The sequence below is a fragment of the Eubalaena glacialis genome, chromosome 2 (genome assembly GCF_028564815.1).
Source record: "Eubalaena glacialis isolate mEubGla1 chromosome 2, mEubGla1.1.hap2.+ XY, whole genome shotgun sequence".
Classification (NCBI taxonomy): Eukaryota; Metazoa; Chordata; class Mammalia; order Artiodactyla; family Balaenidae; genus Eubalaena; species Eubalaena glacialis.
In genome coordinates this window covers 362,273-434,361 of record NC_083717.1, presented here as the reverse complement: position 1 = coordinate 434,361, position 72,089 = coordinate 362,273, and the positions used below count along the sequence as shown (strand labels likewise).

Genomic DNA, 72,089 nt, shown 5'->3' with positions numbered 1-72,089 from the left:
ATAGTAAACCTCTATATCCCTAATGACGCTTTTTGTTTTAAAGTTTTTTATATTTTTTATATTAATACAGTCACACCAGCTTTCTTTTAATTAGCATTTACCTAACATACATTTTCCATCCTTTTACTTTCCAACTCTCTATAGCTTTATGTAGGTCTGTCTTACAAATCAGCATATGGCTGGATTTTTAAAAATCTACTCTATCACTCTCTCTTTTTTCATTAACAAGTTAAGTTCATTTATATTAACTGTGATTATCATCTTACTTTTTTACATTCAATTTCCCTCCTTTTGCTATATTCTTTTTCCTTACTGTTTTTTTTTAAATTTGGTATCTGTATCTCTCTCTGTATTAGTTTTGTGGGGCTGCCATAATAAAGTACCACAAACTGGATGGCTTAAAACAACAGAAAAATACTGTTTTACAGTTCTAGAGGCTAGAAGTCTGAAACCAAGGTGTTGGCAGGGCTCTGCTCCTTCTGGAGGCTCTGAGGGAGAATCTTCCTTGCCTCTCACCTGCCTCTGGCAGTTCCTGTTTGTAGTTGCATCACTCCAATCTGTGTGTTATTTTCACATGGCCTTCCTCCCTGCATGTCTGTGTCTCTGCATCCAAATGTTTCCTTTTTTCTTTTTTTTTCTTGGCCATGCCACACAGCTTGCAGGATCTTAGTTCATCTGTGAAAGCACAGAGTCATAACTATCGGACCGCCAGGGAATTCCCCAAATGTTTCCTTCTTAATAAGGGCACCAGTCACTGTTTTTAAGGCCCATCCTAATCTAGTATGACCCTCATCTTAACTTGAGTACACTTACAAAGACCCTATTTCCAAATAAGGCCACGTTCACAGGTACTGGGGGGTTAGGCCTTGAACTATCTTTCTGGAGACAAATTTAACCCACAACACCATCCTTTCAAGATTAGAACTTTAAACACATTTTCATCTTCCTTTCTTTCCCTTTATACCCTGTCATCTTGGTCTTGTGACATTTATTAACATTTAGATCCTGGGCTGTTATGTACATAATTTCTCTCTTCATTTTGCTTATCTTTTTACTTGTATTCTGTTTTATTATATTGTGGGTTTTTTTACACAGTTATTTGATCATTCTAACTTTTCCGTATCTATTTGTAGCATTTCCTAGATTTGTTCCTCTTCATATTTGAAGACTTTCTTGAAAACCGTTTGTGGATCTTTGTGTAGTGACCCTTTTGAAGCCTTGTATGTTTGAGATTGTTTCATTAAGCTCTGACATACACATGGAAATTTCAAAGGATATAAAATTCTAGACTAAAAGTTTTGTGCTTCAACCCATTGAAACATTACTGTCTTCCTGCATCTGTTTCTAATGAGAAGAAGAATAACATCATTTGTTTGAAGGTCACATGTTTTTCTTTTTTGAAATTTTAGGAGCCTTTGTAATCTGAAGTCTTTCTCATTTCTTCAATTCTGGGAAAAATTCTACATCGTTTCTTCACATATTTTCTTCATTATTATTTTTCTCTCCTTCTAGAATCAATTATAGTAGACGTTAGCACTCTGTCCTCCATATAGCTTAGCTTTTTTTCTATGTTTTTATTTCTTTTCTATTTTGTATTTCTTTGTCCTCTCCTGCTTTCTTCTTGGGAGAGTTTTTCAATCTGTTTAACTCATCAGCTGGTTCTTCTATTTTTTATGCCATTATGTTCTTATTTCAAATTATTTTCTTTTTCATACTTGATATTTATATTAGGTTCTTTTTATGTTTTTGTGCCTATATTGTCCATTTATATTTTTTCACATATGTATTAAGTCTATTTATTTATTTATTTGTTGGCTGCACTGCACAGCTTGTGGGATCTTAGTTCCCCGACCGGGGATTTAACCTGCGCCCTCTGCAGTGAAAGCACAGAGTCCTAACCACTGGATGCCAGGGAAGTCCCTTAAGTTTATTTAAATATCTTGGTCCATTTGGTTCTAATACTCCCAGGGATCTCTGGTTTGTCATTTTTCTTTTGAGATAGTTACACTCCACAAATCTATCATTATTTTAGCTAATGAAGTCATACTCCCCAGGGGTATCTAATAATGGATGATAGGAAAGGGCTCAAAAACCTGCAGGAGCCCACACCCTGGATCTAACATCCTGAGTGCAAGGAGTAGGCGGGGATGAGCCTTAGAGTGGAGAGTTCCAGGAGTCATAAAACAAGTTAATCACCCACTTTTGTCACCAAGCAGCACCTCAGGTCAGGACTCGTGCATGTTGATACCCAGATCAACAGCCCAGACCAATTGAATCAGAACCCCTGGGGATCTTGAGGTGGGGAAACTAATCCACTTCCGACTTCTGGCACCAGAACGATCAAAGAATAAATGTGTGTTGTTTTACGCCGCCAAGTTTGTGGTCATTTGCTCCAGCAGGAGACTAACACAGCTCAGCTTTCCCTCTTTACTTCAGCCACAAGAAGCACATATCAGTTATTGTAATTAAAAAATAATAAAAAGAAAAAGGGATTCTTTTTTTTTCAGAATATATTAATTTTATTTTTAATGATTTTTTTAAAAACATCTTTATTGAAGTATAATTGCTTTACAATGGTGTGTTACTTTCTGCTTTATAACAAAGTGAATCAGTTATACATATACATATGTTCCCATATCTCTTCCCGCTTGCATCTCCCTCCCTCCCACCCTTCTTATCCCACCCCTCTAGGTGGCCACACAGCACCGAGCTGATCTCCCTGTGCTATGCGGCTGCTTCCCACTAGCTATCTATTTTACATTTGGTAGTGTATATATGTCCATGACACTCTCTCACCCTGTCACATCTCACCCCTCCCCCTCCCCATATCCTCAAGTCGATTCTCTAGTAGGTCTGTGTCTTTATTCCCGTCTTGCCACTAGGTTCTTCATGACTTTTTTTTTTTCCCTTAGATTCCATATATATGTGTTAGCATACTGTATTTCCTTTTCTCTTTCTGACTTACTTCACTCTGTATGACAGACTCTAACTCCATCCACCTCATTACAAATACCTCCATTTCATTTCTTTTTATGGCTGAGTAATATTCCATTGTATATATGTGCCACATCTTCTTTATCCATTCATCCGATGATGGACACCTAGGTTGCTTCCATGTCCTGGCTATTGTAAACAGAGCTGCAATGAATATTTTGGTACATGACTCTTTCTGAATTATGGTTTTCTCAGGGTATATGCCCAGTAGTGGGATTGCTGGGTCGTATGGTAGTTCTATTTTTAGTTTTTTAAGGAACCTCCGTACTGTTCTCCATAGTGGCTGTATCAATTTACATTCCCACCAGCAGTGCAAGAGTGTTCCCTTTTCTCCACACCCTCTCCAGCATTTATTGTTTCTAGATTTTTTGATGATGGCCATTCTGACCGGTGTGCCATGATACCTCATTGTAGTTTTGATTTGCATTTCTCTAATGATTAATGATGTTGAGCATTCTTTCATGTGTCTGTTGGCAATCTGTATATCTTCTTTGGAGAAATGTCTATTTAGGTCTTCTGCCCATTTTTGGATTGGGTTGTTTGTTTTTTTGTTATTGAGCTGCATGAGCTGCTTGTAAATCTTGGAGATTAATCCTTTGTCAGTTGCTTCATTTGCAAATATTTTCTCCCATTCTGAGGGTTGTCTTTTGGTCTTGTTTATGGTTTCCTTTGCTGTGCAAAAGCTTTTAAGTTTCATTAGGTCCCATTTGTTTATTTGTGTTTTTATTTCCATTTCTCTAGGAGGTGGGTCAAAAAGGATCTTGCTGTGATTTATGTCATAGAGTGTTCTGCCTATGTTTTCCTCTAAGAGTTTTATAGTGTCTGGCCTTACACTTAGGTCTTTAATCCATTTTGAGTTTATTTTTGTGTATGGTGTCAGGGAGTGTTCTAATTTCATACTTTTACATGTACCTGTCCAATTTTCCCAGCACCACTTATTGAAGAGGCTGTCTTTTCGCCACTGTATATGCTTGCCTCCTTTATCAAAGATAAGGTGACCATATGTGCGTGGGCTTATCTCTGGGCTTTCAATCCTGTTCCATTGATCTATATTTCTGTTTTGGTGCCAGTACCAAACTGTCTTGATTACTGTAGCTTTGTAATATAGTCTGAAGTCCGGGAGCCTGATTCCTCCAGCTCCATTTTTCGTTCTCAAGATTGCTTTCGCTATTCGGGGTCTTTTGTGTTTCCATACAAATTGTGAAATTTTTTGTTCTAGTTCTGTGAAAAATGCCAGTGGTAGTTTGATAGGGATTGCATTGAATCTGTAGATTGCTTTGGGTAGCAGAGTCATTTTCACAATGTTGATTCTTCCAATCCAAGAACATGGTATATCTCTCCATCTATTTGTATCATCTTTAATTTCTTTCATCAGTGTCCTATAATTTTCTGCATACAGGTCTTTTGTCTCCTTAGGTAGGTTTATTCCTAGATATTTTATTCTTTTTGTTGCAATGGTAAATGGGAGTGTTTTCTTAATTTCACTTTCAGATTTTTCATCATTAGTATACAGGAATGCAAGAGATTTCTGTGCATTAATTTTGTATCCTGCTACTTTACCAAATTCATTGATTAGCTCTAGTAGTTTTCTGGTAGCATCTTTAGGATTCTCTATGTATAGTATCATGTCATCTGCAAACAGTGACAGCTTTACTTCTTCTTTTCCGATTTGGATTCCTTTTATTTCTTTTTCTTCTCTGATTGCTGTGGCTAACACTTCCAAAACTATGTTGAATAATAGTGGTGAGAGTGGGCAACCTTGTCTTGTTCCTGATCTTAGTGGAAATGGTTTCAGTTTTTCACCATTGAGGACCATGTTGGCTGTGGGTTTGTCATACATGGCCTTTATTATGTTGAGCAAAGTTCCCTCTATGCCTACTTTCTGCAGGGCTTTTATCATAAATGGGTGTTGAATTTTATCGAAAGCTTTCTCTGCATCTATTGAGATGATCATATGGTTTTTCTCCTTCAATTTGTTAATATGATGTATCACGTTGATTGATTTGCGTATATTGAAGAATCCTTGCATTCCTGGAATAAACCCCACTTTATCATGGTGTATAATCCTTTTAATGTGCTGTTGGATTCTGTTTGCTAGTATTTTGTTGAGGATTTTTGCATCTATGTTCATCAGTGATATTGGCCTGTAGTTTTCTTTCTTTGTGACATCTTTGTCTGGTTTTGGTATCAGGGTGATGGTGGCCTCGTAGAATGAGTTGGGGAGTGCTCCTCCCTCTGCAATATTTTGGAAGAGTTTGAGAAGGATAGGTGTTAGCTCTTCTCTAAATGTTTGATAGAATTCGCCTGTGAAGCCATCTGGTCCTGGGCTTTTGTGTGTTGGAAGATTTTAAATCACAGTTTCAATTTCAGTGCTTGTGATTGGTCTGTTCATATCTTCTATTTCTTCCTGGTCCAGTCTCGGCAGGTTGTGCATTTCTAAGAATCTGTCCATTTCTTCCAGGTTGTCCATTTTATTGGCATAGAGTTGCTTGTAGTAATCTCTCACGATCGTTTGTATTTCTGCAGTGTCAGTGGTTACTTCTCCTTTTTTGTTTCTAATTTTATTGATTTGAGTCTTCTCCCTTTTTCTCTTGATGAGTCTGGCTAATGGTTTATCAATTTTGTTTATCTTCTCAAAGAACCAGCTTTTAGTTTCATTGATTTTTGCTATTGTTTCCTTCATTTCTTTTTCATTTATTTCTGATCTGATCTTTATGATTTCTTTCCTTCTGCTAGCTTTGGGGTTTTTTTGTTCTTCTTTCTCTAATTGCTTCAGGTGCAAGGTTAGGTTGTTTATTCGAGATGTTTCCTGTTTCTTGATGTAGGCTTGTATTGCTATAAACTTCCCTCTTAGAACTGCTTTTGCTGCATCCCATAGGTTTTGGGTCGTCGTGTCTCCATTGTCATTTGTTTCTAGGTATTTTTTGATTTCCCCTTTGATTTCTTCAGTGATCACTTCGTTATTAAGTAGTGTATTGTGTAGCCTCCATGTGTTTGTATTTTTTACAGATCTTTTCCTGTAATTGATATCTAGTCTCATAGCGTTCTGGTCGGAAAAGATACTTGATACGATTTCAATTTTTTTAAATTTACCAAGGCTTGATTTGTGACCCAAGATATGATCTATCCTGGAGAATGTTCCATGAGCACTTGAGAAAAATGTGTATTCTGTTGTTTTTGGGTGGAATGTCCTGTAAATATCAATTAAGTCCATCTTGTTTAATGTATCATTTAAAGCTTGTGTTTCCTTATTTATTTTCATTTTGGATGATCTGTCCATTGGTGAAAGTGGGGTGTTAAAGTCCCCTACTATGATTGTGTTACTGTCGATTTCCCCTTTTATGGCTGTTAGTATTTGCCTTATGTATTGAGGTGCTCCTATGTTGGGTGCATAAATATTTACAATTGTTATACCTTCCTCTTGGATCGATCCCTTGATCATTATATAGTGTCCTTCTTTGTCTCTTGTAATAGTCTTTATTTTAAAGTCTATTTTGTCTGATATGAGAATTGCTACTCCAGCTTTCTTTTGATTTCCATTTGCATGGAATATCTTTTTCCATCTCCTCACTTTCAGTCTGTATGTGTCTCTAGGTCTGAAGTGGGTCTCTTGTAGACAGCATATATATGGGTCTTGTTTTTGTATCCATTCAGCCAGTCTGTGTCTTTTGGTGGGAGCATTTAATCCATTTACATTTAAGGTACTTATCGATATGTATGTTCCTATTCCCATTTTCTTAAATGTTTTGGGTTTGTTATTGTAGGTGTTTTCCTTCTCTTGTGTTTCTTGCCTAGAGAAGTTCCTTTAGCATTTGTTGTAAAGCTGGTTTGGTGGTGCTGAACTCTCTCAGCTTTTGCTTGTCTGTAAAGGTTTTAATTTCTCCATCAAATCTGAATGAGATCCTTGCTGGGTAGAGTAATCTTGGTTGTAGGTTTTTCTCCTTTATCACTTTAAGTATATCCTGCCACTCCCTTCTGGCTTGCAGAGTTTCTGCTGAAAGATCAGCTGTTAACCTTATGGGGATGTCCTTGTGTGTTATTTGTTGTTTTTCCCTTGCTGCTTTTAATATGTTTTCTTTATATTTAATTTTTGATGGTTTGATTAATATGTGTCTTGGTGTGTTTCTCCTTGGATTTATCCTGTATGGGACTCTCTGTGCTTCCAGGACTTGATTAACTATTTCCTTTCCCATATTAGGGAAGTTTTCAACTATAATCTCTTCAAATATTTTCTCAGTCCCTTTCATTTTCTCTTCTTCTTCTGGGACCCCTATAATTCGAATGTTGGTGTGTTTAATGTTGTCCCAGAGGTCTCTGAGACTGTCCTCAGTTCTTTTCATTCTTTTTTCTTTATTCTGCTCTGCAGTAGTTATTTCCACCATTTTATCTTCCAGGTCACTTATCCGTTCTTCTGCCTCAGTTATTCTGCTATTGATCCCATCTAGAGTATTTTTAATCTCATTTATTGTGCTTTTCATCGTTGCTTGGTTCCTCTTTAGTTCTTCTACATCTTTATTAAATGTTTCTTGCATTTTGTCTATTCTATTTCCAAGATTTTGGATCATCCTTACTATCATTATTCTGAATTCTTTTTCAGGTAGACTACCTATTTCCTCTTCATTTGTTAGGTCTGGTGTGTTTTGACCCTGCTCCTTCATCTGCTGTGTGTTTTTCTGTCTTCTCATTTTGCTTATCTTACTGTGTTTGGGGTCTCCTTTTCACAGGCTGCAGGTTCGTAGTTCCCGTTGTTTTTGGTATCTGTCCCCAGTGGCTAAGGTTGGTTCAGTGGGTTGTGTAGGTTTCCTGGTGGAGGGAACTAGTGCCTGTGTTCTGGTGGATGACGCTGGATCTTGTCTTTCTGGTGGGCACATCCACGTCTGGTGGTGTGTTTTGGGGTGTCTGTGGCCTTATTATGATTTTAGGCAGCCTCTCTGTTAATGGATGGGGCTGTGTTCCTGTCTTGCTAGTTGTTTGGCATAGGATGTCCAGCACTGTAGCTTGCTGGTCGTTGAGTGAAGCTGGGTCTTGATGTTGAGATGGAGATCTCTGAGAGATTTTCGCCGTTTGGTATTACGTGGAGCTGGGAGGTCTCTTGCGGACCAGTGTCCTGAAGTTGGCTCTCCCACCTCAGAGGCACAGCCCTGACGCCTGGCTGGAGCACCAAGAGCCTTTCATCCACACGGCTCAGAATAAAAGGGAGAAAAAATAGAAAGAAAGAAAGAAAGAGGATAAAATAAAATAAAATAAAGCTACTATAATAAAAAATAAGAAAAAAAATTATTAAGAATAAATTTATTTAAAAATTTTTTTTAATTTTTAAAATAGGTTTATTTTTTATAATAAATAAGAAAAAAATTATTAAGAAAAAAATTTATTAAGAAAAAAATTTTTAATTTTTTAAAATATGAAAAAACTTACTAAAATATTTTTTTTAATTTTTTAAAGATAGAAAATAAGGAAAAAATTATTAAGAAAACATTTATTAGGGAAAAAAGAAAAAAAAATTTTTAAGTATAAAAAAAAAAAAAGGACAGGCCTAACCCTAGGACTAACGGTGAGAGCAAAGCTATACAGACAAAATCTCACCCAGAAGCATACACATATACACTCACAGAAAAAGGAAAAGGGGAAAAATTAATATATCCTGCTCCCAAAGTCCACCTCCTAAATTTGGGATGATTCATTGTCTATTCAGGTATTCAACAGATGCAGGCACATCAAGTTGTTTGTGGAGCTTTAATCCGCTGCTTCTGAGGCTGCTGGGAGAGATTTCCCTTTCTCTTCTTTGTTCGTACAGCTCCCGGGGTTCAGCTTTGGATTTGGACCCGCCTCTGCATGTAGGTCGCCTGAGGGCGTCTTTTGGGAGGTCTGACTCTTCTGCCAGCGTTCATTGGGTGTTCTGTAGGAGCAGTTCCACGTGTAGATGTATTTCTACTGTATCTGTGGGAAGGAAGGTGATCTCCGCGTCTTACTCTTCCGCCATCTTGCCCTGACCAGGGATTATTTCTGATTACTAAAATCATCTTTGTATCCTGTGAGATTTTTTAACATGTGTATGCATTACATGTTCAAAAATAAAATATTTACATTAAAAAATAAGCAGAAGGATGCAGATTTATGTTGTTATCCATGGACCACGCAGCAGTCTGACATGTACAGGAGGAATGTGGTGTCATGGGCCAAACAGCCCAGGAACTTTGCCTTTGGCAACTTCATTTTTGTGTTTTGTGTTATTGTTTGTTTCATTTGTTTGGTTTCCTGGAACCGTGTTCCTGGTGGAAATACAGTGTCTCAGAGGTGTATAATGACCTACCAAGGAGAAAGGGTTGTGATTTCAGTATGTTACCCTGCAGCAGTGTTAACCAGCCATATTACCAAGAACGTTAATAATGACAAAAAAAAAAAAAAAAAAAACCACCTTAGTGAGCATCAGCTTTCTGTGTGATGAGGGTATTCACAGCTACTCTTCCCTTTACTAGTGTTGGTCCAAAGATGTGGAAATAACCCCAAGTAAATCTGACCCAGTTTCTTCTTTGTTCTATTTTTTATCTTGACAACCCAGCCCCTGAGGACTGGGACATCCCCAGTGCCTTAGACCCGGCCCTTACAGTGTTGCCCCCCCTTCCCAACCCCACCACCAGTTCCAGAATGTCCTTTTTGTACTCCCAGAAACACTGTACTGCTTTCCCAGAAAAGGAAGAGACCCAGGACTCTCCATGCCTTCCTTCACTTGGTCCAAACTGTAATGTATGCAGCAAGAATTCCATGATGTTTGTACAAGGTAGTTGGCATTTTCCTAAATTCAAGACTTGTCTTCTTTTACTCCTCACCCCCCAATTTTGTTTCTTTAGTCTTTTTTTTTCTGAGAGTGGTTTTTGGGTCAAGAATGGGAATCAGTAATATGTGACCTTGCTCATATGTGTTCATATTCCTTGGTTATCTAAATTTTCTAATTTTCCTAAAATGACTCTGTGTAGTTTAATTTAAAAATAAGTTTCACCTAAATTTATTTTTAAATGAATGTCATTAAATTTTATCCTAGTGTTTTCCAATCAATCAATTAAATCTTGCAACAAATATTTGAGCTTATAAAATGTTCTGGGATGACATCAGCTAAGTTGCAATTGTCTGTTTAAGTCGAGCTTCTATTGTTCCTTTTACTATGACAATTATATGAGCCAACCAGAATGTACCTCTGCTCAGGAGAATATAGGCAAAAATGATACATTAATAAGTTTTTTTTGTTTTTTTTAAATTAATTAATTTATTTATTTATGGCTGTGTTGGGTCTTCGTTTCTGTGCGAGGGCTTTCTCCAGTTGCGGCAAGCGGGGGCCACTCTTCATCGCGGTGCGCGGGCCTCTCACTGTCGTGGCCCCTCCTGTTGCGGGGCACAGGCTCCAGACGCGCAGGCTCAGTAATTGTGGCTCACGGGCCCAGCTGCTCCGCGGCATGTGGGATCTTCCCAGACCAGGGCTCGAACCCGTGTCCCCTGCATTGGCAGGCAGATATTCTCAACCACTGCGCCACCAGGGAAGCCCCATTAATAAGTTTTAATTTTACTCTGAGGCATTCTTTTTGAGTTTCAATCCAAAACTATTATAAACAGGATAAAAACATCAGCATTTAGATTAATAGCAGGATTTGTAAACATGTAAAACATTTCCTTAATTATAATCTACTTAAATTTGTGTGTGTGTGTGTGCTGTTTAAGCTATTTTTGTTGTTATTGGTTTCCAGAGAGAATCCCTTACTTGTGTTTCTTATATGACAATTTTATGTTTCTGGGATGCAGAGTTGAAAAATATGGTGGCAGTTATTTTGAAACACTTGTCTTCTTATTTTGCTCTTTTAAATTTTGCACTCAAGCAATAATTCTCTTTTAGAAATATGTCTTCAAAAAAATTTAAATCTCAGTAAATCATGCAGAAGTAGAAGTTGACAAGACTGGAGGAAGTTCAGTGAATCTTGAAGGAAAAGTTTCAAAAGATAAAAGCAAGTAAATACTGCGAGGGTGTTTACTTCCTCTTGAAACTTAGAAAGACCTGAGCCATGTAAGTGCTACATGAACCCAAGGTGCTGGGTTTTTTCACTTTTCTGCTTTTTGAGAGACTGGAGACAAAGCCCACCTATAACCATAGCAAGGGCTCTCGGAGCCAAGGTGGAGCTTTATCATTTCAAAAAAGACCAATTTTGATTATAAGAGCCTACACATGACTCAGACCAAAAACCTTCATACTCTAGAGACTCAAAAACATCCTAGAACTAGTCCCATTTTGACCAAAATAATAATAACAACAACAACAGCAGCAGCAGCAGCAGGAGAAATAAACCATAGTATCAAGGTATGATGCCAATAAGGTGACTCATGTCACATAAATGAAGAAAAGGAAGTAGAAAAAAGGAACTAGTCACTATGTGCAAAAACTGGGCCATCCTGGGAAGTTGAGACAGTTCTATTTGCAATAAAATGTTCAAGAGTTGGTACTATAGCAGTGTAATCTGTGGCTCTATTCCTCAGGAAGTATTTCAAAACTGAGATTATCTCTTAGATCCAGAGGTGGAGAGGAGAAACAGAGGAACAACAGCAATAACATAAAAAACCCAAAACCAAAAAACAATGATGGTATAAGTAGAAAACAAATCATAAAATGGTAGATATGCATACAACTATATTAATAATTGCATTTCATGTAAATATACCAAAATATTCTAACTAAAAAGGCAGAGATTGTCAGATATGATCTTTTTTAAAAAAACGAAACCCAGTTATATGCTGTCTACAAGAGATACACTTTAAATTTGAAGACACGCTAGATTGAAAGTAAAAGGATGGAAAGAAGTATTCCATGAAATAAAAAGCTGGTGTGGGGCTTCCCTGGTGGTGCAGTGGTTGAGAATCCGCCTGCCAATGCAGGGGACAGGGCTTCGAGCCCTGGTCTGGGAAGATCCCACATGCCACGGAGCAACTGGACCCGTGAGCCACAACTACTGAGCCTGCGCGTCTGGAGCCTGTGCTCCGCAACAAGAGAGGCCGCAATAGTGAGAGGCCCGCGCACCACGATGAAGAGTTGCCCCCGCTCGCCACAACTGGAGAAAGCCCTCGCACAGAAACGAAGTCCCAACACAGCCAAAAATAAATAAAAAAAAAAAAAAAAGAAAAAAAAGCTGGTGTGTCTATGATATCAAAATAGACTTCAAGAAAAAGAGAATTTTATCATTTTATAATGATAAAAGGGTTGATTAATCAGGAAGGCAAAATTCTAAATGTGTATGCACTTGATTTTGAAATACACATTTGGAATTTTGTCTTCCTAATTAATCAAAGGAAAAATTGAGAGAACTAAATGGAGAAATAGAGAAACTCACAATTGTAATTGGAGAATTTAACCCCATTCTCAGTGATTGATAGAACAACTAGACTAAAACTCCTTGGAAGTATAGAAGACACCTGAACTATACTATTAATCACTTTTATCTAAATTGATATTTCAGAGCTCGATTCTCAATACATGGAAAGTTTGCTAAAATAGAGCATATGTGCTGGTACATAAAATAAAGTTCAATAAATTCCAAAAGATTGAAATTTTACACAAAATATTCTCTGTCCACAATAGAATTAAATTGGAAATTAATTACAAAAATATATCTAAAATGTCTCCATATATTTGGAAATTAATACACATCTGAATAATATATGGAATGTATAAGTATCCTTTCTTCCTCTGTCTAGCTGTCACAGTTCTTCTTTTATGAGATAAGCACTGTTGCCAATTTCTCATAATTTCTTCTGAAGATAGTCTATGCATTTTCAAACATTTATATATACCCTTCATTATACAAATGCCAGCATACACTATGTTGCAACTTGTTTCCTTCATTTAACAAAGGAAGTCTTTCTATAATTAGTATATTTAAAGATGCCTCATTTGTTACAGTGTATGGTTAAACCATACTTTATTTAACCAGTTCTCCATTGATGGTCATTTGTGTTTCCAATGTTTTGCTTCTATCTAGGGGTGGAATTGCTTGCTAAGGTCAAAGGGTAAGTGTATTTCAATACATGATTGAAAATTCCACACTACCTTCTCTAAAGTTGCACCAATTTACCCTCCAACCAAGAACATGTGAGTGTGAAAAAAGAAACAGACTCACAGATATAGAGAACAAACTAGTGGTTACCAGTGGGGAGAGGGAAGGGGGGAGAGGCAATTCAGGGGTAAGCGATTAATAGACACAAACTAATAAGCTACAAGGATATATTGTATAACACGGGGAATATAACCAACACTTTGTAATAACTATAAACGGAGTGTAACCTTTACAAATTATGAATCACTATTTTGTACACCTGTAACATATAATATTGTACAGCAACTATACTTCAATTTAAAAAAAGAACATGTGAGTATGTAGAGCTCTCTTAAAGTATGTATACTCCCGGAAGAACATCAAAGTAAGAACGTCTTAAAATTCTTCTTTGGAACTAGGTGTTGGAATGGGTGAACATGAACAATCAGTGTGTGAAATAAACTTATATTTAAAAATTCTACCAGCAGACACTACTACCCACTTTCTCTTTGCAGAGTGCCCTCAGAGCAGTTCCCCTGATGTCAGTTAATACAGGGATCTGGGAACACATGGGCCTCTCAGCCCAAGATCCTCATCTCTAGACATGGTACAAACCCTGCTTCTGCCATTGAATTTGAGAATAAACTCTGCATTTCTGCCTGAAAGCCCAGGATAGTTTATCCCTTGGCAATGCAACCAGGTGTGCACATCTTTTTAACAAGTGTTCCTATTTAGCTTGTGAAGAAAATCTTAAATTCAACTCAGCCTTTGTCACTGATGAGATGAAAAGTCTAGAGCAATATGCCAGAATCTTGCTCCTGTTCCTGGAATACCACACTCCTACCTAGAGAAATATCCTGTCAACAAAGTGAACCATTACAACTCCTTGGTATATAAAATAGTGCTCAGTTTGATCCAAAGGAGATGTTGTGGACCATCTTTTACTACTGAAATCAAAACTATTGTAATCAATAGTTAGTGGTTACTGGAAGGTACGTTAGGATACCTCAAGATTATTAGAGGCTTGAAATATGTTCAAAAACAAAATACATATGTTTTTTAAATTAATTAATTAATTTTATTTTTGGCTGCGTAGGGTCTTTGTTGCTGTGCGCGGGCTTTCTCTAGTTGCGGCGAGCGGGGTCTACTCTTCGTTGTGGTGCGCGAGCTTCTCAGTGCGGTGGCTTCTCTTGTTGCGGAGCACGGGCTCTAGGCTAGTGGGCTTCAGTAGTTGTGGCTCACGGGCTCTAGAGCACAGGCTCAGTAGTTGTGGCACACGGAATTAGTTGCTCCGCGGCATGTGGGATCTCCCCGGACCAGGGCTCGAACCCGTGTGCCCTGCATTGGCAGGCGGATTCTTAACCACTGCGCCACCAGGGAAGTCCAGTAAATATGTTTTTGAAAAATAAGAAACTGACATTTCTTGCCAGTTAAATCTTTGATATTAGTGATTTCCTATGTTTTATCCCTCTGATTTATAGCCAGCTGGTCAGACTCACAGGCGATAACCTTGGGCTTAAGACTGGCATCTGAAGTGTGTGTGTGAGATGGGGGAGGGGCAGTCTTGTGGGACTGAGCCCTTAACCTGTGGGGTCTGATGCTGTCTCCAAGTAGATAGAGTCAGAATGGAATTATTTGTAGGACACCCAGCTGGTATTGCAGAGTTGCCTGGTGTGAGAAAACCACCCACACAGCTGGTGGTCACAGAAGTGTTCAGTGTGAGTAGAGCTAGGAGGAGACACAGAGGAGTTTTCTCTATACAAGGTGCTAGGAAAAGATGGATAGAGTACATCTAAAAAGTAAAGTAGAAGGATAAAACCTTAGAAGAAATTAGTAAACTAGAAAGAAAACATACACATACAAACATACACAGAAACAAGAAAAGCAAAAATTAGGGTCTTTTGGCAACTTTTTTTTTTTTTGAAGTAACAAAACATTGGAAACAATTTCAATACCTATAAGTAAGAGAATAGGTAAATAAAATGAGACCTATTAGTAGAGTGGAATAGAATGATGTCATTTAATGAATGAATGGGAGCATGAGTAAATCTGAAGAGCAAAGTTGAAGAACAAAATCAAGTTGCAAAATGACATGTGCATAAAGTCCCAAGTACATCAAACAAAAATGTCTATTTTATGACTATACAGAAACTTCCTAAGAACCAAAAGTCTGGATAGAAAGATACTTACCAACTTGAAGAGAGTGGCTAGTTCTGTGGAGGGAAGAAGGGAGAGAGGATGAGATCAGGAAAAGAAAAAAAAGGGGCTTTAAACGTACCTATTTTTTAAAAAAATATCTGAAAACAACAAGGCAAACATTAACATTTGTTAAATCTGGATCTTAAATGCATAGATGTTTCACCCTCTATTTTCTGTCTGAAGTATTTTGTAATTAAGAAAAATATTTTATGAAAGAAAAACTTGTGTTTTGACCAGGAGCTTATGTGAAATTATGTTTATTTTATTAACTTGTTTATCATACACTGTCTTCTTAAATATGGCAAGATTAAAATTTAGCTGGCTTCCATCCACAACATGTGATAAATGAGTTTGCTGGGGTTTGACACTCTGTTCTTTATCTGTCTCTGGCTTGTCCACCCTTCCTTAGGAGCGCAGTGTGTGGGAAGACATTGGCCAGATCAACAATAACAAGGAAAAACACTCTGCTTCCTATGTGGAGGAAGGATGGCATCCTCAGATAATAAAGGTTTCATTCTATCAACAGCTCAGGTTAAATATATTAATTATGGGCTCTATCAACAAATTTCCTGTTTCAGAAAGATGCGTCTGTCCTATACACAGAAAAGCAAGCCATCCTTCAAACATGAAAGCTACACAGGACGCACTGTGCTGGATAGGGCTACCCCCTTCTGCAGCTAAGCGGCAGAACCCTGCCATGTGGTTCTCATCAAAGTCCTCAAGAGTGCGTTTCACATCATAATCTAAAGAGACGACCCTAGATTAAATGCAGGCCCAACACATATACATTTCAGGGTTTGGTTGAGGTATTTCGATTGTATAACATATGTAGTCATTTCTGGTACATAAATTGGATTGTTACAGGCCCTTACAGAATCCATAAAGAATCCTCCTACTTTTTATATTCTTTCTGACAATACTTTGTGTAAATCATTGACATTTATCCGTTGAATTTTGTTAATTGGCTGGTATGGCTTCTGGGTCCTTGTCGGATGACTTTGGGATATTAGTGTTGAGCAAGGAGAGAGGAAAGGAACACATGAGCCCCATAGGGATGGTGCGAGTGCTGGTAGGGTGGATGAGGGGAATGGGGAAACCAACAGGGAAAGGGCAGAGAATCCACCCCAAAGCTACGATAGCCCCTCCTTACCTGCTCCTGAGACGACCCCCTGCTATGTGTCACCAGCCAAAGCGACCCAAACCTCTCAGCCCCCAGAAGGAGACAGAATAGTGGTCCCCCAAAGATGTCCGCATTCTAACTCCCAGAATGAGTGAGCATGCCCCTTACATGGCAAAAGGGACTTTGCAGAATTGACTTAGGTAAGGGTCTTGGGATAGGGAGATTATCCTGTGATCTGAGTGGGCCCAGTGTAATCACAAGGGTCCTTATAAGAGAGGGGTAGGAGGATCAGGCTCACTGAAGGAAACGTGGTGATGAAAGTAGAGATCAGAGAAAGGTTCAGAGAAGAGAGACAGACAGATGGATGGAAGACACTGGCTGTGAAGAGGGAGGAGGGGCCCTGAGCCAAGGAATGCAGGTGCCTCAAGAATCCAGAAAAAAGCAAGGAAATGGATTCTCCCCTGGAGCCTCCAGAAGGGACACAGCCCCACTGACACTGATTTTAGGCCTTCTGACCTCTTGTACCGTAAGACAATGAATTTGCTGTTTTAAGCCACTAAATTTGTGACAGTTGGTTATGGCAACAATAGGAAACTAATACCTCTTTCCACCCCAGTGAAAAGTGACTGACTTATAACTCCATTCCTTCAAATCTTGATGACCTTTCCAGTTTTCAAAGTTTGTGTTTTATGACTACTGACTAGGTGACTACGAGGAAACCTTGCTGTTGTATTTTAATAGGCTAAGAGTACTTTCCTCTAAACAAATTATGAGTCTAATGTGAAAGACTTTCAGAGCTAAAAGCACTGGGGCCACAGAAGTGGGGTAGCATTCCACTTACATTTCAGCAGACAAGAAAGATGGGAGCCCCACACCCACAAGACAAGGTAGCCACCTGCATGCACACCCTCCTTGTCTTTCTTACACAACCTTGGGAATATATTTTCAGTTCCAGGAAAACAAAATTTCTCAACTAACTGAAGCGCTGAAACAAAAATCTCTCCTCATAAATATAAGCATATTTCTAAGAACCACATATACCTGAGAAAATATGAAACAACTGACACTTGAGGAAACATAATTTGCAAAGGAGACCAGAGGAAAATAATCATAAGTATCCTCAGAGAAATGAGAGGTTATCACAATAAGAAAAAAAATGGTATGAAAAAAGTGATCAGAGTAGTTGGAAAATAGAAACAATTATCATTCCCCAACTTGACAAACAAATCTCAGTACATGAGTTGAATTACATAATGGAAATAAGTGAAGATTAAATTGGCAACCTGGAAATGCAAGCTGAGGTATTCTTCTGGAATAGAGTGCAAAATAAAGAGTAATGAATTGTGAGAAAAAGAGGCAAGGAAAACAGATACAAGAGTCCACGGAAAGTCTAGCAGGACTTGTGGGGGAAAGTCATACCAGATACATCTAACTGAGATTTTTGATAAGGATAGAGCTATTTAGGTGCCAAAGAAGAAATAAAGGAAGGAAGAAAGGGGGAGAGGGAGAGAGGTAAGGAGGAATGAAAGAAGGAAGAAATGGAGAGAGGGAAGGAAGGAAGGAAAGAAGGGAGGGAGGCAGGGAGGGAGGAGGGAGGGAGAGAGAGAGGGAAGAAGAGCAAAGTGCAAAATAGGCTACCTACAAATATTTTAAGTAGACTAGCATATGACTTCATATCTGCAAGCTATCCATAGAGGAATATATTATCTCCATAGCAAAATAATTTTAAACTTAGGATTCAAATACAGAACCAAACCATCATATAATTTTGAAGGCACAAAAAATATTTTCAAATTACAAAGATTCTGTAGAAAGTTTACTTCTCATGGAACCCATTCCTAAGGAATTACTAGATGATGTACTTCACTAAATAACAGCAACAGGGACTTCCTTGGTGGTCCAGTGGAAAAGAATCCTCCTTACAATTCGAGGGACGTGGGTTCGATTCCCGGTCAGGGAACTAAGATCCCACATGCCGTGGGGCAACTTAGCCCATGCACCACAACTACTGAGCTTGCGCGTCTCTACTAGAGAGGCTGTGTGCCACAAACTACAGAGCCCACGTGCCCTGGAGCCTGCTCGCCACAACAAAGATCCTGCACGTCACAACTAAGACCTGACACAGCCAAAAATAAATAAATAATAAATAATCTTAAAAAAAAACTTAAAAAAAATAACAACAAAGTTGGAAAAAAGCCATCATGGAATTCAAGAAATAATGGAAAGTAATGAAACCAGTAAGATCATGACATTTTACTTCTATATGGCTTTGAAACATAATATGACTTAAGAAACCATTACTCTAAAAGTAGAGGAATCATGGTTTTAAAATAATAAAAATCTGCAAATACCGATGCCACATGCTTTTCAGAAAGTCAATGCAATGGGTAGACAAAAAGAGGGATTGAAAGTGCCAAACCACTGACTGTTCAGCTTCTGAGAGAGGCAGGTAAAAAAGATGGATTGTCAATGTTGATAGAAAAAACACAAAGTTACCAATTTGGAGAATAATAATAAGATGTATAACTTTCAAACCACAAAAATATTGAAAAAGGAAGGATAGAAGGGATGAAGGGATGGGGGAGAAGGAGGAAAGGAAACAGGAAAAGAAACAAGAACACTTAATAGGTTAAAATAAAAGTAAAATAAATGGGAAACGTACACCAAGGTAAGAAGTATAATACTAAATATTTCAATTAATGCAGTAAAAATAAATGGGTTAAATCCAGTGTGTGTGTGTGTGTGTGTGTGTGTGTGTGGTCAGGAGACAGAGATTCTTAGACTGACCTAAAAACAAAAACAGAAATGAAATTTAGCTGTACACTGTTTACAGAATACACACATAAATCAAAATGACACAAAAATGGAAAATAATGGGGTAGAAACAGATAAACCAAGTAAATGCTAGCACTTTGGCACTATTAATGTCAGCCAAAACATAATCAAAGCAGAAAACATATTTTGTTTAAAAGATACAAATAAGAGAAGTGCCTTCTGTGGAATAGGGAGAGACAGAGAGAGGAATATAAGGGTGGTTCGACATACAAAATTTGATCAATATAATACAGCACATTTACAGAATGAAGGACAAAACGAACATGATTATCTCAATTGATGCAGAAAAGGTATTTGACAAAATTCAACACCCTTTCATGATTAAAACAAACACAACACTCAACAAAGTAGGAATAGAAGGAAATTATCTCAACATAACAAAAGCCATATGTGAAAAACTCAGAGTGAACATCACACTCAATAAAATCTTTTCCTCTAAAATCAGGAACAAGGCAAGAATGCCTATTTTGACCATTTCTATTCTACATAGTTGTAAGCTCTAGCCAGAGAAATTAAGCAAAAATAAATAAATAAAAGATATCCAAATTGGAAAAGAAGAAGTAAAATTATCTCTGTTCACTTATGATCTATGTAGAAAACCCTAAAGATTACACACACACACACACACACACACACACACACACATGCTGTTAGAACTAATCAATAATTCAGCAAGCAACAGGATATAAAATCAATACACAAAAAGCAGTTGCATTTCTATACACCAGCAGTGAACAATCTGAAAAAGAAATTATAGAAACAATTCCATTTACAACAGCATCAAAAAGAATAAAATACTTAGAAATTAAGTTAACCAAGAAGGTAAAAGACTTGTACAATGAAAACTACAAAACGTTGCTGAAAAATATTAAAGATATAAATAAATGGAAACACATTCCATATATATAGATTGGAAAACTTAATATTGTTAAGATGTCAATACTACTCAATGCAATCTACAGATTCAATGCAATCCTTATCAAAATCCCAACATCATTATCTGCAGAAATAGAAAAACTCATTCTAAAATTTCTATGGAATCTCAAGTGAACTTACATAGCCAAAACAACTTTTTATAAGAAGAACAAAGCTTTGGAACTAACAATTCCTGATTTCAAAACTTACTACAAAGTTATAGTAATCAAAACAGTGTGGTACTGGCACAAAGGCAGACATACAGACCAATGGAGTAGAATAGACAGCACAGAAATAAACCCTTGTATATATGATCAAATTATTTTTGACATGGCTGCCAAGACCATTCAATGGGGAAAGGATAGTGTTATCCATAAATGGTGCTGGGAAAACTGGATATCCACATACAAAAGAATGAAGATGGATCCTTACCTAACATCATACACAAAAATAAACTCAAAATGGAGCAAAGGCATAAATGTAAGACCTAATACTATAAAACTCTTAGAAAAAAGCATAGGGCAAAATCTTCACAAATTGGATTTGGCAATGAGTTCTTGGATATGACATCAAAGGCACAGAAAACAGAATAAAAATTTTTAATTGGATTTCGTGAAAAATAAAAAATTTTGTACATCAAAAGACAATATCAACAGAGTACAAAGGTACCCTACAGAAAGGGAGAAAGTATTTGCAAATCATATATCTGATAAGGTATTAATACCCAAAATATAGAGTACAACAACATAAAATTTAACAACGTGAAAACAAACAACCTTGTTCAAAAATAGGCAAGGGGAAACTGGAACACTTGTGCATTGCTAGTGGGAATGTAAAGTGGTACAGCTACTGTGGAAAACAACATGGCAATTCCTCAAAAAAATTTAAAATAATATTGCCACATTTTCAGCAATTTCAGTTCTTGGCATATACCCAAAATAGTTGAAAGCATGGTCTTGAAGAGATATTTGTACACCCATGTCAATAGCAGCATTATTCACAACAACTAAAACTTGGAAGCAACACAAGCGTCCATCAATGAATGAATGAGTAAGTATAATGTGGTATAACCATACAATGGAATATTATTCAGCCTTATAAAGGAAGGAAATTCTGCAATATTCTTCAGTATGGATGAACCTCAAGGACATTATGCTAAGTGAAATATCTAGTCACAAAAAGACAAATATGGTATGATTCCACTTACATGAAATACTTAAGATAGGCAAAATCATAGAGACAGAAGTTGAAACGATGGTTGCCAGGAACTGGGGGGAAATAAATGGGGAGTTACTGTTTACTGGGTGTAGGATTTCAGTTTTACAAGATGAAAAGAGTTATGGAGATGGACAGTGGTGATAGTTGCACAACATTATGAATATATATATAATATCACTGAGCTGTACACTTTACAGTGATTAAGATGGTAAATTTTATGTGTATTTTGCCACAATGAAAAAAATTAGAAAAAAAGATGCTCAACTTCCTGTATAATTAATCAAATAAAAATTAAAACAACAAAAAAGGTAGAGATCAAAAACACTAACAGAAGTGAATAATGTCTTTGATGTGTTAATTAGTAGACTGGATATGTCTGAGAGAAGAATCACTGAGCTTGAGGATATGTCAATAGAAACTTCCAAAAGCAAAGAGAAAAAAAGAATGAAAAAAAAATGGAACAGAACATCCAAACACTGTGGAACAAATACAAAAGGTATAACATACACATAACAAATATTAGAAGAAGAGAGATAGAAAAAGTACACAAAAAATATTTGAAACAATAGTGACTGAGAATTTTTCCCAAATTAAAGTCAGACACCGAACAACAGACCAGGAAGCTGGGAACACCAAGCAGAATAAATGCAAAAACAAAAACAAAGCAAACAAACAAAAACCCAAAACCCTACACTTAGGCATATCATTTTCAAAGGGCAGAAAATCAAAGATAAAGAAAAAATAGTGAAAGAAACCTTCAGGAAAAAAATCTTACCTATAAAGGAACAAAGATATGAATTATATCAAATTTTTCCTCAGAAACCATGCAAGCAAGAAGAGAGTGGAGTGAAATATTTAGAATGCTGAGAGAAAAAAGAAGCCAACAACCCAGAATTCTGTATCCTGCAAAATTATCCTTCAAAAGTGAGGGAGAAAGACTTTCTCAGACAAACAAAAATTGAGGGAATTTATTGCCAGTAGACCTGCAAGAAATGTTAAAAGAAGTTCTTTAGAGAGAAGGAAAATGATATAGGTCAAAAACTCAGATTTTTGTAAAGGAAGAGCATTGGAGAATGAGCAAGTGAAGGTTAAATAAAAGCTTTTATTTTTCTTACTCTTATTTGTTCTAACAGATAACAGTTTGTTCAAAATAATAATGGCAACAGTGTATTTTTGTGTATGTTTATGTATGCTTATGTATAAGTGAAGTGAATCACAGCAGTGATAAAAGGGATGAGAGGAAAGAATTAGGAATATTTTGGTTTTATAAGGCACTTGTATTACCCATGAAGCAGTATAAGGGTATTCAAAAGTGGACTTGGATTAGTTGTAAATGCATATTGCAACCACTAGAAAAAGTTTAAAAAGAAGTATAATTGCTATGCTAAGAAAGGAGAGAAAATGGAATCATATAAAATGCTTGATTAAACCCACAAAAGGCAGTAAAAGAGTGGGAGACAAAAATAAGAACAAAGAACGAGGGCAACAAACAGAAAACAGTAACAAATATGGTAGATATTAATCAAACTATATCAATAATCACTTTGAATGTCAATGGTCTAAATGTACCAATTGACATTTAGATTACACAGATTACCAGTGGATCAAAAACAAGACCAAACTATATGTTGACAACAAATAACCCTCTTTAAATACAAAGACACATATAGATTAAAAGTAAAGGGATGGAGAGAGATATACCACGCTAACGCTAATCAAAAGAAAACAGGAGTAGCTATACTAATTTCAGACAGAGCAAACTGCACAGCAAGGAGTTTCTCAAGGATAAATGGGGTCATTAGATAAAGGGGTCAATTCTCTAAGATGATACAATAATCCTTAATGTGTTCACATCTAACAACACAGCATCAAAATGCATAAGGCAAAAACTGATCTGCAAGGAGAAATAGATGAATCCACTATTATAGTGAGAGATTTCAACATCCCTGTATCATAAATAGACAGATCCAGTAGGCAGAAAATCAATAAGGCATAGTTGAACTCAACAGCACCATCCGTCAACTCGGTGTAACTGGCATCTATAGACAAATTTATCCAACAACAGCAGAACACACGTTCTTCTCAAGCTCACATGGAACTTCCACTAAGATGGAACACTTTCTAGGCTATAAAACACACCATAACATATTTGAAAGAATAGAAATCATACATGCTTTCAGATGACATTGGAATTAAACTACAAATTAATAACAAAAAATAGCTGGAAAAATAGCTAGTGTGGGATGCTGGTAGCTGGGGGGAGCCGTGCATATGTAGGGCAGGGGATATATGGGAACTCTGCTTTTTGCTCAGTTTTGCTGTGAACCTAAAACTGCTATAAAAAATAAAGTCGATTTCTTTAAGTAGAGGGAAGAATTAATCAATACAGAAGCAAAAATTAAATAGAAACATTACCAATAAAAATGTAGACGTATTATCAGTAAAACCAACATTTTAAAAGTAGCAAGTGTGATCAAGAACATTAGCTGAAGACTTCTGAACCTTCTAAAAACGACTAACATTATAAACATATATTTATATCAAGCATGTCTGTTATTACTCAGTCCAGAAACAGTGCCATTTAAGCAAAGTAAGCAGAGAAAGAGAGGTAGTGCCAGACTCTGATGAAGAATACAATGACAGAATTGTCTTATAATTTGAAACATTTGGAGAAAAATAGCCTATGAGAATTAAATGTATTCAATATACTGGAGTCAAAATCATCGAACAATTTAGTTTTAAAAGTTTGGTGGAAAATGAAGTCCAATTTTAAATCCTTTATTTTAACTGAGTGTTTCCAGAAAACAGTTCTCTCTCCTCACAAAAAGAAGCCTAATATAATCTCATCTTTAAGCTCTAAACTGATTTTAAATCAAAAACATAAAAGTAAATACTTTTAAAGCCTTAAATTAACTCAGCTTCACAAACTATTTGTGGCATCCTCATTTTATCTATAATGCCTCTATTCAATCCTCCAAACTTCTCTTTAAAATGATGAAGGCATACCACAGAAGGAAGCAGTCCTTTTCCAAACTGCGAGACCAACTATGCTTCCATTTTCTCCGCCTCCGGCGAAATCAACCCTTGTGGGTGCTGAGCTGTAATTTGGTCCTGAGCACTGTTGTGAAGTCTGTCTGTTGACTTCAGTATAAATAGGCCATTTCAGAACAGAAAGGCTCAGATCTAATTAAAAAAAAGGTGATCTGTGGCTGAACTTTGCCAAAAAAGAAAAGAAACAGGAGACAGTGACAGACAGAAAGAGAGAGAAAGGAGGAAGATGGCAAAAAAAAAACAAACAAACAAACAAAAACCAAACAACAACCAAAAAAAAAAAAAAAAACCCACAGGCTGTAAAAATTCTCAAAAAATTGGACAGTGTCAAGGCTTTGACGGTGACCTTCACTGCAGAAATTCTCAGATAACTGAAGAGCTGCTGCCCCCTCATGGAGAACTGAAAGATCTCATTTAGAAGCCTTGATTCTGCAATCACACATTTACATCCTGCCTTCTTCTCTTTTATTGGACTATTAAAAAAAAAAAGGGACAAACATTTTCTATAGAAAATGCCCACTCTTCTTGATACATAATTTTCCTTTAAAAATAATTAATTTAATTTTTGATGACCCTGGTATTATATAGCACAGTCATATGAAAGCAATAAAATATAGAATTTCCCTTTAAGTTTTTACTTGGATTTAGATGTCAAACTCTTTGCCCCACACGTGACTGTGGAGAGAAACAGTCTGATGTGACAGGTTACAATTCTGCCCTGAACACACACTTTACAAATCTAACAGTGAAATTTCAAAGTTTAGAGAGCAGCACAGTTGAAGGTTTTCTTCTTGCCCCATGTCCACCTTACCTGCAACATCCTGATCGAAAAATCAAAAATCTTTCCTTCTTATCTTTTGTATTGTTGCCTTACCAATTTCAGGTCTTATCTCAAGCCATGCGATCCTAGCAATAGAAATGGGCAAGCTCAAGACCTAAAGTACAATAATAAATTCACTTCCAAGGAACTTTCATATCTTAGTAGCAGAGCAAAGCAACATGCCTTTTTCTGCAGGGGAGGATAATATGCTATAGTGTGCATTTTGATCAAGGGAAAAAATGACCTCAAAATCTAATTTTTAAATTGTCTGTCTTGTTCTACTATAATAGAATATAAATTCCAGGAAAGTAGGGAACTTGTCTGTCTTGTTCTAGGTTGTAGGCAATTTGAAATACTTCTATGTGAATTAGAAAATTAACACTGGTTTACACAATGACAACCATCAATTTTTCCACTAGCACTTGTACCTTGGTTGCATTTCTAAGTTTTTCAAAACCTTTGATGCCATGTGGATAGAAATTTCTCCATCCATCCACAAAATAAGATTGGTTTTCTTTTAAATTTAAATTCAAAGAGGATAAAGTTTTAGAAACTACTGAATTTACTTCAGTCTCTATTTTCAAATACTAACCTAATACTTATCCTTTATAAGACTCATTCTTGAAAAAAAGAAAAGCTCTTTTTATCCAGTTTTACTGGAAATATATTACATATTGTAAGACATTTAAAATGTATATCATGATGATTTGATATAAATATACATTGTGAAAGGATTCCTCCCATCTAGTTAATTGACGAATCTAACATGTAATTTATACAAATGATATTTATCACTGGAGCTTGAAATGGGATTTCCAATAGTTGCATCTTAATCACTTAGAAACGAAGTGAATTTTGGTATTTCCATATCCTCTTTGAATGCTTCAATAAGGAACTCTTCTCCATCAAATTTGTGTAAAAAGTAAGGCTTTTCTAACTTTGTTCACCTACTTTTGACCCCACTCCAGCGCTGTACTCTTTTGAGCTTGCGCTTAGACATTAACATAGTTTTAAAACAAATCTGAATTCCTGTATTGTGCACATTCTTCAAATTTTTCCAAAGTTGGAAGAGAAAATCTAAAGGAAAAAGTCTATTTTTGATTTTATCTTCAAGTATAGAAATTGAAGAAATCTCCAAAAATAAATTTTATACACACACACACAGTAGGACTTCAACGGGTGTTCGTCATATTATTCTTTATAACATATATACATTACCCATATTCTCTTATAAACGTGAAAAAATTAATGAAATAAAAACGAAAGAGTACATGGTTGCAATATTATTAGATTAAGCAAAATTCAAGGTCCAAATGAATTACACAAGACAAAGGGGGCGTTTATGTAATGATAAAAAGATACAAGCATAAAGAATATGTACATTCTGTTTCCTTATGGACTAAATAACATAAAGCTAAAACATGTAGCTCTACAGGAACTTGATAAAATCATCTATCATGATAATATCCTTTAAGTCTTTCAGAATTTGACAGCTCAAATACACAAAATAACAATGTTATAGAAGATGTGAAAGATACATATTTTACTTAGTAGATATATCTGTATAAAACTTTGTTCTCTATAAATGATGTGTATTAAATTTCTAATATCCATGAAGCATTTAAAAAATGAATCAAAATTCCAACTATTATTTATTAGCTGTGTGACCTTGGAAAAGTTACTTAATTTTTCTGAGTTTCTATTTCCTTCTCTGTAAAATAAAAACTGTCACACCTGCTCACTGGATTGTTGTGACAATTTAATGATTTTTTTCTACCACTCTTAGAGACATCGTTAACACATGTGTCTTTACATAGTGTATTCCATGCAGTACAGTGTGGTGAATGCATTTGAAGTTTAATGATTAATGAGTGAAAGCCAAGCACAGGAACTGGCCCCTAGGAGATGGTAAATAATAGCGTTTGTTTTTTCTTTCTGTAATGATCTCTCTTCTTGGTGCCATCTTCCGCAACTTGCGTACTAGTCCTTTTCATTCACATCACAGCTCTCCTCTACTTGGGAAATTTAAAGGCTCTGAACTCAGCAACCCCACACACTGCAACGGTGTGCCAGGTAAACTGCTCTTGCCCTTGGTTGCCCTGGGCTATACAACTGCAAATCTAAAATAAGTAATGATAAAATATGAACAAACCAAACAGTAATAAAAATAAAATTCTTGGCCACCAAGAAAACCTTAAAGAATCCCCAAAAGTACAGAGATTTTATGTTCCACATTCTCTAACCATAACTGAATTGTAAACTAGAAGTTTACAAGAAGAAAAAATAACCTAAAGAGAAAAAAACGATGTCCTTACAATATGAAATTAAGACACTCTGAATAGTTTCCTACTCAAACATATAATTAAAATACATTACAAATAAAAGAATACTTGATATCAAAATATCTGGAACATAGCTAAACTATATACAGTAGAGAATATTTAAATGTTTCTATTACTAAAAAAGACTGACAATAAATAAGTATGCAACTAAAGAACACTTTATAAAATTATAATAACTCAAAGGAAAGCCAGAGAATTAAGAATCAAGGATGATGACCCAGCCCCCCACACTCCTTGGGGGTCTGGGTCATCATCCTTGATGATGCCCAACCCTTCTGGGCATCGCACATATTTTTCATAGCCCACACAAATTTTTCATAGCAGCTTTACTTGTAATAGCCCCGAACTGGACAATTAAAATGCCCTATAATAGGTGAATGAGTAAATGAACCGTGTACAGCCATATTATTAATTACTACTTAGCAATAAAAATAAAAGAACTGTTGATACATGCAACAACTTGGATGCATCTGAAGGGCATTGTGCTGAGTGAGAAAAAGCTAATCTTAAAAGGTCACATACTGTATGATTCTAGTTATATATTGGGTTGGCCAAAAAGTTCCTTCAGTTTTAAAGTAAAAATAAAAGACACATTTTTCATTTTCACCAAGAACTTTATTGACCAATGTATTCACCGTTTTGTTCCACTACCTTCTGCCATTTCTCAGGCAACTTCATAATTCCATCTTCCCAAAACTTTTTATCTTTTTGAGCGAAGAACTCTTCCATGTGCCTTTTACAGTCTTCCAGGGAATTGAAAGTTTTTCCATTAAGAGAATTTTGTAAAGAATTTTGTAAAGAATAAATGGAAATCCAAAGGTGCAATGTCTGGTGAATACGGCAGATGAATCAGAACTTTCCAGCTAAGCTGTAGCAGTTTTTGCCTGGTCGTCAAAGAAACATGTGGTCTTAAGTTATCCTGATGGAAGATTATACATTTTCTGTTGACTAATTCTGGACACTTTCCATCGAGTGCCACTTTCAGTTGGTCTAATTGGGAGCAGTACTTGTTGGAATGAATTGTTTGGTTTTCCGGAAGGAGCTCATGATAGAGGACTCCCCTCCAATCCCACCATATACACAGCATCACCTTCTTTGGATGAAGACCGGCCTTTGGTGTGGTTGGTGGTGGTTCATTTCACTTGCCCCACGATCTCTTCCGTTCCACATTATTGTACAGTAACCACTTTTCATCACCTGTCATAATTTGTTTTAAAAATGGAACATTTTCGTTACGTTTAAGTAGAGAATTCCATGCGGAAATATGATCAAGAGGGTTTTTTTCGCTTAATTTATGTGGAACCCAAACATCAAAGTGATTAACATAACCAAGCTGGTGCAAATGATTTTCAGTGCTTGATTTGGATATTTTGAGTATGTTGGCTCTCTCCTGTGTGGTATAACATTGATCGTTCTCAATTAACATCTCGATTTGATCGCTGCCAACTTCAACTGGTCTACCCAACCATGGAACATCCTCCAGTGAGAAATCTCCAGTGCGAAACTTTGCAAACCACTTTTGACATGTTTGATCAGTCACACCACCTTCTTCATACATTGCACAAATCTTTTTTTGTGTGTTTCAGTTGGGTTTTTACCTTTCTTGAAATAATAAAGTGTAATATGCCAAAAATGTTGCTTTTTTCTTGCATCTTCAATATTAAAATTGCTACACAAAAATTCACCAATTTTGATTTTTTTTTTAATGCACGCTGATATGACAGCTGTCACAATACAATCTAACAAAATTGTTTCGAATGAAGTTAAAGACAACCAAGTACTACTAGAGCCAACGTACGGAAAACCAAACGAACTTCTTGGCGAACCCAGGAGCATTCTCGAAATGACAAAATTATATAGTGGAGAACACACTGGTTGCTGGGTGTTAGGGATGATGGGGGAAAGGGGAGGCATGACTATAAGAGGATAGAACAGGAGAGAGCTTTGTGTGATGGAACTGTTCTGTATCATGAATGTGGTGGAGGTTACACTAATCTACATGTGTGATAAAATGTAGAAATACACCAACCTATTGGACCAACGTCAATCACCTGGTTTTGATATTATATTATAGTCATGTAGGATGTAACCACTGGGGGAAACTGGGTGAAGGGTGCATGGGACCTCTCTGTACTATCTTTGCAACTTCTTGCAAATCTATAATTATGCCAAAATAAAAAGTTTTTTTTAAAAATAAAGGATAACATTTTTAAGTAGAATTTAAAATATTGATAAAATAAAATCTTGTTCTTTGAAAATACAAATAAAACACATTAAACCCCAACAAGTCTGACCATACAAGAGAGAAAATGAAAATACATAGTTAGGGGATAAGAAACAAGGTAAAACCCCAACTACAGAAGAAATTAGGAGATCTTATATATTTGTCTATTTATATATGGTAATAAATTTGAAAATTTATGGTAAACTCATCTACTATAGGCCACTTTTCTAGCTAGGGCCTCCCTGGATGGCCACACAGCTTGTGCTCACTGAATTCACTCCTATAAAAGACGCCAGAAGTCTACAGGGTGGAGGGGGGAAACACAATTGTATGCATGAGCTGCCCTTTTCTTGGTGCTGAGGACAGATCAATTTACAAGATTCCCTTGATGTCTTCAGATAGCTTATAGATGCAAGAGTTAGAAACATGTGAGCAAGTTGAAGCCAGTAGAATATTTTTAAAAAATACAATTCAGACAAGTAAGATATATTCCTAGTATGTAAGGATGGTTTTGCAACAAGAAATCTTCAACATGATTCCTACAATAAACAAAACAATGAAACCATTTGCTTGTATCAATAGGTGGCAAAAAAAAAAAAAATTGAAAAAATTCAGCTGCCATTCCTAATAAGACTGAATTCAAATATTAAAAGTATGCATGTAAACCAATATTCTAATTAGGCTATTTATTGAAATAAAGAAAAAAGCAAATAGTACATTAAAAGGCAAAATACTGAAACTATTGCCATAAAATCAGGATCAGATAAAATTATCTTTACTCACACATATTATTATGAACCTAGATAATAAGAAACACTAAAGAGATTAGTATTAATAAATTCATTAAGATGTTTATAAGAAACATATAAACTAATTTTTCTTTATTACAGAGAAAAAGAAATAAGAAAAAAAACCATGATACTCTATAGTAACAATAAAATGCCTAGGAACATATTAACAAATATAGCTAGGGGGTGTATAGGAAGGCGATTCTAAAATTTTATTGAAAGACATAAAGCAAGAACTCAGTAAATGGAAAGATATGCCATGTTTCTGGATTGGAAGACTTTTTAAAATGTCAGCTTGTAAGTTAATATATAAATATAATGAGGCTCCTGTCAGAATTCCAAAGAACTTTATTTTGTAACTGGATAAAATGATTGCCGAGATAAGATGTTAAAAAAAAAAAATTGCGATGGGGAAAACTTGATTTATAAATATATTGCAAATCAAATCATTATGATCTGGCAGAGGACTACCTTTGTGGAACAGAATAGAACCTAGAACTAATTCAACTGTGTATCTATTGATTGAAGAAACATCCATGACCCGTCTAGTACTTTGGCCTCCCCCACATCAGGCACTCATACATGTTTGTAACTGTGATCTACTCCCAGAATCTCATTATCAAGCATCTCTCCACTATTGCCTGTCTTTCTAGCTCACTTGCCTTGATATATCCATTCCAAAATATTTGACCCTATTGGGAACACCCATCCTTTGGTTCTACATTTTCCCCCCATCAACAATTTCTTGTTGACCTCGCTAGTTAACAATGGCTGTTCATTTATATGTGGAATCTAAATAATACAACTAGTGAATATAACAAAAAAGCAGCAGACTCACAGATATACAGAACAAACTAGTGGTTACCAGCGGGGAGAGAAAAGTGGGGGGGGGCAGTATAAGGGTAGGGGATTACAAGGTACATACTATTAGGTATAAAATAAGCTATGAGGCTATACTATACAATATGGGGAATATAGCCAATATTTTATAATAATTATATATGGAGTATAACCTTTAAAAATTGTGAATAACTATGTTGTACGACTGTAACATATAATAATGTACAGTAACTACAATTAAAAAAAAGATGGCTCCAGCTTAGGAGGGTACACCCAAGCACGTGAGTTTGTTTGTATGTCCTCCCAAAAACATGTTAAAAATATATTAAAGAAATTGAAGAACAAATCTTCTTAGTGAAGGCAGTGAAGAACATTATAATATGATTCTAGATTTATGCAAAATGGAGAAAAGATGGCTGGCTCTGTTGGATAAAAGAGGAGAAACTGTAGGTCTAGAATTCGCAGGTGGAGAATACAATAGAGGCCAGAGCCATTCTGCCTGGGGTCACAGAGGAAGCCCCAGGCAGTGTCAGGCATAGTGGAGATGGGAGGAAGAAGGGGACCAAACATTGTACCCAAGGGAACTTTTGGATGTCCTGGTAATAGGAAGGTTCCAGATCTTGTGATAGCGGTTTCATAAGTGTATGTATTTATTAAAACCCATCAAATTACATTCCTAAAATGGGTGAACTTATTTAATGTAAAATATACTTCAATAAAGATTTTTTAAATTGCCTTAGGAACTTATCCTCCACAGATACGAAACAACACATACGGTTATTCACTGCCCATTCACAGGCAAATGGTTGAATAAACTGTGCAACCCAGGACAATGGAGGACTTGCAACCATAAAAAAAAAAGAAAGAGGAAGAACGCTACGAACTGAGGATACATGGAATGATTTTTCAGGTTACACTGTTAAGTAAAAAAGCAAGATTCAAGAGTGTCTACAGCATGCTACCTTTTGTATAAGAAATGGAAAAAAAGAATATTGCATAATTTTTGCAAAAACAAACATAGGAGGAATAAACCAGAACCTATTGATAACGACTACATATGGGGAGAGCAAGATCACAATGGGGTCAATAGGTTTGGGAACGTGACTTGTCTGATTTAGCTTTTTATATGGTATTGACTTTTGAGCCATGTGAAATGTTTTAATTATTCAAGATTAAATAAATTAAAAGGGATGAAAAAAGTAACCCTAAAATTGAATATATGCAGGAACAAATGAACTTATATCAAATAGATAATAAGACCACATAGAAAAATATGTATTCAAGTAATTTGAACACTTGACTGTACATCCATAGTGAGATAAACACCTTAACGTTAAAAAGAATGCAAGTGAATTTTGACATTTTCTTAGCAGGTTCATGCTTGGTAGTTCTACTCGTATTATAACTCTGAAGTCATTTTGTAAAGAGTGATTTATTCGTATTTCTATTAATGAAAAGTGAACTGTGCAAAAGGGACGTGTAAACAGACATGTTTATTAATGTACCTGGTTATGCTCTCTATCCAGCACTGCAAGAGTTATTAGTGTTGTTTTAGAGAAAACTTAGATGTTGCTTGTGTTTTTAACCTTACAAAGGTGGTATGAGTGTGACACACAGGAATATTTAAGTAGCTTAAAATTCCTAGTGAAGGAAATATGGCTAAAGGTACATGAATCTCAAAAGGACAACTGCCTCGTGGCCAGGAGCCTGTCCTATTTCCTGACACGGGTGCAGGTGCGGACTTCAGAGGCTGGGACACACAGGATGCCTTAGAGCCTGACATGGGGTTGGCTGTCAACATCTAGGTCTTCACAATGCAGGGAACCTGGCAGCATCCTCAACACATGCCTCATTTGCACTTATTGGCTCTCCTTAGAAATCACTGTATCATTTATTTCCAGTTCACTCTTCTATGCTAGTTTTTGCCTGTTGAAAAGACCAAAGAGACAAACTGCTTGCAGAAGAAAAAAGGAAAATTCACATATACACGTATGGAATGAGAAACTATAACCTTAGAAAAGTAATTTTCAAATGAGTATACCCAATTTTGTTCCAGAAAAATTTAAATCTCAAAAGAAAAAAAAGCCCACTGTTTTCTCTATGTGAATTATAAAAACTGACTTAAGAATAGAAAAACTAAGAAGACCAATAATCACGATATGCTAATAATAGCTAAGCTTATTGAAGTGTACTCTGTCAAGCTTTATACTCCCTAATTCATTTAATACCCAGAACAACCCTACAAAGTGTTGAGACTATTATTATCCCGTTTTCAATTTGAAGAAACTGAGAACCAAGTCTAGGAAACTTACAACAAACAGGCAATACCCATTTTTAAAATTAAGTATTCCAGCATGTAGAAAAAGATAGAATCCTCAATTTTATGAATCTTGCAAAACATGAAGTTAGCACCAACAGAAACAATAGCCAAGTCTCACTATGACTACGTATGAAAAAAGCAGAAAGCGGTGGATCCTAGGGAGAGCTCGGCCTGTGGAATTCTAAGAAGACCCCTGGCCTTGGAGAGGCTGGGAGGGCTGGTCGAGGAGCTGCATGTTAGTTGCCTCTTTGGAAGGCCGCAGACCTTAACAGCAGTTGTGAAATGGGAGGCTCCCTCCAAACACTTTGTCAAAAAAAGATTCAAAATGATATTAGAAACAAAACAGATGGCTGTAATTTCCTCTAAATAAATATATATGTATTAAAATTACAAATTATATTTTTTCTATTTTACCTAGAAAACAAACATTATTTTATTTTTTAAATTAATTAATTAATTAATTTTTGGTTACATTGGGTCTTCGTTGCTGTGCCTGGGCTTTCTCTAGTTGCAGTGAATGGGAGCTACTCTTCCTTGTGGTGCACAGGCTTCTCTCATTGCAGTGGCTTCTCTTGTTGTGGAGCATGGGCTCTAGGCACACGGGCGTCAGTAGTTGTGGCATGCGGGCTTCAGTAGTTGTGGCTCGTGGGCTCTAGAGCACAGGCTCAGTAGTTGTGGCTCACGGGCTTAGTTGCTCCATGGCATGTGGGATCTTCCCGGACCAGGGCTCGAACCCGTGTCCCCTGCACTGGCAGGCGGATTCTTAACCACTGCGCCACCAGGGAAGTCCCAAGAAACCTGATTTTAAACCGAAGTACCAAATTGATTAGTCAGCTGGATAGACAGAAAAGTCAACAGCTTTTCCTTATTAGCAACATGTTCATAGATTCTGAAATGAGAAGACCAACTCTATTCTCACACACACACACACACACACACACACACACACACACACACGAGTTCTTAGGAATAGTTTTGAAAAAGAAGGTTCAGGACCTATGTAAAGAAAACTATAAATATAAAAACAGTATAAAATCTGAATAGACAGAAAGATATCTCATTTCCTAATGGCAAGTCTTACCATTAAATTATCAGTTTTCTCATAATTAACATAGAAAAATTTATCAGGTGATTCCAATTAGAATTCTAGTTTTTACAAACTGACTAAAATGATTAAATTCTTAGTTTAAAATTTTTAATTATGCACTATTTCAAACAAATTCTAAAGACAAACCACTAATTGTGACAAGACTTCAGCAATATATATTAGTGACAAAAGACTAGTATCCATATCACATTTTATAAAGACCTCTATTAAAAAAAGGAACCACAAAAAGGAAAAATGGGCAAAGGATAAAGTGAAAGAATCATACGTAAAAAAAAAAAACAAATTGAAAAGAGTGAGAAAGGACTTCCTTATCAGCCATGAACATATTATAGAGCCACTAACATCAAAACCTTTGTTTTGCCAGGCCTCTGCTACAGTCTGATGGAACCCACAGAGCCCTTCTAAGAATGTTTTTAAAGCATAAATGAAACACACGGGATTAAAGAAAACCAATTACACTGAAATCCATAACCTTCCAAGGTGAAGAGAGCCCAAAATAGAAGGCCAAAGTAGATTCCAGTACTTTTATGGGAATTTTATCTAGGGCAAAATTGGTATTTCAGCTCAGTGGGGAAAAGAAAGTTTATTTAATGTGTAGTACTGACACACCTGGCTACCCATATGAAAAATAAGATGGCTCCCTACTTTGTGTCATAAGCAAAAGTGAATTCTAAGTTATTAAGGATTTAAAAAGAAAAAAGTAAAACAAAAGTCTCAGAAGAGGTTAAGGAGATTGCATGTACAGTCTAAGAGTCGAGGAACCCAAAAGGTATAAAATATTAAAAGATAAATTGTAAGAAAAAACATAGCATAAACAAACTGAAAAACAAACATTGGGTTAGAAAAAAATGCTTAAAACTTACATATATATGGGTTATAGAGCTCGTATAACATAATAAAACCAGGAAAAAAACTGAACAGAAAAACTGACAAATGATATGAATAATCATTTCAAAAAAGAGTAACTCCAAATAGCCTACAAACATGAAAAAATGCTCTGCAGAAAATGCAAACTAATGTACACCAAAGTGGCAAAAATTAAATATTGTGAACACCTCCTACTGCTGATGGGGAATGCAGGGGGAAAAACAATACCCTTACATATTGCTAGTAGAAATGTAAATTGTTACACATTTTTGGAAAGCAATTTATAAGATCTATCAAAACTAGAAAATATATACATTTTCTTTGGCCCATAGATCCAACTCTTAAATATCTATCCCATAGAAACAAAACGATATGTGTACAAGGATACTTATTGCAGCATCTGCAAAGGCCAAAATGGAAACAATATAAGTGCCCATTACTAGAGGAATGGTTAAATAAACTGTGATAATTCATACCATGGAATATTAATATTGTACAATCATTGAAATAGATAATAGAGGCATCCAAGTTGGCTTAGAGGTATTTTCACAGCCTATTGTTAGGTAAGAACAGCAACATGCAGAGATGAATATACAGACAATCTCATTCTTGTAAAATAACAAGAGTAAAATAATGTATATATACATACTTGCATATGATTAAAGAGGCATGGAGAAATGCAGAAAGGGTACACGTGCCCGGTTGTAACAATGATTATCTCAGGTGGGAAAGGGGAAGAGTGAGTGTTGGGATGACAGAGGAAATTAAACCAAAAAACATGAGACCCTATAAAATAAGGAGTCCTTAAAATTATATATATGTATACATCCACAAAGAAATATATGAAAGTAACCTCACTAAAATATTAAAAGTTACTTAAGAATAATGGTTTTTCAAGTGATAGTCATCAACATACTGAACTCAATGTACAAAGAGCCCCTGCAAAGACCATATACACTCACAGAGCATACATTTGGTTAAAAGAAAAAAAATCCAACTCAAACTGGCTTAAGCCAAAAGGGAATTTATTGGCTCACATAAGTGAAAAGTCAAGTGTAACTAACTTCAGGTCCAGTTTGATCCAGAGGCTCCAGATTGCATCAAGGGTCCAACTTGGACACACTTTCATTTTCTTAGTACTGCCCTCGGGCTGGCTCCTTTAAATTAGAAAAGCTGGCTGTAGCAAGTTCAGAATTATCACACCACATTATCTCCAAGAAAGTGTCTTCTTCTGCAGTTCCTGAGGAAGCCTCAGCAAACATCTTATTAACTAAGTAGCCTTATCTGAACCATTTACTGTGGGGAGTGGGGGGAAGCGGCACTGGTTAAAGATAACCACTTCAGCTCCAGAGCTGAAGGTGTGACAATCCCATCCAAACTGCATGTGTGATGACGGAGGGCAGTTATCCAAAGAAAAAGTGGGTGGTGGATGCCGGATTGGCAAGCACAACATAACATGAACAAGGAATAAAAGAAAATAATACAAATATACAATAAAATATTAAAAGTGCCCAACCACACTAGTAATCAAAGAAATACAAATAAAATTACATAATTTATTATCAGGTCAATAAAAGAAATAGAAACATTGCTTGTGTGTGTGAGAGATGGTGAGGAAGAAATAGAAACATTGCTTGTGTGTGTGAGAGAGATGGTGAGGGGGCAGCTCCTGTGAGAATAGAAGCTCACAGTACTATTGGAAACGTTTGTGACAAAAGAGTTTTAACTAAGAGGCACTGAAGCAAACTTTATACCACTATCAGAAATGTTACTGATTCCTAAATATGAAACAAAAAGCTAGCAACAAACAGTAAAATTTAAAGCCCATAATGTAACGGAAGTTGAGCATGTTTCTTTTCCTCCAACCTGATAGATGTTCCCATTAAAAATGATAATAAAAAATAAAAACGGAGATTCCTGGGTAAATCTATTCCTTAGCTCCAAGTGTTGACTCAGCTTATTTCTTTCTATTCTCTTCCTTCAACATTTCCAGACAAAACCCAAGATGAAAATCTATAGTTGATTACCCTCAGCATAGCTGGGGTCAGAACTAGTATAATATCGTCTAAAGCTGATTAAATGCTTTTATTCCTATCTCTAACAAGGGAAAATAAATGAAGGACGCAAAAACTTCGTAAGTATGACTGATGAAATGGACCCCCAAATATAGAAGCATAACGCTTGAATACTGAAAAGACCTACAAGCTACTGGATCTAGAGGATTATCCCAGTTCACTTGAAAATCAGTTAGAAAAAATATATATTAAACTGTATTTAAAGATATTATAGATATGAGGTAGGTCTGTGCTATCGCACACTTAGAATCATGTAATCATGTATATTTCAAGTATGCAAATTACAATGAATCAAAATCAAGTCCAATTCCACTGTATTCAGTTAGAAAGCCAAGTGTGAATTTGTAGATGGCAATTGAGTACCTGAAATGAAAACATCCCCTAGATTTCAATTTTGAGCCGAAAGGCTGTTCCCAGATTTAATAACTTTTCCCATATCCAATTACAAATAGGAAATTAAGGTGCCCTAAGTCCCCTGATTTTGTACCCTTACTAAGTCAAAGATTTTCATTCCACTATGAGGAGGTAAAAGAACTAAGAGACCACCTACTCTACTACCTTAACTTCTAGGTCAAATGATTTACACAGTTGGTTTACATCAATGGGATTTACTCTATAACCAAAAAACCTGAAAAGCTTCTATTACACATAACAAAAGAATGATAAACCTGCTATGTGAAAACAAAAACTAGCCATAGCAAAGGGAGCGGTGGTTAACAGTATGGACTCAGGAGTGACGATGCCTTGACTGGAATCCAGCTCCATCACTGACTAGCTTTGTGATCTTTGGGAAGTTACTTAACATATCTCTGTTTCATTATCCTCATCTTTAAAATGGGCATAATGGCAGTACCAACCAATCTATCTCTTAAGGTTGCTGTGAGGTTTAATGAGATAATCCAGTACTTAGAACTGGACCTGACACCCAGTAAGTTTTCAATAAATAGTCAATAACTATTACTGTTAATATAAATTGAAGTTATTTTTTTGTTTAGGTCTATCTCAGTACTCCCAGACTCAAAACACTATATTCTAATTGTTCTGATTTTCTCCATCTGCAAAAGGCACTTTAAAACTACTACAAATGACTGAGAAACGAAGAACTGACAAAATCCTGTTAAGTGACTAATTTTAGATAGTACTACTACGTCACTTAGAAAACCTACACTATGAAACAAGAAGCTTGCAACAAAATAGTGACAATGTGAATAACACTGTATTCAGGACTTCCTCAGCTGATGAGAGTAACAGGGAAATGTATACTTCCTGCACAAATGCATCTAGGGAAAGCAGGCTATATTTATTTAAAAACTATAAAAGGTTACAATATAAATCAAACAAACAAAATTAGTTGTTAAAAGTTAAGTGACTCATATGTATCCAAATTCTGACCAAATCAAGACAATTCAATGCACAGAAAGAGTATTATATAGTTCAAGGAGCAAAAAGCAAAAAACAGAAATGTCAATACAGAAACTACATAAATATACAAATCTACAGTTTTAATGTAACAACAAATCGTTAAGTACATGTGTTAGCTATCTTTCTCCAACATTAAAGTAGTATATGTTTCATATTTAGTAAAAACATACATAATGCAGAAAACCTTTAATCAAATGTAATGTAGTCTAACAAGTGTGAACCACGTAGAATGTAAGGTTTTCTTATGTGAAGATGTACACTTCAGCCCATTATCACACATATTGCAAAGGTGACCCACAAAAATGTTTATCAATTGCAACTGTATACAGAGAACAAACTGCCCAGAAATTAATATTTCTTATTAATCTTACTGAGGGGTATTAGAGTAACCTGCCTGAAAGGACAAATTACTTATCTGGAGGCTTAAAATAGCAGAGATCAAGGTAAATTAAATGTATGAGTGAAAAAATATACAGTGTACAATAGCAAGAGGTTAGAAAAATGAATACTGTGGAAAAGATATTAGTCTGTACAAGTTAGTTCTGATAAACTATTGGCTACTTGTTACAGTAAATTATTACCAAGATTTTCATTGCAACAGTATTTTCCCACACACATCAAAATCTGGAAGCAATATGCCTTTCTCAAATTATAATTTAGTGTGTTTTCCCCCAACCCTCAAAACACAGAAGTAGGTTTTTGAGTATCAACTAGCCATTTATGGAAGTCGTAAGATACAGATATTCATTAACATTACACAAGCTACAGTTGAAGTACTTGGACAAACACCACCAACATTTATGGGCAAAGGTGTTGTTTTTAAAAGTGGTAAGTACTACATGAGTTACATAAACACACTATTCCTGTCCTTCTGAAAACAAAATGGGGGGAAACCTTATTGCCATCCTGTCAAATACCACATAACCAAAAATGCTGCACAAAGGGTCATGAATCCCATGTACATATCACAGAATTAAAACTCCAGTTAAGCAACTGAGCTACTCTTGAACTAAATTAAAAGTAAGACTAAACTTCTTTAACATATCGATGCTATTTTAGAAGCATCATCAGAACAAACAGAGATTTAATTATAAATTGGCCTGGACTACATCCTGGAAGAGAAGTTTGCTTAGTACTAAAAGAGAATCCATCAGCAAACATCCTAGAAAAGTTATGGAATCACGCTCTTTGTTATTTCTGAAGGGAAATTTGCCAGGTTGGATGATACCTGCATATCTCCCAGTGGTCCTAGGAGTTCTACATACCAATTAATTCAGTAATTGATGAGTATTTAAATGAAAAGGAGACCAGAAATAGACCTTGTATCAACATATAGTAGATAAGTGGATTTTTAAAAGATCACATGATGAATGTAAATCATAAAATCAAATGTACTTATAAAGGTACACCTATTTTATGTTACATAAAAAACTGCAGATTGCAAACTGTGCATGCTTACCATAATGCTTTACCTGGAAAAGTCGATAAGTGGGATTTCTCGCAAATATTTACTGCCATGATACAAAACAAATATGTGCAAACTGCAAGGACCCTAAAATAGCGGTTACAGAGTTTATATACAGAAAGATGACATTATCTGATCAAATATGCAAAAGAGATGGAGTTCCCAGGGTTTATAACACAGAACAGTAACCACCACAGGCCCCTCCTCCTTGGCCTTCTTCCCTGTGTGTCAGTTTGACTCCTTTATTCTGGTTCTCACTTTCCCACAGTCCAGGCGTCTGAATGATCTTTTCAACAAGTTCCTCAAAAGCACACTGTACGCCATCACAGGTTTTTGCACTTGCCTCTGAAATTCAAGGAAAAATGTCAGAGTACATTCTCTTCTGATCATATTTCTACGTTCTTCTGGAAAACTATTACAGCAGAAATATCAGCTGATGATATATAAAAAGCCAAATCTCTCCCCACAGGTTTAAGATTAGCGCATTTCCTGCAACTCTCAAAGTTGAGCTATTTAAACTCTATCCATAAGACTAGCGGTATATAAGCCCAAGATTTTGTGATAGAGTTGTAAATTTTAAAGCCCTACTCAAATACTATGCCAAAGTTCTTTCCTTAATTTTTTTAGTTCTTAAAATTAGCCCCTGAAGCAGGTATCATTCCCATTTTAGAATAAGGAAATCTAGGCTCTAAGTTAAACAATCTGGTTGCTCTGTGCCTGTGACCCAGCAGCTATAGGTGGGTGGATAAATGACATACAACCATGAACACTAGTCCCATTTTAAATTCATGCTCATGAGACGCATGCGGACACTTAGCACTGCTCCCCAATCCTGTACTTCCCCAGTGACTACCTTTTTTCCAGTCTGAGATGACTATTTATTCCTTCATCTGAAAGCTCCTCTACCTCAGCTGATGATCTAGCTCTGTATTGAGAAAAACAGAAACAACCTGGCAAGAACCACTGATCATCCCACTAACAGGGTCACCAGCCCACCCACATCTGTATCCTTAGGCTTTGCCTTCACTCCTGCTACAACGGGTGAACCATCCCGGCTGCCGTCCGAGGCCACCCCTTTGTCTAGTTCCCGGGATCCCATCCCTTCTCATTCACTGAAAAATCATGTGCCCTCTCTGCTGGATTATACCAGTCAGCTTAGAAGCCCACCAAAATTATTGTCCGTGTTATTAAACACCCACCCGCCCAACCAACCAACCTGCCCTCCAGCCCACACCTCCTCCAGTAGCCACCTAGTTTCTCTACTCTCTCAAAACAAAACTGTCACAAAGAGTTGTCCATATAAGTTGTTTCCACTTTATCTCAAAATTTTCTTCAAACTACTCTAATTAGACTTTTGTTCCCACCACTCCATGGAAACTATTCTTTTAAAGACTACCAACAGCCTCTGCCTTGTCAAATCCAACGTCCTTTTCTCATTTGACGCCTTGCAGCATTTGATGCGGCTGACCGCTTTCTTCCTGTAAATACTGTGTTCATGTGACTTCCAGGACACTGAACACTCCTGGCACTCCTCTCTCGCTGGCATATCATTCACAGCCTTACTTGCTGGCACCTCCTCTTGCTGCTGACTTCTAATTGTTGGAGTACCCCAGGGTTCAATCTTCAGCCCTTTTCTATCCAGTTTTTCCTGTAGTGATTGCTCCAGTCCCATGACTTTAAATGCCACCTAAATGCCAATGACCACGATGTCCACTGGTTGTCTGAAAGACAGGTCTTATGTCTAAGCAGAAATCTTGATTCCCTATTCCTCTGCCTAAACCTGTTCTTACCTCAGACTTCCACATCTCAGTTATGGCACCACCATGCACCTAGCTGCTCATGCCAGAGACTTGAACTTACCCTGATTGCTCTCTTTCCTTATCCTCCACACCCAACCTATCTGCTGTCAGCTCTACCCTCAAAGCGTCTCCTGGATCTGCCAACTTCCCACCACCCACGACTGCCACCGCAGTCAGCGCCACCAGCATCCCTCATCTAGGCCGAATATCAAATCACGGCACTACTCCCTTGCTTTCCACCTTGCTTAGAATAAAATTCATTTCTTTCCCATGTCCTAGGAGGTCCAACATGACCTTTTAAGATCTCTTGTCCCATCATCACCACCCTCTCCTCCGCCCACACTACGCTCCAGCCCACAAGCTTTCTTCCTGTTGCTCAGACACACTAAGCTGGTTCCTACCTCAGGACATACTTGTTATTCTCTCAGCCTGAGACGCTCTCCGTCTTGATCTTCATACCACGAATTCTTGCTCAAATGGCACTCTCTCAAAGAACTTTTCCTTATTACCTCCCACCCTGGTCATTCTCTCTCCCCTTACTAGGTTTTATTTCCTGCATAGCACTACTTACTTATACAAGTCTGTTTCCCAGCCTGGAATGTAAACTCCCTGAGGACAGGAAGTTGGACCATTTTGTTCATTGTTGTATCCTCAGTGTTCACTAAATATTAATTGAACAAGCTAACATATAGAAATGAAAGACACCTAGCAAGTAAGCAGTAGAGATACTACTCAATCCCTTTCTAAAATTCCCTATACCTTCCACTTATATCACCCCACTTCTCTTTATATGTGATGTTCTCCCATTTCCATTTCCTGATTCCTATTAGGTTCTAATACAGTGGAATAGCTAAAACAGTAATTCCTAAAGCTGGCTTCACATCAGAATCAACTAGGGTGTTTCTTATAAACTGCCTTCGAGGCTCTGTTTCAGACCTGTGATAAGTAAGGCACAGAGAGCTGTAATTTTTAAAAGCTCCCAACTGGTACAGCCAGTCCACTATGCCAGACAAGGGGTCAACAAACGTCTTCCGTAAGTGGCTAGAGAGTAAATATTTTAGGCTTTGACGCCATACCGCCTCCACTGTAATGACTGAACTCGGCCATGAAGCACAAAGGCAGCCATAGACAGCATCACAGATGAGCGGGCATGGTGTGTTCCCATACAAACAGTGGGGCCACATCTGGCCCGTGCTGTATTTGCCAACACTTGCTCTACCGTGCTTCTCACATATTAACGTGCATACAGATCACACGAACATCTTTCTCAAATGCAGATTCTAATTCAGAAAAACTGGGCTAGGGTCTGAAATGAAGCATTTCTAACAAGCTCTCAGGTGGTACCACTGCTGCCAGCACACGAACCAGCAGGTACGACTGCAGGGCAGGGTTCCTGGCTTTACTGAAGGCGAGGAATGGTGTGACTGTGTCCTGTAAGGCTTCACATGATGTGATCCTATTCTTTTTCACAGAAAGAAAGATAAGGAACCTGGCTCTACAGTTGGTTAGTTTTATAGCACAAGACAACCATGAGCTATATCCACACATTTTATGGTTCACAGAGAGAACAATGTAACAGAAACTCCATTTAAAAACTCTTCATTAATAATGAAAAGATAAAGATTCACACACCTACCTATAAATAACATGGAATGCTTCCGTGCAAACTTCAGGCCTTCATTTCTATCAACTTCACGATTTTCCTAAAAGATAAATCAAAGATTAAGAAAAGCTACCAAAATATAGAGCCACACTGCCAAGTGTCTGACTTCTCACCTTATCAATTTTATTTCCAACTAGCATGTTTACTATGTCATTTCTCGTGCAGTACGTTTCCAACTCATTTAACCAATTATCCAGTTTAACAAAGGTGTCTCTTCTTGTGACATCATAAACTGAAATAAAAAGAATCATTTTATTAAATAAATATCAAAAGTAGGAAACAATGACATTATATTTCTGATATGTACTAGGAACTGACATTACTATACAGACAAGTCTGTTTTTTAAGCCTTCAATGCTTAAAAATCAGTGCCTACTGATCCAGATGGAAGAAACAAGTGTATTTTTTTAAAAAAAATATGCATTTACATACATACTTCAACTTTATTTACAGATGTTGTAAGAGAAATGAAATTATATCCTATGTGATAACTGAAAATTAAGCAAAACAACAGCTGTCTCCATTTATAACAATAAAAAAAGTTTGTCTGAAAACCAAAAGGTGTTTAGCTTCAAATCTGTGGCAAAATACCAAAAAATTTTACATAAATTTCAACATCTATGACCCTGTTATTTTATTTCTCACAAGGACCAGAATTTGAAAATTTGAAAAAATACGTCAAGTTAGTGGGTGGAATCCTGACCGTCTTCCTCTGTTTTCACTTTCATCTCACATCACTCTGCATTACACTAAATAAAGAGCTTATTAATTTAAAGTGTTTTCTAAACTTAGGAGATGCTGAACCAGAACTATGAGAGTCACTGTCAAATTAACAGAAATGAAACCAAAGCCTCACAAGTCATGATATAAAAAGAGATTTCTCCCTACAACTGATCAATATTCATTTTAAACAGTTTCTCAGGAATATTAAGAACAAGCACTTTTCAATAAATTATATTGAAAATCCACACTTGGTTTTTAAGTTCTGTGTGATTATAAATCAATAGTACTAAGTGCTTTGTGCTATTTTTCAAGACTAATAAAACAAATTCCGCTAAGCAACCAACACTCTCCTTCTTTTATAATCTGGCAGTAAATATTTGTAAGCTGCTGACTGAAGATTGGTTTCTGGTAATACTCTAAGACAGACCAATGACAGGAGGACTGGTCCTCAATTATGTCCTCAGCAACACGTGCTTTTAAACCAGATAAATTATAGGGGTGTTTTATTTTAGGTAAGCGATTTTTAGGTTGTACTTTTAAAAATGTTTTCTGTGTATCTTCTTTCAGGAAAATGCATAAATCCAAACCACTCCTTAGTACATGTTTCTGATCTTTATTTTTTAATTGCTAGACAAAGGGCTGAAACAAAATTTTAAAAGTTTAAATATTCATTAATATTACATGAAGTTAATATAACTTCAAGTCACATAAAAGTAGCCCTAAAGAAAAATGAAACAAAAACTTATTGACCTTCACAAACAAGGAAAACTAGAAATTCCCGAGTAATAAAACAATATTTTTTACACGGTATATGAAAGTACCACCTTACCTAATATAACACCCTGGGCACCTCTGTAATAGCTGGGAGTTAATGTTCTGAACCTTTCTTGACCAGCAGTATCCTAAAAGTGACAATCAATTATTATTAAACAAAACAAAGTAAAAATAAAAACCTTCAACATACTAATTTAAGAGAAGAAAGTTGAACAGTATTATTAAAATATCAAGTTCATTTAAAACTTAAAATTTAAATAAGACTTTTTTTTTTACTGACAAATGTAACATAGAAACTAACAAATACTGCCTCATCTCTAGAAAAAATGTAACAAAGTATAGGTTTTCTACCATTTTGGATTTAAGATTTTTATCACACATGAAACCCATTTCATTGAAAGCCATTGTTCTCAACTCCGGTGGCACAATAAACTTTCCTGGGAAATGAAAAATACAGACGCCTAGCTTCAACCCATGAAGATTCTGACTTAACTAGGGTATGACAGACGTTTTAATACTCTTCCCACCAGGTGATTCTGACATAGAATCAAGGTTGAGAACCACTGATTTAAAGAGAATTACAGCGGTGTTTTATTTTAAGTAGGCAATTTTTAGGTTGTACTTTAAAAAATGTTTTCTATGTATCTTCTTTCAGGAAAATGCATTAAAACCAAACCACTCGTTATTACATTTCTGACTCATATTAGGGGTAATGAATATAAGATGTACACAAGCTAGGAAATGTAAATTTCACAAGGAAGGGACCACATCTGCTCAATCACCAGTTTAACCCCAAAGCCCAGAGAAATTCCTGCCATAGAATAGTTGCTAAACTTTTGTTGAAAAAAAAAAAAGGAGTAAACTAATTAACAAGTCTCTTCTTCTGGGCCTGGTTCCTTCTGTCTTCTTTCTACCATCCTCGGACTGTGGCTCAAGTCTACCTAAGATTAAGCAAAGCAGCAGTTGGTAAACTGCTGCCTCAGCCCACCACCTGTTTCATTATATGTTTTTATTAAATAAAGTTTTCCTGGAACACAACCAGGCCCATTCACTTATGTACTGCTGTACGGCCCACCTTGGGGTTGAACTAAGTATTTATTTTCCAGTCTTTTAAGAAAAAGTTTGCAGTCTGCTAATGTCAAATAACCTGAAAAAAAGTAAAGACGTATATCAAACGTCAACAACTGTCAGTCCCATGGTTGTAAGTGTGAGTTTAGCTATGGGGCAAGCAGAAGCTCAGGTGGATCAGAATTTATAATAACTATATAATTTATAGGTTTAAATAGTCAGAAGTTAGATCTTGTCTTCAAAACAGGAATTTGCAGTAAGTAATAACATCTTTGTAAGACAAAGGAAGCAGAGTTTATTATATGTGGTTTTATTTTGTGATGGGAGAAGAGAGGATTATTAAAGACAGAAATGGACAAAGCTGGAAAGGATCTAGAAAGGCTAAATAACAGAATGTGGGGAGAAGTGAGGGAAGGATGTAGAGAAGCACCACCTCAGAGGTGGGTGCCAAGTAGGTCACGATGTGTGCGCAGCTCTTTCGGGGGCACAGGAGGCAGGGCTGTGCCTGACTATTCTATTTGAATAATCCTAGAAGGAGCATCCAAGGGGGAGAGGAACCGATTTTATTTACATGAAGTAGATTCATATATTTCTAATACTGAGTGAGAAGGCCTTCCTAAATACGACATGACACCCAGATGTATGAAGAAAATAACTGATTTAATCATGTAAATACTAAACCCTTGGTATGGCAAGAACACCCCTCCCCAACAACACGCTCTCTCCCCGCACCCCCCAACACTCATCCTCAACAAGATTTGAAAGTAAATGACAAACTAGGGGAAAAAAATCTGCAGCATATGACAGAGTTAGTATTACACACACACATAAGAACATTAATGTATACTCCTCCTAAATAAGATTTTAAAGACAAATGACAGAGTGGAAAAAATGTGGCGTATGACAAAAAGCTAGTATTTTTATTATATAAAGACTTTAATCATGAAAAAGATGAACACTAATATAAAAAGGGCAAAGCATGTAAGAGAAAATTCATTAAAATATAATCAATAAATATGTAAGAAAAAATCTCACTAATCAAAAGAAATGCAAATATAAGTGAAAAATTATTACTCAGAAAGGCAAAAATGAGAAAGATTAACAATATATAGCACGGAAGACCTTTTTCCTACACCCCAATGTTAAATCTTCATATTCTCGGAGACACTAATTCAGCTTCTAAGCGTACAGTGTGAAGTAGCTGAACACGTACACACAGATGCTCACCACAGCACATGTGATCTTTGTGAAAAACCATGAACAGTGTAGATATCTTAAGATGGTCATGTAAACTGATGTACTTCCACACTTACTGACGCACAACGTACACAGTGCTGGGGGGAGGGTGACAAGCAGGTGAAAGGATTAGGATTTAATCCTTTCTTTCAGAAAGTTGCATATACACCACGTGTAACAACGTGCACGTGTCTGACATATTTTATAGGATGTTCACTAAAATGCAGACATTGGTTAAAGATGAACTTTCTTCTCTATTAATTTCATACTATTTTGATTATCCTTTTTAGAATGAAACTATATTATCCTTGCAGTCAGGAGAAGCCTCTCTTATTTAAAAAATATTTATAAGCCTATGATAAAGATGTCACTTCAGTAATACCTGCCAACCTTTTTATTGAGCAGGAACTAGAAAGTAAATTAAAAACAAACAAAAAACCTCTTGTACGAAAGTAAGATCTCACAGCAACCATCAAGCCTCAGATCCTATTCTAAATTGTATATGTCACAGCAGGAGCAAGGGCAGAAGAGGTAATAAATCAAACAAGAAAAACATGGAAAATCAGGCTCCACTTCAGTACGGAAAGAAGGGAGCATTCTTAAACTTCAATATATATTTTACTATGGTCTAGTCCAACATTTTCCAAATTGTTTCTTGTCAGACATTACTGTACTGATTGATATTAAACATATTTTGGGGAAGGGACAAACAGGCTACCAATCATGTAAAGCATTGTATCTTAGAAAAAAATTAACAAAAAAACCCATAAAACATAAAAAACAGTCATTTGGAATAAAATGTGTGTTAGAAATAGTGTGCCATTCAGAGAGTGCCGTTAACATGAATGAGATCATACAATGCATGAACACTTGCTGTTTCAATCTGTAATTGACACCCACCCAGCCAGCATTTACTACTTAGCCACCGAAGTATGACTCAATTTGATGACTGCAGACCAGTTCTAATATTATTATCATGTTATAAAAATATACTCAGATATTTAACTATAGCATATGTGGGAATTGGATTATGAGTATATTTTTATAAATTTTATATGTAACATATTTACTATATAAGCAATCATACTTAGATGGAGAGACAGAGATAGGAAGGAAGGAAGGAAGGAGGGGGGGAAGGAGGAGCAGACAGACACAGACCGAGTAAGCTGGGCGTTCCGGCAGCTAGTGCTACCTTATTCAGCACTTCCAGGAAGAGGTCTAGTTAGCAGAGAATGCGGATCAGAACAGCTGGGTTAACAGGCAAGTGAAAAGACGCTAGTAAGTAAACACTCGGCATCAGTATTAAAAAAAATCCAAAGTTGGCAAGCTCAAATTTTATAGATATTTACACTAACAAACATGAAAAATCATTTTTTCTAAGTATCGCTTCATTCCCTTCTCCCCAACAACTGCCTTTAGCATTAGTTCAGAGTAGGTTGTCTTTTTAAAACTTTAAAGAAACACATTCAATAACAGTGATTCTCTCTGGCAGACAATGATTTTTTTAATACTCTGTTTTCAAATATTCTGAAGGGATTATATATTTTAAAAATCTGAGTAAGTAAAACAAGTCTCTGCCTGATTACAGAATTATAAGATATAACTATTTATGTCTATCCTTTAATCAACATCAAATCTCCCAAGTTATTAAACACACACTGCTCATTCACCTCTACAACACTACACACATCAATTTCTGCTTCTTCAAAAAGTACAAGTTTAATATTTACACAAAATACATTTTAAAAATTCTTACCCATATTGCAAGTTTAGCCTTATTTCCATCCACTGAAATTGTTTTCACCTTAAAGTCAACACCTTGGAAAAATGAAAATTTTGATAAGAATTCCAGTAAAACATACATTTTAAATCAATTACCAAGAAAATGAAGAAACAGAAAAGCCACTTTATTAAATGCCCAAATTCACATCCGAATTCTTAGAGTTATGGATGTGAAGATAAAAGTGTCACTAAAGTTTAGCAGCTTAGAATTTAATCAAGAAAAATGAAAACCAAATGCTTGTAAAATTCATTCACCTACCTGTACTTCTTGAAAAAGCAAACGTTTTATTGAAAAAAATGAAAGTGTAAGGTGTAAGGTGTAAGGTGGTGATCGACCCTGCACATTAAAAGCCAAGAGCTAGAGTTCACTGTGCTGATGTAGAGAAGACCTCTGGCTGACTGTGGGTTGGGGCACTTTCCCAGGGCCCCCTAAGCTATTATTAGGGGTGTTGTCCACAGCTGGCCAACACCCTAAGTCAGATTCTGGCTGTGGGCAGCTTGGAAGACTGGTAAAATTATAAAAGGGCCCCTCTTTCCTTGCCTTATGAATTCTTTGTTTTTGTTTGTTTTTATCCTAAAAAACAGTATTCATTTTATATAACCTTATCAATAATCACTTGCTACTGCACAATTGCAAAAAGAGAATTTACACACAAAAACGTTTATGCCCAATCCTTTAAGAATCTTCTTAAGTTAAAGAGGAGTGCTCGAAGAGCAGTGAAATCTGTATGTACTGATTTATATGAAAAGAAAACAAGTTCCCTAAGAAGTCACGTTGGGCTCTACTACAGCAGCCCCCAAAACCTCTCCCTGCCCTGGAAAAGGACTTGACACATGCCATCTGGCTTCAATGAACAGTAACTGCCCACATGTCTTAGCAGAGTATCAAAAATAATGTGCAGTCTATCCCACTGGCCAGAGGGAAAATATTAACTCAAGACACTTGGAAAGAAACTTTCAAAAGATTTTAGCTTATCACAATTAATTCAGAACAGCCACAACTAAGAGGATACATATAAATGCTCAAATACTAAATGCTTCCTAGAACACCTGTCACCAATATGGAAATATATTAGTAATTCTTGGATGATTTCTGACAATCCATTACACACACAAATTAGGTAATAAAAATGCATTTCAAAACATGCATTACACCAGGTCTTTCTGCATGCCAAAGATTTTAAAAAGACAGTTTGGTGTCTTGGGCTAAGGTGATAAAGAAGTTGATAAAGTCATTCCTAGAATGTCAGGCAACCACGAGTTAAAGGACAGTGCCAATTGCACAGTCCAAGGAAAACTTAAGTGTAGTTTCTTTGAGGCAAAACAAACAAAAAATTCTATATATTAAGTAATCTTGTATTCACCAGGTCTAGATAAAGAAATCTGCCACACCACTTTTATAAAAAATATGAAATTATTTACATTTTACTCATATAGCTTAAAAAAAAGACACCCAAACTTGAGAAAATGTGGATGAAGAAATGGTTCTGACTTGGTAGAGGTACTAAATGAAGGCCACTGGTAGACATCACAAAGCGACGGCCTGTCACACACGCTCCACAGTTACATTCTCAAGGTTCTTCAGAGAAGACAGAAGGAACTTTTCTGTTCTTAAACACCTAAGACAAACCTGCTTAAGGGCAGACTGCTACCAGCTAGTCTCCCCAGGAGAAGAAACTCAGTGTTCCCAGAATGTTTGTGTTCTCCTTCCCTCCCCCAGTATCCTCTTTCTCTTTTACAATTTCCTGCTTATATTTCTTGGCAGTCTAATGACTTTCTCTGTCATACGTATAATTTGCATGTCAATAACTGTCTCCAAGTTACTCTTCGGACATGTTAGATTTGAAAGCTACAGATAACACCCTCAGGAAACACTGCCCCTGGAGTCCTACCATCAAAGTCAAGAGACAGGCAACCTGAAAGGGTACCTCTTCTGGACACAGGCCCTTCAGTTCTCATTCATCTCCCCTTGGTTCCTCTGGTGAACCTCATGTGCAGATATTGATCTCTTTAGCTCTTAGATGCTCAAACCGCTTCTTCACCAAGTCTGGCTCTTCTGTTTTGCAAGTGGCTGTTAATTTGCCTTATTGGTGGCAGCAGTGGGAATGTTTTTGATAAATTTTATTTTGCCAACTTCTCACTACATTTGATTAAACTATCTTTTCAACCTCCTCATGTGGATGACAAACAAGGAGCTCATAATAGAGGCAGAATGTTTAGGAAAAAACACTCCTGTGTTTCTCCTCTACAACACTGAACACTTCTGTGACCCAATACGTAGGGTTTTTCCCACAACTACCAATTCTTTGACTTTCCAGGGACACCAGCTGGGTGTCCCACAATTCAATTCAGTTCTGACACCATCTACCTGAAGTTAAGAGATAGATCCCACAGGGTAAGGGCGAAGTCCCACAAGACTGCCACACCCCCATTTCAGAGTCCAATCTCAAGTCCACGTTGTTACCTGTGCTTCTGACCAACTGGCTATAAATCAGAGGTTCCCATAATCCCTCCTCAATTAGATTAATTTGATATGGTAGCTCAAAGAACTCAGAAAAACAGTTTACTTACTTACTTACTAGATTATCATTTTATTATAAAAGGATACAACCCAGGAACAGCCAGAGAGAAGAGATCTGGGCACAGGGCAAGGTATGGGGAAGGGACACAGAGTTTTCATGCCCTCTCCAAGCATGCCGTCCTTCCAGTACCTCCACGTGTTCACCAACACAGAGCTCTCTGAACCCGTGGGGTTTCTTTATGGAGCTTGACTGATTAAATCATTTGCCTTTGGTGATTAAACAAAACCTCCAGCCCCTCTCCGCACCCTGGAAGTGAGGGAGGTAAGATAGGGCTGAAAAGTTCTAACCCTCTAATTATTGGGTTGGCCAAAAAGTTTATTTGGGTTTTCCACAGCATCTTACAGAAAAACCTGAACGAACTTTTTGGCCAACCCAATACATGGTTGATTCTCCTGGCAACCAGCCTCTATGCTTAGGGGCTTTCTAGAAGTCACATCATTAATATAAACTCAGGTGTGGCTGAAAAAGGCTTGTTATGAAAATACAAAAGACATCCTGGGAATTCCCTGGCCGTCCAGTAGTTAGGACTTGGTGCTTTCACTGCCGGGGCCCAGGTTCATTCAGTCCCTGGTCGGGGAACTAAGATCCCATAAGCCACGTGGTGCGGCCAAAAAAGAAAAAAAACAGAAAAGAAAAACAAAAGACACCTTTAATGATTCTTATCACTTAAGAAAATCCAGGGGTTTTCAGAGTTCAGTGCTAGGAACCAAACATATATTTCTTATTATAAATTACAAAATCACAGAAGAACTGTCACTTCAGCTTTTCTCTAGTTGTTCATTTGGGCTTGCATTTTTAATACAATATTCAATTCTGTTCCTCTGCAGGAATCTTTTTATAGGCACACGCCTATTTTATGAAGGTTAAGTTAGTTAAAACTAGATAATATAACCAATAAAGCCTTTGAAACAAGCAATAAGTGAGACATGAAAATTTACCAAAGATAATATCAACTACACTGTAAAGAAATACCAATGAATGGGAAACCAGAACATATCAATGGAATCACCTGCCTTATGAAAAGAAAAACAAGCAATCAAGAGAAACTGACTCAGAACTAGCAAAGATGTTAAAACTAGCAAAGAAGGATATTAAAAACACATAACTGTATACCACATGTTCAGAAAGTTAAGCTGACGTGAGAGAGATTTAAAAAACCCATACCAAACATCTAGAGATGAAAATGACAATGTCTGAGATTAAAAAAAAATAAATACACAGGATGGGATTAACAGATTAGACAATGAAGAAGAAAACACAAGTGAATACATAAGAAAAACCTGTAACTAACATCATACTCATTGGTGAAGAACTGAAAGCTTTTCCCCACAGATCAGAACAAGATAAGGATGCATACTCTCACCACTTCTACTCTCAGAGTACTGGAAGTCCTAGCCAGAGCAATTAGGCAAGAAAAGGAAATAAAAGGCATCCATATTGGGAAGGAAGAAGTAAAATTATCTCTGTTCACAGACATTTCTTATATGTAGAAAATCCTAATGATTATATTCCATACACATACAAAAATATTGTTAGAACTAATAAGTGAATTCAGCAAAGTTGCAGGATATAAAATCAACATGCAAAACTCAGTTGCATTTCTATACCCTAGTAATGAACAATCCAAAAAGAAAAATTTTAAATATCATTTCATTTACAATAGCATCAAAAAGAATAAAATACTTTAAAAATAGATGATGATGACGATGATAATAATAATAATAGTACTCAGGAATAAATTTAACCAAGGAGCTTTAATATTTATACACTGAAAACTACAAAACACTGCTGAAAGAAATTAAAGAAGACACAAATAAGTGGAAAGACATGCTGTGTTCATGAGTTGGAAGGCTTAATATTGTGATGATGACAATACTACCCAAAACTATCTACAGATACAACACAATCCAATAAAAATTCTAATAGCTTTTTTTGCAGAATGGAAAAGCTGACACTCAAATTCGTATAGAATTACAAGAGGCACTAAATTACAAAACAATATTGAAAAAAAAAGAATAGTTGGAGGACTCAAACTTTAAAACTTCAAAACTTACTACAAAACTACAATAATTAAAACAATGGTACTAGCATTAAGTACAGACATTTAAACCAATGGAATAAATAGAGAACCCAGAAATAAACCCTAACATATATAGCCAACTGATTTTCAACAAGGAAGCCAAGACCATTCAATAGGTAAAGGCCAGTCCTTTCAACAAATGATGCTCAGAAAACTAGATATCCAGATGCAAAAGAATGAAGTTGGACCCTAACCTTACACCATATGCAAAAGTTAGCCCAAAATGGATCAAAGACATAAATGTAAAAACTAAATCTTAAAAACTCCTAGAAGAAAGGATAGGAAAAAATTTTCATGACATGGGATTTGGCAAAGACTTTTTGGATATAACTAACACCAAGAGCACAGGCAACAGAAGAAAAATAAACTGGACTTCATCAAAATTAAAAACTTATATGCATCAAAGGGCAACGTCAAGGGAGTGGAAAAAAAAACTCACAAAATGGGAAAAAATATTTGCAAGCCAGTTATCTGATAAGGGATTAGTATTTGGAATATATGAAGAATGCCTATAACTTAACAACAGAAAGCCTTATTCAAAAATGGGGAAAAGGATTTGAATAGACACTTCTCCAAATAATATACACAAATGGCCAATAAGCACAGGAAAAGATGCTCAACATCATTATCCATTAGGGAAATGCAAATCAAAACCACAATGAGACACTACTTCATATCCATTAAAACAGCTACAATTAAAGAAAAAAGTGAAAAATAACAAGTGTTAACAAGGACATTAAGAAATTAGAATGCTTGTGCATTGCTGGTAGGAATGTAAAATGGTACACTCACTGTGAAAAATAGTTTGGCAGTTCCTCAAAAAGCTAAAAATAGAATTACCATACAATGTAGCAATTCCACTCAGGTACACACCCAAAAGAACTGACAACAGGAACTCAAATAATTCTACAACAATGTTCACAGCAGTATTATTCACAAAAGGCAAAAGGTGGAAGCAACTCAAGTGTCCATGGGCAGATGAATGGATAAACAAAATGTGGTATGTACATATAATGGAACATTATTAGCCATAAAATGGAATGAAATTCCAATACATACAGCTATAAAATGGAATGAAATTCTGATATATGCTACAACATGGATGAACCTTAAACACATTATGTTAAGTGACATAAGCAAATTACAAAAGGACAAATATTGTATGAGTCTACTAATACAAGGTATCTAGAACAGGCAAATTCATAGGGACGGAAGGCAGAACAAGTTACCAGGGACTGAGAGGAAATGTGGAGTGGGAGTTATTGCTTAATTGGTGGAGTTCCTGTTTGAGGTTATGAAAAAGTTCTGGAAATGGATAGTATTGATGGGTGCAAAACAATGTGAACATAGTTAGTGCCACTGAATCATACACTTAAAAACGGTTAAAATGGTAAATTTTATCTTATGTATATTTTCACAATAAAAAATAGATAACCGGAGAATCCTATATCTATGAAAGAATTTAAATCTGTGGATAAAACCTTTCCACGAAAAAACTCCAGGCCCCAAATGAATTCTACTGAATATTTAAATAATAATCCATTACAAACAAACTCTTGCAGGAAACTGAAGAGGAATGAATACTTCCTTAGTCAGTCTATGCGTTCTACAGTACCCTGACACCAAAACCAGACAAAGACACTATAATTAAAGAAAACTACAGATTAATATCCCTCATGAACATAGATGAAAATCCTAAACAAAATTTTACCATAAGTCATCCAAATAGGTGTAAAAGAACAGTACAGCACAACCAAGTGATGTTATTTCAGAAATGAAAGGTTGATATAACACGGGAAAAAAAAAAATCAATGTGGATTTTACTATTTTAAACCAAAAAGGAAACTTCATATGAACATCTCAACAAATGTGGAAAAGGAATTTAACAAAATCCAACATGCATTCCTAATGAAACCTCTCAGCAAACCAGAAATAGAAGGAAACTTCCTCAACCTGATAAACAGCATCTATGAAAAGATACAACTAACAGCACACTCAGTGGTAGAGACTGAATGTTTTCCCCTTAATATCAGGAACAAAAGAAGGATATCAGCTCTCATCACAACACTGCACTGGAGATCTTCAGCCAAGGCAATAGAACAAGAAATAAAAGGCATCCAGATTGGAAAGGAAGAATATAGAAACCCAATGGAATCTATGGGATTAAAAAAGCACGTAGAACGAACAATCAAGTTTAGCAAGGTTGGAGAACACTAAATAAACGTTTAAAAAATCAACAGTATTTCTATATAATAGTAATGAAAAGAAACAATATTTTTTAAAAATTTACTACCATTGTACATAAAAACCTATAAAATACTTAGGGCTAAATCTCACAAAAGATGTGAAAGGTATGTATGTAACCACTCTGAGGCATTTTACCTGCACCTAAAGGTCTCAGGTGTTTTTGCTGCAGCACCTACAGTGCTGTGACCTGCATGGGCAGTGGGAGTGGAAGGGAGGACACGGGAGACCCCAGAAGCCAGGAAATAGGGTCAGGCCTGGGCCTCTGGGGTGGGAGTGCTGAGTCCAGGATGCTGGACCACCAGAGAATTCCTGTGCCCAGGGAATATTAATCGGTGTGTGCTCTCCCGGAGATGTCCAGCTCGACCCCAAGACCCAGCTCTACCCAACTGCCTACAGGCTCCAGTGCTGGAACACCTCAGACCAAACAACTGGAAAGACAGGAACACAGCCCCACCCATCAGCAGACGGCTGTCTAAAGTCATACTGAGCCCACAGCCACCTCTAAACACACCCTCTTGACACGGCCCTGCCCACCAGAGGGGCAAGACCCAGCTCCACCCACCAGTGGACAGGCACCAGTCCCTCCCACCAGGAAGCCTGCACAAGCTCCATGACCGGCCTCACCCATCAGGGGCAGACACCAAAAGCAAGCAGAGCTACGATCCTGAAGCTTGCAGAAAGGAGACCACACACACAGAAAGTCAGACAAAATGAGGTGGCAGAGAAATATGTTTCAAAGGAACAATACAAAAATCCAAAGGACTATTAAATGAAGTGGAGATAGGCAATCTACCTGAAGAAGAATTTAGAGTAACAATAATAAAGATGATCCAAGATCACAGAAAAAGAATGGAGGCACAGACCAAGAAGATATAAGAAATGTTTAACAAAGAGCTAGACGATTTAAAGAACAAACAGAGATGAACCATACAATAACTGAAATGAAAAATACATTAGAAGGAATCCATAGCAGAAAAATGAGGCAGAAGAACAGATACCATAAAAGCTTTAAGGATCCAAGGAGAACAAGATTAGGAGGACCTAGATCCCCAAGTCTCAGTTTACAAACAACCTAAAAAGTATTAACAGTGAAATGTGCTGAGTGCTCTGCTCCCCCAGAAGACAGAGCTGAGAAGCAGTGAGCACTGGAGGCAAGAAAAGAAGGTGAACAACGTTACGAAGATCCGAGTCTGGGAAATGAAGAGACACCAGGGCTTTCCGTGGAGACTACTTAGAGGGAAAAACGGTTATGATGCCTGATGGTCTTACGGCGGCTAGCAGTAGCAAGATAAGAACATCTGGAGAGGAAAGAGGGGTGTGGAGGAAGGTCTTGTCAGAAGTAGCCTAAATTCTGAGGCTAACCTGACTCTTGCTGATGGACATGAGGCTGGCAGAGGGGTGGGTGGCTTTACTCCAAATGGAAGTCATTATCCAATAAATAAGAAATAAAACGACCCAAAAAAGCCTGGAAATTAGGAAACACATTCCTAAATCAAAGATTTCAAATATTCAAAGAGGAAAGCAAAACTGAACATTTAAACTATGCAGAGAGCAATGAAAAACAAACAGTCTATCACAACCTATGGGACACAGTAAAACTTGTTCTTAGAGGACATCTTTATTAAAGAATAAAGACTAAAAAGAAGGGAACTTAATACTCATCTTAAGAAACTAACAAAATAAACCAAAATAAAAGTAGGAAGGAGAAAGAGGGGAAAAAATAAAGCAATTCCTCAAACAATAAAATAGATACATTCCTTAAGGAAAAGACCAAAAAAATGTACAAGTTTAGAAATGAGGGAACATAAACACAGATAATGAAGAGTTTACACGAACACTACAGGGGCTTCCCTGGTGGTCCAGTGCTCCCACTGCAGGGGGAACGGGTTCCACCCCTGGTTGGGAACCAAGAACTAAGATCCTGTGTGCTGGCCAAAAAAAAAAAGATACTACATGCAACTAACTTAACAAGTGAGTTGGGATTTTCCTTCCTAGCTGCACTCCTAAGACTGTCCTAAGAAACAGAGCACCTGAAGAGGTTGTAACAGTGAGGAAGAAGCAGGATCAGACTGACTCAGACGAAATATAACCTTCACAGAACAGATAATTCCAGTAGTATTTAAGCAAGTAAGGACAATTTAAAAAGACGGAAAGCTTCTTCATTGTATAAACTAATACAACTTTAATACCAAATTCTGATTTTTTAAAAATACAGAAAAGGAGAGACCATCTTACATATAAAAATAGATGTAAAAATTCTAAATTAGTCAACAGAATCCAGAAATACATCAAACAAAATGAGTGAAGGCTTATCTAGGAAAGCAAGGACATTTCAGTATAAAAAGGTCTATCAACCATTAGTCAGTGCTGAAAAGGCATATGAAAAAAATCACAACCTTTCCTAATAAAGCCTCTAAGTAGAACGGAAGAAAGAAACAATCTATAGGGGCTTCCCTGGTGGCGCAGTGGTTGAGAATCTGCCTGCCAATGCAGGGGACACGGGTTCGAGCCCTGGTCTGGGAAGATCCCACATGCCGCGGAGCAACTGGGCCGGTGAGCCACAATTACTGAGCCTGCGCGTCTGGAGCCTGTGCTCCGCAACAAGAGAGGCCGCGATAGTGAGAGGCCCACGCACCGTGATGAAGAGTGGCCCCCGCTTGCCAGAACTAGAGAAAGCCCTCGCACAGAAACGAAGACCCAACACAGCCAAAAATAAATAAATTAAAAAATATATATATATATAACAAATGTTCAAGTACAATTGGTGTCTTAAAAAAAAAAAAAGAAGCAATCTATATATGATCAAGACCATTTGTCATTATTCTAAATAAAGAAATGTCAGGGCCATTTTTATTACTTTAACATGTTTAATTGAATGAAATTATATGAAATAGAATAGTTCTATTTTACTTTCTGAATTATCTCATATTCCCAAGTATTTTAACAAGTTTATGTTGTGGCATTAAACAAGATGTATAAACTACTTTGCATTTTAATTAAATTATCTTTCTGTTAAGTAAGCCCAAACTATAAGGTAACTTGTGGATGAAATAGATCTGACACCTGCCCTTAGAAGCCAAACAGTCATGGGTATTTCTAAAAACTTACCAAGGGAGTGATAAGAATCACTGATCTAAAGTCAACCAACAACAAGCAAAATTTGTCTAACTTTAGTTGAAATGTATCAACCCTCAAAAAACACTTTCACATATTGTAACAAATATAAGTCTTAGAGATTAAGAAATAGTTTGTGAGCCTGTCTTAAGTAGAGAGCCAGTTTTAAAATTTCTAATTTCTTTATTTGAAAATTTTTACTTAAAGTGCTCTTTTTGTATTCAAAGGTTACCTAAAATAGGGTAAATTAAAAAAACAAAAACAAAAAGCATGAAGCAAATTTTGCCTATTTAATCATACTATATAAAGTTAATGTAACTACTTTCTATATCCATGCTTAAATTTCAACCAATTGTATCTATGCAGTTGATTAAATACCTCTGGTAAAGACCTGATTAAGCACCATCTTATGGCCTGACTATAGCAAAAAGAGAAATCTAATGCTTATTATTTTCCCCCCAAACATTCCCATGTAACAAACAAAAACCTGGTCAAAATATTCTTACAATTTTGTCTGTGTGTGTTTATTTTTATGTCAGAAATGTTACCTCGGATTATATATCATTAAATATTGGTTGTGTTTCATTATGTTTCTTCTTTTAAAACTCAAACAGACTATGTAAAATCTCCTTTTCTGATTTCCGTATCTATCATTTTCTCACTCTAATTTGTTTTAATATTCTTCTTCACTTTGGTAAATTCTACCCACTTTTCCATTCCTAGCTTCTATGTTCTTTATTGTGTTTCCCAGTTTCTACTGTCCCTTGTGATCCTTCCAATCTCAACTTCATTTCAGTGATGGTTTTATTTTATCTTTTCTTTCTTTCCACTCAATCAGCTCACTGCATTTTCTCATGTAGTCGCACTATCTCTTCCCCGACCTCTTATATCACTGTTTTGTGCTCTCACTGATAAATATTTCCATTAAGGCTTTTAAATTCATGGCAAAATGTTTGGTCATTATTTTCATCTTCTTTACAGAAATATTTTTTTCTGGTGAGGATTCTTCAACTGTCCTTTGTTTTTCCATTCCTTTCTTCCTTTTCGATTATTGAATGGTGGTAGTGGCCTTGAGCTGGATTCTTTTTTACTAAGTCATAGTTGAAAGTGGTGAGGTTTTCCTGGACAAGCTATTTGCAGGAGGTTCATGCAGAAAGCCATAGTGGATCAGTTCTGCACTGGCAAAATTTTGTCTTGATTCAGGGTTTTACATGAGAATCAGTTAGTTTTTTACTTCTCAACATTCGGAAGAGATAGGCAACCTTGAGGTTTTTCAAAGGCATCTCCTCCCCTACAGCTACAGAGACAGACAAAACGCAAAAATGGCTGGTTTGTATGACTCCTTGTTTGGCTTCACCTTCCCAACTTCTTAAAACCAAACCAGATGCAGGGCAACTCCTGCCATTAGCTTAAGAAGCCATTTTGCTTTTACAAACAAGGGATATAGGTTTTGCACCTCACAGTGGGCCCCTCAACCTCATGAAGCACCTCTTGCTGGCTCTGAGCTCTGCAGCCCTGGCATCGCCTACTTTCTCCTGCAGGCGGCCTGTCTGGTCCCCACTGCTCTTGGCAGCCATACCACCTATTTTGTGGCTTGGCGCTTTAGCTGCCTTCCAGTATAGTGGACTATGGGGTTGGGGTTTTAGTTTCTCCCTCTGTTATTAGTCAATTGCCAGAAAGCAAAAGAAGAAAATGCCAACTCTATAGTACCATCTTCAAACCCCAAATCCAACAATTACCTTAATAGAGTATTTTATACAAGACAGAAACTTGAGTGTCTCACTGTATTACTGAAAGATAAAGGTGTGCTTTCCTTACTATTATACTGTGAGGTAAATACTAATTTTCATATGGCCATTAACAACTGGGCTAATTATTTTTATTTCAAAAACTCATGTATATTGGTTATAACCTAGGGCAGAAAATTATCTGATGTCGAAATGTAAAAGATACTTCTCAAGACCCAAGGCCCATTGGTGGAACAAATTATGTATATTCTCATCAGTATGCTACAATCTTAGTATTTGCTTTTAAAGCAAAGCCTTTTTAGTAATAAAGACAACGAATGATCTGTCAATCTGCAAGTCCCCAGTTACATTTGGGTTTGAAACGAAGACAGATAGTTTATAGTATATATAAGATCACTCCCTTAGGAAAATTTTAACTCTAGGCAAGTTTATTTTCCTGCCAGTTATTATCTTCTACTCCTCGCTTATCCAATACCAGGTATGTTCTGAGCAAAATCAAGTTTTATTAATAACTGATTTTTTAAAGGAGCAAATAATATACCAAAACCAAATTAAATAGATTTTGAATTACTAGTGTTTTAAATGATTCCCTTTTACACACATAACAGTAAATCTGTCAATGTTAACACGTCATACAAAAGCTAAGTAATGCCTGATATAATTTATTAAACATTTAGAGGCACCGTGAGCTCATACTGATAGAAAGAAACAAAGAAGAACTCTTCTTTACAGAATTCTAAATAAGAAATGTAAATGGAAGGATGGAATTTGAAAAACCACAGCTGGACAACCACCATAGTTGGAATGACAGGATGACAGTTTACAGTGGAGAGACTTGGTGTACATCATCTTAAGGAACCAAGTCCCATCACCAGTAATGGCACAAATATACACCATGCTCTGACAAGCACTTCTGAGGAATTCCTGACCAAAATGCATAACCTGAATCTAACCATGAGGACACACGGACACATGCAATTGAAGGATATTCTACAATAACTGGCCTGTATGTGCTCTTCAAAAATGTCAAGGCCATGAAAGACAAAGAAAGAGTGAAGAACTGTTCAGATTAAAAGAGACTAAGGAAAAATGACAACAAAATTCAATATGTGATGCTGGACTGGATTCCGGACCAGAAACAATTCTTTTTCTTTGGTATATAAGACATTAGTGGGACAACTGATGAAATCTGTCTGTATACAGGAGAACTGTATCCATGTTCATCTAGAAAATACACATTAAAGTACTTAGAGGTTAAAGACACTGAAGACACTGTCTGCAATTTTCTCTCAAACAATTCGAAAAAAGGAAGAATACTGTGTATGTGTATGTAGAGAGAGAATGATAAAGCATATGTGATAAATGTTAACATTTGGGGAATTTGATTAAGATATACAGGAATTCTTTGAACTATTTTTACAACTTTTCTCTAAGTATGAAATTATTTAACAATAAAAAGGGAAAAAAATCAACCCAGTTAATAGAAACTCTTTATTTTGCCTAATAATAATACAAGGATCATCTTTACTACATTCTACTCATCAGATCATGAAATTTTAGAGCTAGAAGAAAAATGTATTCTCTCACCAAAATTCCTCAACTTACAGAAGACAAGGAAGTGAATGACTTGCTCAAGATGACAACATTCAAGGCAGAGCCAAGACTATTATACTGCTCTGACTCAGCTCTTCCTACTGCTGCAAGCTGTCTCTTGTTCCTTCACATTGTCACCTACTCCCTAAACATGTGACACGAGAATATTTAGCTCTATCTTCTCATATATCCTAATAAGCTCGTGTGGCAAACCACTTTCAGGCAATCTAAATTTCATGTTTAAAAGGCATTTATGTATTACTGCTTCTAATAGTCTTTAATAACTAATATCAATAAATATGCTGCCAGAATACATGCCAGATACTGTACTGAATATACAAAATGTACTGTACTAAAGGTACTGTACTAAAAATACAAAATTAACACACTCTACTGCTGGGTGATACTGCTAGGTCCATTATGACAGAGACCAAGTCTGCATTATTGAACATTATAACCCACCTCTTAGGACAGTACCTGGCATGCAATAAACATTCAAATGACTGTATGCTGCTAAATAACAGACAACCCATAGCACAGGAATGTGTATACAGATAATCGTAATATCCGCAGTGTTAACAAAGTACCATGAGACAACAGAAAAGGACTGTTTTTGCTTGGTGAGATCTACAAAGGACTCAGAAATTTAATGACTACCAAAGTTAAGACTTGAAAGACAAATAAGATTTTGACAGACATGGAAGCAATGGGGTGGTGAGAGGATGGGTAGGGGGAGTTAGATGAAACAGCCTGAAGCAAGAAAATATTTGGCATTTCTACTAAATTTTTAAACATAGGCTTACCTATTGTTGCTGCAAGTTCTGGATCAAAAGTATCATCTGTGAACCTCAAGAGCAGGCTAAAAGAGACGTTAAAGAGACAGATTAGTAATTTGGCTTTTCTTTCTAATCACTTGATAAATCTTCCTGATTGTTGTATTTTGTCACCAGTTAGATGCAGATAAGAATAGCTGATGTAGTCTGCTCCCAGAAATACAGCCTCAGTGCAGGTATATACAGAGGAATTGAATTATTGGAACGGCAATTAAAGAATCCCAAAAGCAAAGCAGTTTACTAGAAAATAGATTCCCCACGCTCCCCTGCTCAATTCCCCAAGTGTGAAAATGACTGTTTTTTGTTTTTTTATAACTGTATTGGTATGTCCTTCTGAGAAAATGATATTAGCAAACATGTGACACTTTAACTGACATGGACAAAAAGGGGAAAAGTAAGTCTTTTGGAATGCAACAAATTAATTTTTAAAAAAATCTAATGCATAATTCACTCTGAATTCAGGTAAAAACAGAAAGGTGTGAAGTCTAGCATTTTGAAACAAGTAGTAAGACTATTACCTAAGTGGAAAGAGATATAATAAAAAGTGAAGGCAGAAAGGTCACATGATGGCCAGAGCAGGTAGCCTCTGGCAAATGCTGGGTAGGGTGTATGAAATCAAGGAGGCAACATGGAGTTACCAAAAGCTTTCACCAAAAGGAATGGCAGGAACTGCTCTTTATCTTGAAAACTTAATGCCAGCAAAAAAATACAAGAAAAACAACAGAAGACAACTGCCATGATTATAGTAAGAGATCATGAAGGACTAAACCTAGGAAATGGTAAAGAAACTAGAAAGGAAGGCATGAAATGAAAAGATACCGTAAGAGTACTCCAAGATTTTGTCTCCCAGAATTATTTTGTTTAACATAAGGCAGAAGTGTCAGTTATTAGAAGCTCTTCAAAAATAAAATCTTAGCTTTTGTTAAAGCCCTAGATTTATAAAATTAATCAATTGCCCCTCACATGATCTCCTAAGTAGGACGAGACCATTCTATTGACCTATTTGCATTAATAAAATCAAGACAATAGCTATCTCATGTCTGAATTGCAGGAAAAAAATGTATGAATATTTCTATAGATTATAATTATTGCTGCTAAAGAGTTTTTTTTTTTGGTCCACAGGGTTGCAAAACGTAATGGCCTCTTGGTAGTTCCCAAACCCAGTGTCATTAATTCTATTTGAAGGATTAACTCTCCCTTTCCTGGTTTTGATTTTGTTGATCACAAAACCAGCACCACAAAAGCAAAGTAAAAAGAATCATATTGTAGATTTTTCTACTTAACATTGAACACTCTTGACTATAACTAATTTCACTTACCTCCAACATGAATTAGGTGACAGCACTAATAAGAATCTTAAAACACTACTCATAAGAATTTTCTTCTCTCCCCAACATTAAACTTCAAATCAATAATAGTGAAGATTTCACTAAAAATTTCAGTTACTCACAATTTAAGAATAGAAAGGTTGTGTATCTATACTCAGTCACCAAAGAAAATATTATTACAAAAACGTAGAACCTTGTTGAGTAGTAATAATGATAACACCATAATAACATAAATAATAACAATGGTATTGGCTATTATTTATTAAACATCGACAACGTGGCAGACACTGAGCCAGGGGTTTTTCCTGGCTTGTCATTAATGGTATTTTGTCAGGAAAGACAAGGGTGTAAAGCAACAAATTTTAATACAGCCTTCGAGTATAAGGCAGAGGATCTTAGCCAGGGGTAACCTATTAGCTCGAAATGTATTCTAAATTCTATGTGTACATTTCTCTAGGCAGGGAGTCTATGTCTCTATTAGATTTTGACAGGAACCCACAACCCGAAAATGATTAAGAGCCACTGCTCTAAAGGATGTATGTTTAACCCTTCATATTTTCAAAGTTAAAGGAGCGAAATACTCTCCATGCAGAGCTGTAGATGGAAGGAGACCACCATTCCACTCGGAGAAGACCAAATCTGTAATTAATCAGTGCGATTATAACTAACATGCATTTCTCAATTTACAAATGAAATTGGTCAAAAAGGATGGGATATAAGGGGCACAGGAGGGACAGCAACTTAAATAACAGAAGGTCTCTATAATCCGTCCCAGTTTCTGAAACACCTTGCTACTTCTTCACTTCACTATGGCTAGCCACGGAATCAAAGACTATTACACATTTAACACGTGATAGGGCCTGAGAGATTTCTACCCAACCTCACTTTTCGAACAAAGAAATGAAGGCCTGGAGTGTCTGAGTGACAAAGGTCACACAAGAGGCAGCACCAGTTTCATCCTCATCTCCTGGCTCCTCTCACACATACTCATTACACTCCAAGTACGAAATAAACTGGAAAAATGACCCACTAGTTTGAATTAGTTAAGATATCCTTTGTTGTGCAATGATTTCTCAACAACACAAGTGATATATCACTTCCACTAACTCTAGATTTATAAAGAAATAGAAACAATTGGTTAGAACAACCCTGTAAGATTATATCCATGACAAGTGTTTTTGTACTTACCTTAAAAAGCATAGGCTTCTAAAGAGTCATTTATTCTCATCTTATCCAGAAAGTGTTCAAAGTTTTTTCCATAGCATATGACATACACCAAAAATGTATATCTAGCCAGAAAAATAAGCCAACTTTCTCGTTAAATGCAATCCTTTCTTGAAAGAGGTAAAGGTGTTAAAATTTTGCAGTGAGTAGTTGATAATTCACCACTAACTATTGAGAAAAAGTCTGGAGCATATTTATTAGATCCAAATAAATTTGTTTCAGGGGAGGGAACCAAGGGAACCAGTAAATCCACTTAACAGATTTTACTCCAGAGGAAGAACTTCAATTATGTGAACACTGCACTGCAGTTAGCCTTCAAGTAATCACCCATCTAATACATTTAGAAAAGGTGCCAATCAACCATGTTTGGGGCTGAACCACATGAAACGACATTCAACCATTCCTAACTTCAAAATCAGCAATTTCATATGTCTTAAGCTAAATGAGGGTCACATCTCAAGAAGAAAATGGTCACAAGGCCAAGGAATTCCTATTAAGACAATGTTTATATATTACCTAGCTTTTTAACCCTCAAATACAATAGATGGTGATCATGAAAATGATTTTATTCAGCCCTTTAAGTAACACACACACACACAAATCATACTATCTTTTTAGCCCATAGTGTTTCATTAATTTATTCCTTCTTAGGTACAAATCCCTCACTCTAACATGCAGAATACATTCAATGAGAGAAACTATGAAAATGTACTGTCATGCTTTAAAAACACATAAAGTTTCGGAATATATTTACAGAGTAAGGTTTGAAATACTCAAGTATTTAAAAAAAATAAGACTTCACGAAGTAATGTGAAAGATAAGTTTATCAGGAGGTATAGCTAAAATATGAAATTGCTTGCAGCTCCTGGAATGTGGATATTATTGGAAGATCAAAGCAGCGTAGAATACAAGAAGCTCGTAATCATATGGCGAGGACACCTTCACTGGAGAACTTTGTCCTAGGATGTGGATGAAATCACAGCCCTCTTGCAATACGCCCCAGGCTCCACGTCTTCCCTTATACTCAACTCTTAACTACTGTCAACGTTGTTTTCCCCCAAGAAAGCGTCAAGAAAGAAGAGACACATGCTAATGTGTTCTTTTACCTCTACATGATGCGGCACAATGACAAGTAACAATCACACTTGATTTTCAAAAGCGGCCCACAGCTTAAGCTCTACCGTCTTAGACTAAAGTGAATTACTTAAGCAATCAGAAGACTGAAGAGTTCTTTCACAACGGACTCATTTTAAAAAAAAGAAAAAAGAAAAAAAAAGCGGCTGCGGGATGCACCATAATAGGCCAGGAATGCGACCTACGGCGTCGCGAAACTTCCCGTGCAGAACTTGACGTATTCCGAGGCAGGCCGACCGAAACCCCAGCGGTAGAGCTACACCTCTCAACTCGCGGGGTGCAGGCAGCCTGGCCCCGGGGCCCAGAGGCCTCGCCCTCGGCCGGACTCGGGCCCAAGCCCGCCCGCCGCGCCCTAGGCTCCTCTACAGCAAACCGCCGGCCGGGCGGCGGCCCCGGAACTGTTTTCCTCTGAGTGCGACAGGAGGCGAAGCGATCCAGGGAGCCGGGCCTGGCAGAGGCCGTGGACCGGGCGGCGGGGCGGCGGGGCCGCGCGGCGGGGAGGCCCGGAGGCCGCGAGCGGAGGCCGCCCCAGCCCGGGCCGCGCCCGGCCGCCGCCGTTTACCGTTCCCGCCGCGGCCCAGGGGACAGCGGCCACCGAGGCGGAAAGGGCCCCGCCACCCTCGTCACGGCCCGCAGAGCCGCCTCACCTGGACTTGCCCACGCCGCTCTCGCCGATGATGAGGATCTTCAGGGTGGTCAGCACGTCCTCGTCCATCCTGACCCTGCTCCGCTCCGCTCACAGCTGGCCGCCCCGCTCCGCCTCTCAGCCCTTCCCCAGGGGGAGCTGCCGCGCATGCGCCCCGCCCCGCCGGGGCCACCTTCCTTTCACACCGGGTGTTTAGGTTGCAGGAGCCCCGCACGCCCGGGTTCCGCCTGGAGGTAGCTCTGCGTCGGCGCAAACCCAAGTCCCAGGTGTCCTTCCGGAGAGGGCAACTCCTCCCTTGCGCAAGCGCAGAGGGAGAGCGCCGGGTGTGTTTTCACCCGGTTCGCAGGCCCTTCCCCTTCTCCAACCCTCACTTAACCGTCCTTCCTTGGTGCACGTACTCGGAAGAGGACTGAGTCAGGGGAGTATGGTGCTCTTTGATTTCAATAGCTGCTCAAAACAGCTGCATTGCAGTGGCAAGTCTTCTGCGCGAAGGCAGATTATCTTAATTTTAGGTCCCAGCCACCGTATAACCGCTTTGCATTACCTAGACTTCTGAGCCTGTTCCCCTCAGTCAGCACAATTATACTTCTTCGAACAAGACCGGCGTCTTAGAATTGTTATGAAGATTAAATCAGTTAATTTCTGATGGCACTTTGTAAACTCAAGTGCTGTATAAAAGGTGTGATCTGGTATTATTAACTTCCTGGCTGTTTGACAAATACCCTTCACACCTCACTTCATATTCAAAGAGAGATGTAAACCTCAGGTAGATCAGGTGCATACAAACCTCTGGTGGTGCAACTCAAACCAACTGTTACTCATAAGAGCTGCTACACCACAACTGCAGGAATTGTATGTACATGCTTTGTCTTCTTGGCAAGCTATAAATCTTAGTGAGGGCGCCAAACCTCATGTATAGTAACTAACAAAGTGCCTGGTACATGGTAGACACTAAATAAACATTAGCCTGCCATCTTCTCTTCTTTTACCTGCAGCTAATGCCAGATACAATAGATATTTAATTAAAGAATACATGTTAATAAAATTTAAAATAAATTAAGGAAATAATCCCTGTAAATACCCGGAAAAGCTCTTGTGTTAGATACCCAAATGGCTCCTTCACCTCCTTCAGGTCTTTGCTCTAATGTTGCCTTCTTAATGAAGCCTTCCCTGTACACACTACTCGAAATCTGCAAATCCTTCCAACATTCCCTATACCTCTTTTCGTTGTTTTTCTGCATATACTTACTGCCCTCCGATATATATTCTACTACTTTGTTCACTGTCTAATCTTCCCCAAAGAAAAGGGAAGCTTCATGAAAGCAAGGATTTTTTTTTTCTGTTTTGTTCGTTCTACCCTCTGCGTCTAGAGTAGTTCCTGGCATACAATATGTGCTAAATAAATATTTGTTAAATGAATTAATTGAATGAACATTCTTCCATTCCTAACATTGGAAGGTGATGTCAACCAGGCAACCTCAACCTCTCAAAATAGCACTTGAAACCTCAATCAAGACTATCCAGCCTACTTTTGGCCATGGCATCAAGAGCTTATTAGTGAGACTCACAATATTGTCACGTTCTCCTGCTCTGGGGCAGTGATTCTAAAAGTGTAGTCCCCAGATCCCTAGAGATCCCCTTCAGGGACATACACAAGATCAAACTATGTTCATAGTTATTCAAGATGCTGTTTACTTTTTTCACTCTGGTTCTTTGATACCATAGTGGAGTTTTCCAGAGGCTATATACAGTGTGATAGCAAAACAGATTGAAGGCAGAACCAGATCTTAGAATTCAGCTATTTTCTATTAAGCCAGACATTAAAGAGATTTGCAAAAACATAAAATAGTGCCACTTTTTCACTAATTTTTTGTTTTAAAATAATTATTTTCATAAACATTTATATTAACTAGTAATAGGTTTATTATGTTTTAAGATGGTTTAATACATATGTTTAAGATTTTCTCAGTTCTAATTTGAATAGTAAGTATGAATAGTCATCAACTCTTTCAAGTCCTCAATAATTTGTAACAGTATACAATAATTTGTACAACCAAAAAGTTTGAGAACTGTTGCATGGCACAGCTGCCAAGACGTCTCCACGTGGGTCTGTCCAGGTGCAGAAAACCAAGCTAAACATGAACCATACTGACATCATCGTCTTCTCCTCTATACTAGCTTTTCCTCCTGATTTCCTTTTTAAGGAATGACATTAACAGCCGCTCACCTTCCTCAGCCTCACTACCCACATCCCTTAAGCATCCTGAAATGTATCCACTTTCTTCACTTCTACCATCGCTGCTAACGTCAGGTCACCACCTCAGTTTCTTGCTGGATCACCTGCCCTGTTAGCTGCCCAGCTGGCCTTCCTGCCTTCATTCTTCTCTCCCCTCGGGCTCTTCTCTAACCTGCAGCCAAAGTGGCACTGCTAAAGTGCAAACCTAGTCCAGTCATCCCACCTTCTTTATGTTGCTCGATGCCCTTCCAAGTATTTATTATTTTATCATAAGCCCTGGTTATCCCTCCAACTTCATCTCTTGCTATCTCATGCCTTGCACTCTGTGTTCTGGCCAAATTAAACTCCTTTCATATTTTCAGTGAGCCATGTTTTCCTGTCTCCAGGACCTTGTCATTCCTTCTGCCTGGAGTCCTCTTCTTTCCTCTGTCCCCAGCCCCATCCCTGCACATACACACACTTTTGCTTGGGCAGCTCCTACTCATCCTCCATGTTCCAGCTTTTGGATCTATTTCTCTGGAATGATTTCTCAGGCCTCCCAGGTCAGCATTACATTGTGTTCTGATAGTGTCCTATGCGTCTATTGTGGTATGTACTCCACAGTATTATAATTGCTTGTTCTCCTACCAGAATGTGTGCTTCTTGAAAGCAGAATTGATTAGTGTCCTGTTCACTGTTCTGTCTCCAGCATGCAGTACAATGCCAAGCATAGAGTAGCTGCTCAAAAAATATTTGTAAATATAAAAACCTCAAATCAACTTCAGAAATTTAGAGGTCTTCTTATTTATTTGTTGCTTATATGGGTTGGAGCGTCTCTTGAATCTCTGTCTTGAACATTAGGGGAAGGAAAACCTCAGTAACTCTTAATGCACAACCATTACCAGGTATTGCTAGAAAGGAAGCAAGCATTCATGCACAGGTAAAGCAGGGTAGTATTTTTTGTGCTAAATAGGTGACACAGAAAATAAATGCTCCAGAAATTCAGACAAGAGTAGTTGATCACTGAAGCTTAGGGCCACCAGAAAAGGCTTCAGGAAGGAAGCAGGACTTGAAAAGGGGTACAGTTTAGACAAGTGCAAGAAAGGGAGTACCGCTTCAGGCAGAATGAATCTAGCATAAACAAAGGCATCAGGACTCTATGTAAAACAACCTTTTCGATGGATAAATCTGGCTATGTACAGGAAGAATTAGGGAACAGACAGGAGTAAAGACATTGTGGACAAAGAATGTCACCTGCCATATCAGTAAACAAAGGATGTTGCCACCACCAAGCTGTCAGCTACTGAAGCCACCCCCAGAGGTGTACCCTGAGGGGGCTCAGGATCGGAAAGAATAGGATACTTACACTAGATAGTTAAGATGCATATCAAAGGAATGATTTCAATAAGCCCAGACTCTTGCATCTTCCCATGCATAGAAAAAATGTTAAATCCATTAAATTGAGATGTCTATTTCTTTAATTAGCAGTAATCTTTTGATGTTTGACCACCTGTTTTATGTTTTTTTCCAAAAACTCATATATATGCTGGCTCTTTGCTTACCTCTTTGGAACAGTCCCTCAGAGCTATCTGAGAGACTGTATCCCTGGCTTAAGTCCTCTGTTAAG

General features: G+C 37.0%; 1 protein-coding gene across 1 annotated transcript; it reads right to left on the bottom strand.

The window, feature by feature from the left end:
• Positions 1-39,013: 39,013 nt before the first annotated feature.
• RAB18 (RAB18, member RAS oncogene family) lies at positions 39,014-68,500 on the bottom strand. Its single transcript, XM_061181518.1, has 7 exons — positions 68,249-68,500; positions 63,886-63,941; positions 49,693-49,754; positions 45,688-45,760; positions 44,249-44,367; positions 44,109-44,175; positions 39,014-41,018 (listed from the first exon to the last, which is right to left on the bottom strand). Exons 1-7 carry the CDS (start codon positions 68,314-68,316, stop codon positions 40,843-40,845), a joined length of 621 nt encoding a protein of 206 aa, XP_061037501.1. The 5' UTR covers positions 68,317-68,500; the 3' UTR covers positions 39,014-40,842.
• Between the last annotated feature and the right edge of the window lie 3,589 nt (positions 68,501-72,089).

Coding starts and splice junctions, on each gene's coding strand:
- RAB18 (XM_061181518.1), bottom strand. CDS start 68,316: ATGGACGAGGACGTGCTGACCACCCTGAAGATCCTCATCATCGGCGAG. Junction 63,942..68,248: donor AGCGGCGTGGGCAAGTCCAG/GTGAGGCGGCTC, acceptor CGTCTCTTTTAG/CCTGCTCTTGAGGTTCACAG. Junction 44,368..45,687: donor TGCCCAGGGTGTTATATTAG/GTAAGGTGGTAC, acceptor TTTTTATTTCAG/TTTATGATGTCACAAGAAGA.